At 31.8% G+C, this 70,983-nt stretch overlaps 2 protein-coding genes across 6 annotated transcripts; one reads left to right on the top strand and one right to left on the bottom strand.

Moving 5' to 3' along the window:
* Nucleotides 1–24,712: 24,712 nt before the first annotated feature.
* LOC125834139 (uncharacterized) lies at nucleotides 24,713–43,827 on the top strand. 4 transcript variants are annotated; one of them, XM_049513328.1, is made up of 5 exons: nucleotides 24,713–24,958; nucleotides 26,588–26,726; nucleotides 27,219–27,250; nucleotides 27,966–28,052; nucleotides 43,335–43,587. In XM_049513328.1, the coding sequence occupies exons 1-5, from the start codon at nucleotides 24,743–24,745 to the stop codon at nucleotides 43,467–43,469; spliced, it is 609 nt and encodes a 202-aa protein (XP_049369285.1). In that variant the 5' UTR covers nucleotides 24,713–24,742; the 3' UTR covers nucleotides 43,470–43,587. The 4 variants fall into 4 exon arrangements, with proteins under 4 accessions (XP_049369285.1, XP_049369286.1, XP_049369287.1 ...); XM_049513329.1 differs by having other exon boundaries at nucleotides 43,339–43,580; XM_049513330.1 differs by lacking the exon at nucleotides 43,335–43,587 and adding an exon at nucleotides 28,391–28,765.
* A 1,317-nt stretch (nucleotides 43,828–45,144) lies between these two features.
* On the bottom strand, nucleotides 45,145–60,703 carry LOC125834007 (PHD finger protein EHD3). Of its 2 annotated transcripts, none has more exons than XM_049513184.1 (7): nucleotides 60,598–60,703; nucleotides 58,900–59,166; nucleotides 57,625–57,861; nucleotides 57,202–57,522; nucleotides 47,592–47,681; nucleotides 47,446–47,490; nucleotides 45,145–46,553 (listed from the first exon to the last, which is right to left on the bottom strand). In XM_049513184.1, exons 2-7 carry the CDS (start codon nucleotides 59,134–59,136, stop codon nucleotides 45,672–45,674), a joined length of 1,812 nt encoding a protein of 603 aa, XP_049369141.1. In that variant the 5' UTR covers nucleotides 59,137–59,166; nucleotides 60,598–60,703; the 3' UTR covers nucleotides 45,145–45,671. The 2 variants fall into 2 exon arrangements, with proteins under 2 accessions (XP_049369141.1, XP_049369140.1); XM_049513183.1 differs by having other exon boundaries at nucleotides 58,900–59,179; nucleotides 60,598–60,702.
* Nucleotides 60,704–70,983: the final 10,280 nt, after the last annotated feature.

Here is a 70,983-nt window from a genome sequence, read left to right on the forward strand (position 1 = left end):
GTAGATTAATAATCTAGCAACAATGGTATTTGTGGGTTGTTTTCCGAATTACATTAAATTTACTTGCTTGTACTACTTTTTAGATCAGTTGTCTGTAATATGGTCATTACACATGACTGGTTTTTAGCAAACTCACCACAATGATGAAACATTTGCATTGAATAGTTGAGTCATATTTCAACTTATATGTGCTGAGTTGGGTGTTTATATCAGAATTGCTACTGATATGTTCTAAATTGAGTTTTTCCTTTGTTTCTAGAATAACCATATTATTCAGAATGTTTGGCAATGACCGTCAAGCTTGACTAATAGATATGGTTCCCTTATAAGGAGAATGCTAGGATGATGATAACCCTCCTTTGTCAAATGCTTTCGAGATGTCTTTAGACTCTTCAACATCTGAATATTATAGTTATTCTAGCATCTATAATTGCGAGAAATTGACTTGAGGCTCACTGCATTAACATGGGAGTGGCCAACATGTTTGAGCAAGCTGTTAGCAGAAAATGCTTTATCAAAGATATCATAAACAATGAGAAGTTCTCTTGCCATTTTGGAGTTGTTGACTTAGAGGTAAACAAATGGACAAGAAAGGTACCTGAAGGCTGAATTGAGACAGGTTATGTATTAAAAACAAAATATGGCATTATAATCTATAGGTTTAGAATTGTATCCATGTCTCATGATACATGATAAAGAGTGAACACTAACAGGAGCTTGAACACTTACCATCTGACCTAAGTAATCACAGGTAGGAGGTCTACTTGAAATATTTTAGAACTGGTAAGAAGAAGACATTCATCTTAATTCTCATATTTAATATAAAATTATATTTTATTCTAAATTTTTAAATAACATAAATTGCAAGAAAATATTATATAATATACAAATTAATGGACAAATTCAAATAAAAGTGAAATATAATTACATAAACATTACATAACCACTCAATTTTCAAGATTATTACGTTGCTCCCATAAATGCTCTATTTATGCATTGCGGAGTTCACAATGAGCATTTTGTCCTTAATTTTGTTTATGTCTAGCTAAAAATTGTTCAAACCGGAACCTTCATCTACCACCATTTCTATCGTTGGAGCCTCTACGACATCTTGAATTGGTGCATTAAGATCACGTTCATCCTCAATTATCATGTTGTGTGGTATAATACATGTAGTCGTTATATCATGTAACACTTCATTTCTCCAAAAACGTGACGGTCCTGCAATAATTGCAAAACGTGATTGCAAAACTCCGAATGCACGTTCAACATCTTTTCGGCATGATTCTTGTTACATCGCGAATTAATTATTATGATTGTATTTTATCTTGTATTTAAATTATTATGTTATGTATTGTATTGTTATCTTGTATTTTTCATTATCATATTATGTATTGTATTTTTAAATTAACATTTTTAATCATATCATTTTAATTTTGTGTATTCTTTATAGTAAAAATTAATAATAAAATCAAATTATATTATTGACGAAAATTAGAAAAAAATTAAAATACTACTAATTCGGGATGAAAGTAGTATATATTAAATAATATATTTTTAAAATATTATATTACATTTAAAAAGAATTATGAATATTAGATATTTAATTAATGACTATGTAAAATAATATGTTAATTAGAAAATAATAGAAGTAATAATAAAATATTGAAAAACAATGAATTAAGGGTTATAGAAAAGTTTCAAAATTAGGTGTAGGTGACTCAAGTCTTAATTATTGAGTAGAGGTGACAATTTTTAAATTAAGAATTAAGGGGTTGAATTTTTCATCCCCAAGTTTTTTTTATTTTACACTTTAGCCCATTTTATATAAAACCCTAAATAATAAGAAATGGAGGGAAAAAAGGGCACCAACAGCTCACCTTTTTTCTTTTTCTCCCTTGCTTATTCTTCCATTGTTGTTGCTCTTCTTCTTCATTCTTCTTCTTCATCTTCTTGTTCATCACCATCTTCTACTGGTTGTTCATAATTTTCTTCTTCTTCTTCAGTTGATATTCACATTGTACTGCTGCTATCAGACCAATTTTCATTCATATATCATTGGGCATTACATCATAGGTCATTTTGGTAAGAAAACTAATGATTTTTACTCTAATTTTTCATTTTGGTAGTTTGAGTGTTTCTTCAATAATTTACAGTTGCGTACCCAACAAGTAAGTCATTTGTTGCAATAGATAGCTTACGTGTTGGATACATATTACAATACCATGTCAAGCTGGGATTGAACCAGAAGCTTGTCCTAACAGATAAGTCATTTATCGCAACTGATGAGTCATCTGCTACACCAGATGACTCATCTGTTGCAACAGAGTGCTTACCTGTTGGATACATATTATAGTACCAGGTACGGCTGGCAACGGGACCGGAATCGGGACTACCGGACCGGGACGGACCGGAACCGGAACGGAATCGGGCACCACGGGCCGGAGCCGGGACGGATCGGAACCGGTAATTTCGAAAAAAAATCAGTGTACCCGTCCCGAACCGGTACCAGATCGGACCGGAAACCGGGTCCCAACTGTTATAAATTATAATTAAAATTTTTTTTATTAAAATTAAAAAATTAGGAACATTACACTTAAAAATTTATACTTTTAAAGTTTTAAATACAATCTTTCAAACTTTAAAAGTATAAAGTTTAAATTTCACAATTTAAAACTTTGAAAATTTAAATTCAAACTATAAAACTATAAAAGTTTGAAAATTTAAATTCAAACTTTAAAACTATAAAAGTTTAAATTTCACCCTTTAAAAGTTTAAAAATTTAAATTCAAAGTTCAAACTTTAAAACTATAAAAAGTTTAAATTTCACACTTTAAAAGTTTGAAAATTTAAATTTAAATTTCAAACTTTAAAAACTATAAAACTATAAAAGTTTAAATTTCACACTTTAAATTTTAAAAGTTTGAAAAATTTAAATTCAAACTTTAAATCTATAAAACTATAAAAGTTTAAATTTCACACTTTAAATTTTAAAAGTTTGAAAATTTAAATTCAAACTTTAAAACTATAAAAGTTTAAATTTCACACTTTAAAAGTTTGAAAATTTAAAACTTTAAAACTATAAAAGTTTAAATTTCACACTTTAAAAGTTAAATTTGAACTTTTGAAGACAATAATAAAAAAAGATTAAGGCGAATAGCCTATACTTTTATTAATATTAATTAAATAGTACAAGTTGAGTTACAAAATATTAGTAGAGTATTAAAAAAATCTAATCTACACAGCCACCTTCTAGGAAGGGTTCTGTTTGAATTAGACCTCGAATTATTATACTCATACTAATAGACATTTAAATTTAATAGTTCATGCTACCAATGAAATCTTTTTTTAAATCATTTAACATTTCTCTAGTAACATGCTCTGGAATTAGTTGATTAGTTAGTTCTTCCATTGCATCAATGCCGTCATCACTAAAATCTTGCATTATTTCATCAACGTCATTTTCAAATTTGGTCGGTAAAGGTGGACGACCATAACTCCTTCTCTCGCCATTAATCCAATCTCTAAATAGTACGGATATCTCCAAGCTATCTGCTGCTAATGAATATCAATGCTCTCCAATTTGAAATCTTGTTGCACTAAAAGCGCCTTCCGAAGCTACTGAAGATGCTTGAATAGCTAACACATCTCAAGCAACCGATTGAAGTTTTGGAAATCCTTGGCCGCGATTGCTCCACCATTCTAGAAGATCAATAGTAGTAGGTTTTGTATTTTGATTAATATATGCATCAAAATCATTTCTATCATTATGAGAAAGTTCAATAATACAATCTATCATATCATCAATATCATCTTCATTATTATATCTACTCCTAGAACTTTGAGGCTCTTCGTTATGTACTACATTCCTTATATTAGAATTATACAAGTCGCACAATTTTCTAGCTTCAATTTTTATACTATCTTTAACATCTTGACAACTAGGTGTTTCATCATCTTCACTATCAATACCCAAATTAAAATATATTTTATCAACCATTCGTGATGCACATTCATCTTTGTAATGTGGGTTTAACAAACAAGCAGTTAAATAAATTTGAGGAATAAGAATAAAATATTTTTTAAATTTTTCAATCATTTTCTTAACAGATTCTTCAAATCTTGGTTTATTTTTGAATTTATAAAATTTATTAGAAATAGGACAAATATTAGGTAAAACAGAGCAAATAGTTGGATAATAAAGTGCAGATATTTTTTTTTGTAGTTAAATAAAAAACTTTTAAGAATTCTATAAGTTTTTTTATGTCATTCCAATCATTATCATCAAGTCTATATGTCATATTTGAATTATGAACATTCCAAACCATTTGTAAAGGTTTCCTATATTCATAAGCAACTTCAAGCATTTCAAATAAAGAATTCCATCTAGTACACACTAATTTTGGAATTTTTCTAGGTGGAAGATTAAATTCACGACAACGATTTTCAAAATCTCTACGGTTTTAGTATTTCAACAGCAGTTTTATTATTAGAAGCATCTAATGTGACACTACTTATTTTATCACAAATTCCATAGTTTTGCAAAACATCTATAATTGTTTGAGCTATATAACTACCGATTTTATGCATTTCACAACATTTATAACCTAAAATTCTTTTTTGCAAAGTCCAATTTTCATCAATCCAATGCGCAGTAATAGTGAAATAATCATTATCATTTACACTACGGCCCATATCAGAAGTAATAGCTATTTTACAATGGTTATAATAAAATAAACAACGAAGATATTGAAAATGTTGAGCTTGATAATCAAAGATAGCCTTTTTAATTGTATTTCTAGTAAAACCTTTAAAATGTGGATTATACACAATTTGAATATAATGAATAAAACCGGGATTTTCAGCAAAACTAAATGGCAAACCCATAACAACAATCATTTTAGCTAATTCTTCAAGATCTTTTTCTCTACTATATGACCGTTGTATACTAGAACCAGAAACATTAGAAGGATTTAATTATGTTTGGACCATATTAGAGCCCTCTACTCCTACATTTTCAGGAAGGGTGGTACCATTTTTTTTAGCTTCGGCTACAGCTTTAGCATGCAAAAATTCATTTTTACAACATGACATTAAATGATTACTCAAATGTCCCGTCCCACCCTATTTTCCTACAGTTTTATGATTCATTCTATGTTTACATTTATTACAAATAGCTTGTGTTTTATCTTCATTCTGAGTCAAAATTGCCACACACCTGATTTTTTAGCGCGTTCTACCTTAGTTCTACGATGCACGGGGGGAACGGGAGCAGGACAACGAAAGGGAGCGGGAGCCGGGGAAGAGGGATTGGGAGTGGGACTAGTAGCCGACGGTGGCTCAGCTTCATCATCATCATATTCATCAGCATTATTATCAAAACTATCAACATAAGCATTAACATCATTATGTTCATCATCTTCAGGTAATTCCACTTCAAAATTACCAAATATTTTTTGTAAATGTTCATGATAAGGATCTAATCCACTATTACTATTAATATTAAAAACAGTTTCATCAACATGCGTATAATCATCCGTATTTATTCTTAAATGAGAAGTTTTTTTAGTTTTAGATTGAGAAGTACTATCGATTTTTTTATTTTTCTTGGATTTTGAGCTAGATAAATTAGTGAACGAATTAACTATGGTTGTTTTACTCTTTTCAATAATGTTTTTTCCGAAATCCATATTCAAATATAAAAAGTGAGTAAATAGTATATAATACGAAAATGATTAGCAAAGTTTTAAACAAATAAATAACTAAATAAGTAGAGACTAGAGATTAATTACTCACAAAATAAATAATTAAATGCAAACAAATAAATAACTAAATGAAAAGTGAGTTGGAACGAATGTACCAAACGTCTACTTAAAAAAGTAGACGTGTATGACCGGAAGCCGAAAATTGAAAGTTGAATTTTGAAGCTCCAATTTCCAAAGACCAAATTCGTAATTTTAACGAGAATAAGAGAATTTAGAGAGTAGAGAGTAGAGAGTAGAAAGATTAGAAGATATTTTTGTGAGTGAAAAGAATGAAAGATTAGGGGTATTTATAATTTAAAAAAAAGATGAAAATGTAGTTTTAAGAAGGTTGGGGTATTAAAAATAAATTGGGGGTAGGGAGGTGTAAAGGGGAGTTATGGGGGTGAATATAGCCGTTGGTGGGGCCCAAAACCTGTTGCCCAACGGCTATAATTTGAAATTTCAGATTAAAAAAAACTGAAAGAATCGGATCGGAACCGGGACTAACCAGACCGGGCCGGACCGGTAAATCCCGGTTTCCATCCCGTTACCCCTCCCGGACCGGTACAATATCGGATCGAATCGATACTATTTGGAACTGAGACGGAACCGGTAGCGGATCGAAACCGGTATCGATACCTCTCGGTTCCGTTGCCAGCCTTAGTACCAGGCTAAGCTGGGAAAGAACCAAAAGTTTGTCCCAACAGATGAGTCATTTATTGCAATATATAAGTCATCTGTTGCACCAGCCGACTCATCTATTGCAGCAGATGGCTTACCCGTTGGATATATGCTACAGTACCAAGCCAAACTAGGACAAAATCAGAAGTTTATCCAAACAGGTAAGTCATATATTGCAACAGATCAATGACCTATTGCAACAGATGACTCATATGTTACAACAATTGACTTGCATGTTGGATAAGCTTCTGATTCTGGACATGTATCCAATAAGTGAGTCATCTGTTGCAACAGATGATTGACTTGTTGGGACAATGATTGTGCATATGATTTTTAATTGTATAGAGCCACTCAACTTTACTATATAATCATTACTAAATATTTTTAATAAATTTCTTTAGGTATCATGAATGGAAGAATCAATAATAATAGTTGTTGATTGTTATGGTGAATGGATTGAGAAGAACAATCGATTTATTTGGCGTTGGAAGGATGGTGACATGTCAGAGTTAGTATTAATGATCGTCCAAATGAGTATCTTGTATAATGATTTTGTGAACTCAATCATTAGCAATTGTGGACTAAATTGTCAACCAAAAGATCTTGTCATCAGTTACACGCACAAGTCTTTTGAAAATCAGAGGGTCCGACCTTTTAAGATAAGCAATCAACTTCGTTTGTGTGTTTATCTTAGTGATGCAACTAGGCCTGTTTTAAGGGTGTACGTTGTTAAAAACCGATAGAGAATGAAAATGTAGAATAAGACCAGCACAATATGTTAAATGATGAATTGAATAGGATGAAAATAAATATTCCAGATGATGAGATTGGACATGATGTGGAGGAGGACCAAACACCTACACCCATTGTTGATATAATGGGCAGTTCTCAGTCAAAAAGTTGAACAATCTTCAAGATAATGAGGCAGGTTTTTACATAGGAATGACATTCAAGATAAAAGAATAACTAGTCACTTCATTGCATATTGCTCGCTTGAAAAAATATTTCAGACTTGCAAAAGTGATTAATTCGCGTAGTGTGTATTGTTCTAAATATGCACATCAAGAATGCAAGTGGTGGTTGAGGGTTGTGAAATTCATAAGTTCTGACAGATTTTGTATTAAAACTTATAAAATGTATCACATATGTGGTTCACAGCATATTACGAGTCATAATCCACATGCCATAACAAAAGTTCTTGGTAAATACTTCAAAAATAGCTTCCCCAATGGTAATGATCCATCTACAAGAGATATAGACAATCAACTCCGTACAGAATTGGATTGTAAGGTGAGTTATTGGAAGATATATAACGGTAGGGAGATTGCAAAGTCTTTGATTAGGAGAACACATGAGCACGGGTATGGAGTGCTTGATGTATACCGCTATATGCTTAAGTCCACAAATCCAGGAAGTAAGACGGCATTGCAGGTTGATGAAAATGGAAAGTTCAAGTACTTTTGTGTAGCCTATGCGGCTTGAATTCAAGGTTTTCAACAATTGAGAAAATTCATTGCCGTTAACGGGACATTCTTGAAGAGCAAGTATAAAGGAGATTTACTATCAGCGGTGGCGCAAGATGCATAGAATCATATTTTTCGGTGGCTTTTTGTGTAGTGGATAAAGAATGTGATGCTGCATATTAATATTTTTTTGAACAAATGAAAAGTTATGTAGATGATACTGATGAGTTGTGCATAATTTCTGATAGACATTCAAATATCTGAAAGATGGTTTCAATTGTGTATCCATCAGCTCATTATGGTTGTTACATGAGGCACCTTGGAGAAAATATTCGAATCAATTATCACAATGCAAAGGTTGTATCTCATTTTTATAATGCAGTGAAAGCGTACAATAAAGTTGAGTTCTATGACCATTTCAATCAGATAAGGGATATGGTACCCAAGACAGCCAAACATCTCGAATCAGTTGGATTTCATAGATGGAGCAGGGCATTTTGTCCGAGAAATAGGTACAATATTATATATTGAGTATCTTGTTTAAGTTTTATATAATTATATATCTTTTTAAGTTATTTTTTGTATAGGTATATTATTATGACGTCAAACCTTGATTGGCTTTTTACCAAATTTTTTTGTTGGTTTTGGTGTTGACTGTCTTGACTGGCTTTTTACCTTTCTTGCCAACCTTGACTGATTTAGATATCTTTTTTTCTATTGGCTTTCTTAAGCGTGTAACTTTAGGAAGAGGTTCAGAAGGAGGATGACATCTCAGTCTAGTCACTATGGCAAATTCTTTCATGTCAAAACAAACCGGCATGCCACAATAGTTTATTCAAATCTCATCCATTTTCTTGTTCTTATTCTCCAAAGCTTCATCATCATCTCCCTTACACTTGATCCTGCGCTTGAGAAGATCATACATTATGCTCATTTGAAAACGTGCATTGTTAACCTCCGACAAATCAAGAAAGTATCCAAAATAGCTGGACTTAAAGAAATCGTCCAACTTTTCATCCATCAATATCGTTCTAAAATCATCAAATTTGGCGTCCATGGCTAATTTTACAACAAAATCACCTGTCAAATTTGTAGGGTCATTTATAGGCATCTCTACCTGAAACTTGTCAATATTAAAAGTTTTGACAACATCTTCATCTTCTTCCTCACTTTCAATATGATCTCCTTCATCACTTTTGTTTTCATTTCCTTCCTCACTTTCTTTTTCACCTTCCTCCTCATATTTTGTATCATTTTCAGTTTCTTCATTATCTCCATCTTCATCATTTATTTCCTTTTCTTCTTTATTTTTATTTTTATCTTCCTCCTCTACAATTTCCATATTTTCATTCTATTTTGTACATCTACAGAAGGTAACACATAATCTTTATGTGAAATAACTTGTTCAACAAGTTCTTCTAATGGTGTTTGTACTTTAGCTATTTTACTTGATTTATCAGAGACTGATTCACTTGATTTTCTTTTGGAAGCCATTTTATCTACAAATACAAAAAATTACAATCAATTTGTGCATCATTCAAAAAAAAAAGATAGCAATTAACAGTGAAGATTCATATAGCTGACCCTAATTAGCTTGGAACTGAGGCATGACTGTTGTTGCTTAAGCCGGAGACAATTTACTGGCCGGAGATAAAAAGTAACACATAACAAACTATATACGAAAGTTCAACCAATCACCAGAACTAGGACATTTCATATACTTAAATTGTCCAGGCATTACAAGGTTCAACAAACAAGTGCATGTTGAATTCTTTATCTACTTCAGCCAAAAAGCAAACTAGCACCTCTTCAGTTAAAACCTTGTTTAGAGCAAGAAGACTAACTCCCAAAACTTGCCTTTTTTTTTCCTTTTTTCTAACTGTGATGTCTGGATCACTCAACAAAGTATCCCTTACTAAGTTCAATTACTTTTTCCACTTTTTTTCAAGTCATATTAAAAGCAAGAGGAAAAAGTTGGTTCCCTTTTTTAACTTATCTGATGAATCTAGTTCATTTCTCTAAACACCAGTAGTCATAAATTAAGGGGAAAAAATGTGCAGAGAATAAGATTTGTGATCAAGGATTCATTCTAAAAGATGAAATGGTCCCAAATCTATAGTTTTCTATATTACGATGTACAATCAACGGTATTCTGTTACACCTATACATCATACATGTACAAACTCAACCGAAAATCATCAGACACAGAAAAAGGAAGTCGATAAGTGAGGCTTGCTCAAGTGGTTGAACACGTCCATCATCAACCTGTAGATTGAGGGTTAATCGAGTCACGTTGGACGGTACGTGAGAACAGTATTAATCCTCCTGGGATGGGTGGTTAAAAATATAAAAAGGGGCAGTCACTCTCCGCAGTCAACAAAAAAAAACTATCAATGAAACTTTTGGATCATCCAGCTTTGCCAAATTTTGGTAATAACAGATACAGAAATACGCAGGAAGTAAGTAGAACAATCAGTTGGTCCACTTCCTAAAGCATAAATAAACAAAAGCTTCATTGTCTCAACTTGAATTCCACAAAACCTGGGCAGCGCATGAGGGAAGAGTATATGCAAATTGTAACCTCCCTCAGAATAGTCTCTTTGCAGTATTTCTTAAAAAAAAACTATTTTTTTTTCAAAAAAAAAAGCTTTACCGACAAATCGTTGTTTCCTTGGATGGTTAGAATAGAAGAATCGAAAGTTCAAAGTACGGCCGTCAGAAGTTGAAAGTTGCCGGAGAAATTGATTGTCCCGATCGAAGCAATTTTGAAATTTTGGGAAGAAACGTTTTCTGCAAAGAGAGAGAGAGGAGAACGTTTGAGAGAGGGAGTGGAAAGTTTGTTTATTTAGTGGGTGGATTGTTTTGTATTTTTAAAAATATTATAAATTGTTGAAAATGTTTATTGAGTCCACAATTAACTTAATTTAATATTTAAGTGTGTTTGACCTTTTTTTGGTCAAAATAGTTATCAATAGTTAATTCAAAACTTAAAGGATATCTTTCCTTCAATTTTCTCTAGAGAGTGTGAATAGTAGTTCTCCAACTCTCTCAATTTGAAGAATAGAGAATGATATGGAGGTGGGTTGGAGTGTCCATTCTCTATTTTACTCTTCAAATATAGAGAAAGGAGAGTAAAATAGAGGTGGGTTGGAGATGGTCTAAGGGAGTTACTATATTTAGGACATTTTTGCTATAGAGATAAAATTTGTTTGAGCATACTTTGAAATTAACCTTTTGATTTAGCTGGCAACAAAAACAGTGAAACCGCTCGAAGAAGAATATGAAGATGACATGGAAGAATCAGAGCAAGAAGAACCCTAACAAGAGACCTATTTCCCAATTCGAAAACCTCTCTTTCGATCCGACTAACGATTCCACTTTTCCCGAGGAATAACTTCCTAAAAATGAAGAGATTTCTAATGTTAATGGAGATGATGATGATAACGATACAATCAAGCTTGTTGAGTCCTTTCAACAACAAGGAAATGAGCTTGCTGAGGTATTTCCTCACATGGGTTTCTCTTCTTTTTTCTGTATTTTATCTATTTTTTCTCCTTTTCAATCTGTATGAGGTTATTCACTCCGTATTATTTATAATTGTTGTTTGTTCTTTCTATTATATGAGCATATATTTTTTTTTAAATAGATTGTTGATTAGTTTTAGCAAATTGTTGTTAGATGGTCACTTGATATTGTTTATATATATTTATTATTTGGAAATAAAGTAAAAGATTATCTTATGTTTTTTCTAGTATTTTTCTAAAGGAGTATTAGTAATTTCAATAGTTCTAAGTTGTTTATCACTCTTATTTAGCCTTCATTTACTTGAGTATTTAGGAATTAAGTTGGTATTCTGGTTAGCCTAAGGTAATAGTGGTGTTCATGCATTTCGAGTATTGGACTGATCATTACATCCATACATAATAATGTTGTTCATCGAGGTTTAAGCAAATGGAAAGGAATCACCAAACTTTTTGCCTCAGTTTCATTAAATTCACATATACCATGGTCTCCGTTGGCTCCTCAACTACTTAGCGACATCCTTGGGTGCATTGTTGTCCAACCTTTTTACTCCCTTCTTCCCATTATTGTCTCTCTTAATCTCTATTTCTTTGTCACTTACTCTTTCTCTTCCTTCTCTCTGTTTTCTTCTTCCTTTTTCCCCTTCTTTTTTCACATTAGTAGTAACTCTATATCTTCTAAGGAACTCCATAATAAGGCAAGTTGGGTGTGTTGTTAGTATTAGGGAGGTTTTTACAAGTTTTCAAATTTTCTTTAGCCTTTCGTTTCTAACTTCAAAGAGCAACATGAGCATATGGTTTAGTGCTTCCACCTCTAGTTTTAGCCATACTTTAAAATCTACAAGCAAAAATATATTTATCGACCACTAGTTTATTAACGTAACCAGAGTAACCCTCAAATAAAACATGCAAAATAAATAGCAGATCCAACAGAAATCAACAATGTGATTGACAGAAATGCCACTAAAGTCGATTAAAGTTTAGTAAAAAATTCAAAATCAATAGGCGAGAAAATAATTTTTTTTTGTAAAGATATGGCACCTGAGCCTAACTCAACCCCAAAAGCTAGGTCAAAAGGGGAGGTTTGTCCAAATCCATATAAGGAGACCAAATTTCCATCCCTCTACCGATGTGGGACTTCTTAACACTCCCCCGCACGCCCAGACCTCAACTAGAGCGTGAACACTTCTAAATGGGGGCCCAACATCGGTGAACAACAAATTTGGATGTGTCTGGCTCTGATACCATGTAAAGATATGACACTTGGCCTAACTCAACCCCAAAAGCTAGCTCATGAGCGGAGGTTTGTCCAAGTCCATATAAGGAGACCAAATTCCATCCCTCTACCGATGTGGGACTTCTTAACAATTTTTTTTAAAAAAATAAGCAACCAAATAGGGTCAAATATTTATATCCAAACAAAAACGTCATTAGAGACCACAAATATTCATGGAATACGGCGAAAAAAATTCATCCTAAACAAGAATATGAAGAAAAACAGTCCAGAAAAAGGAGTCATTAAATCATTACACTACTATAACAAAATAAACAACCAAATACGGCTAAAAATTACCCAAAAACACCATTACAGAAGATTCACTTACCAAAGATGAAAGCTTTGAACTTGAGGAGGAAGATTGAATAAAACAGATGAAGATTTGAGAGGGGTTTAGGACGATGAAATTGTTGAATAAGTTAATGAAAGAGTAGTGAGTGAAATGGTTGATTATACTGGCTTTTTCTTTCAAGAATAGAAGATGTTCTTGAAAGATGAAAAGTCTTGCACTTGGAGAAAAAGAAACGTCGGAACAAAAACAAACAGAGATTCAGAAAATATTTGCCTCAATTTTCATCAAATAATAATATTTTTAAAAATGTATAGGGATTATAATATATTCTTGTAAAGTTATATATTTTCCCCAAGTTTTAAAAATAAAAATAAAAAGTCCATGACCCAACATTCACAAATATACCCCAAGTTTTAAAAAGGCCAAAGAGACCCATGATCCCACACTTTTTTCTTTTTAAAAAGCCCAATCCTAAAAAATAAAGCAAAAATAAATTAAATGGGTATAGAGTAAATTAAGTTATAAAAGTGTCCCCAATGTCAATTCTTCTCAGGAAACTACGTAGTTATATTGTTCAAGCTAAATTACCAAAAACTAATTATTATTTTATTTTTAAAATTCTTGCATGGAATATATGTTTATGTGGGTGTGTGATTTCGGATTGTTAATTTTAATGTGAAGTCATGTGTGTTATTAAGAAACTAGTATATGTACCCGCGCGTTGCGAGGATAATATTAAAGAAAGTAATTATGTTATACATCATGTGTTCAAATTTTTTAATGTAAATTAGTATATCAATGAGTGAAACCTATTAACGTATGAGTTATTATGAAATGATTTGCAAAGCAAGTTTTTCTGTACTTCTTGACACATCTTGAATACTTATAATTTATTAAAAAGGATCAAATATGATACAAATTTATCATAAAATTCTCAAGTTGCAAAGAATATACATCAACTTTAAAATCTAAAATTAATATTATAAAAATATTACATAAAAAATTTAAGCATGATAGGAATTTAATTAAAAACATAGCATTTAAAAAATATTAAATTAAAAAATTTATATAATGAAAATAATAATAAAATATTCGTTGATCATTTTCTCAGCCTATTTATCACTCCACTTAAATAATCTTAGTCATGCATGTTTTTTAAACAAAATTAAAACTAATAAATACGCTCAATCAATTTAGTAATTTAAAGTAAAATTTGAAATAATAAGGAGGCACTTGACTACTCAAAATCCTCAACAACTAACATTATCTCTTTTATTTTAATTTAATTTTTTTAATTCAATGATAAATTATTTTTTGTGTGTAGTAAGTGATAGTTAAATTGTAGTGTTAAAACTTATTTTAAGACTAATTATTATAATTAATTATTAATAGGTTGAGGAAATACTCAAATTGAAAGTCAAGTAGTCTATTGATTTAGTTGCCTATAATTATTTCCTCTTAATATAATATTACGCTATAAAAAAGGAGGCATGAACGTGTTTGCTATAAAGGAGGAGCAAAATTGAGCAAATATTTAGGATCAGTCTGACAATAAAATAATTTATTTCAATTAAAATTTTGGTTATATTGTGCATGCTTGACGGTATTTTTAATTATTACAAATCAGTTTTTATGTTATTTTTTTGTTTTAGATTTTTTTCTGAAAAACATTTGATGGATAATTACTTTATATAGGAAAAATTGATTGAAATTTAGCTTTATCTAGTATAGAGTTAGTTTACAATTCAAATTTTAAAAAATCAATGGTAACTTCCCATTCAAATTCAAAATTTGAAAAATTAATTATATTTAGTAAAATTTATCGTTATCAGTAAGCTAATTTTAATAAACTTTATCTTTCAATTGTTTTTTATATTTTTATATTTAGAGAAATAAAAATATTTGATAGAAAATTAGTTTATATAGGAAAAATAAATTGAAATTTGCTTTATCTCTTAGTATAGAGTTAGTTTTCGATTCAAATTTTTAAAAATCAATTGTAACTTCCTTCAAATTCAAAATTAAAAAAAAGTAATTATATATAATAAAATTAATCTTTATCTGTAAACTAATTTTAATAAACTTTATCATTCAATTTTTTTTATATATTTTTATATGTAGAGAATAAAATAAAATTTTTGATGAAAAATTAGTTTATATAGGAAAAAATAGATTGAAATTTGGCTTTATCTAGTATGGACTTAGTTTTCGATTCAAATTTTAAAAGATCATTAGTAACTTCCCATTCAAATTCAAAATTTTAAAAATTAATCATATTTAGTAAAATTTATCTTTATTTGTACACTAATTTTAATAAACTTTATCTTTCAATTTTTTTTATATTTTTATAGTTGCAATATAAATATAAAACTATACTAAAAATAAGTATTAAAATTGGTTGACGTCCAAATTTGAATTTTTATCTTTGAATTTAAATAAATACTATATAAAGAACATAAAATTTGCCAAAATAATAATAATAATAATTTTTGGGAATTTTTTACATTTTTATTAATAAATAATAATAATATATTTTTTTTAATACTGAAAATAATAAATAATTTATTATTAATTATTAATATAAATATGAAAACTTCCCCCCAAAAAAAGAAATAACACACTCTATAACCTATCCTATTATACATATATATAATTATAGGAAATGTGATAGTGCCTATGTGTCAGCACCACAAAAATAATTTTCACCAAAAAAAAATTTGAAATCTTCTCTCTCTCTCTTATTATTATTATTATTATTATTATTATTTATTATTATTATTATTATTATTATTATTATTATTATTATTTAAAAATTTATAAAGAATGATAATTAGCTGTGAAAAGTTAGTTTAAATATTTTATATAAAAAATGAAAATTACCCACAAAATAGAGTCTGTACGTATTAAAAATGTATATAACTTAAATATCTAATTGAGGAAATTTGCAAGATGGACAAATAAAATTTAACACCTTTATAATAAAAAATTGTGAATATTAAATTATTACTAATTATTAATTAATCTAATTATGTATTACTATTTGGATGAATGGCAAATGTTTCCATTATTTACAGTTTTCCGTTCTTTCCCTTTTAATAATTAATAATTAATAATAATAATATTATGCTTTTCCTTTTTGCATTTTACTGTAAAAAATAAAAGTATACTCATTATAATAACCAATTATGATTTTAAAAATAATAACTTTTACGCATTATTAAAAATATTTGTATGAAAATGAAACAGTATTATTATTTTATTATATATAGAAGAGTGAGAAACAAAGACAATGAGTGCCTATACATTTACAAAATTTGAATTATTTTTTTTCTATATTAATAAAATATTAGAAATGTGTTAAGAAAATGAGTACCTTTACATATACGAAAGTATATTCAAATGTATGACTTTCATCTCAACTTCGCCAAAAGTATATAAAATTTGGCCTCTCCAACCTCAAATTTTCTTCCTCAATAATTTTCTTCTTTATTGTAATTTGAATATGATTGATATTTCTTTATTCTAAGAAGTCCAACTACATGTTATTAGATTTTATTGCAACTCATCAATTATAAACAATATCAAAACAACACATGAATTAGAATCAAACTCTCTAAATTGAAACAAAGTACAATTCTAGTAATGAAATATGAATCAGTTTGTTATTCTTCCTTACTTATGAATTTTTTATCTGCATTTATTTTCTCCCCTTTTTTCTGTTTATCTTCTTTTCTATCATTCTTTCTTTAATTCTCTTTTATTTGTTTGTTAACTTGAAAAGAACAATTTTTTAACAAATGTTAGTAAGGATTTATATAAATAAATAAATTGCATGACGATGTAGATCAACTTTCAATTTATAATTCAAACTTTCAATTAATATTAAAATCAAATGAATAAAATTAGAATGAAGAAAATGAATTCAAGTTTGGATACAATAAGAAAAAAATATTAATCTATAATACGATCATCACTCATCTGCATATAAATTTCTCCTTCTTCAACTACATATATTCAACACCAAATTTGCTTGATCCCATCTTCATTAAACGATCTTCTTTCTTTGATTTTTTTTTTTAAAAAAATCAACTGATCATCATGATGATCTAGAGTTTTCAAAATAAAGTACAGTTATTGTTAATGTAGCAACATAAAACAAAAGAAAAATAGAGGAACTATGCAAACACTTACCTTTCCATGAATGAATGATAAGGATTATTATTGCTTTGACTCTCCTTTATTGAGATGCATTTTTTTTTTCACTAGAAAACTAAAGAAAATAATGTTAAGTTTACTGAATGATATGGTTGAATTTGTTGGGAATAGGAAGTTAAGCAAGTGGGTGAGGAATTTTAGGGACAGTTATTTGTAGTTGAAATTTTATTTTTTATTTTTAAAATATATATATTTTTAAATGAATAGATAATTAGATAGATTTAGAGATTGTGTAGAAGTGGGAGTGTAACTGTGTATTGAACAGTTTTTAAACCGCAAATTTAAATTTAAATATTAATTAGTAAAAATAATTTTATAAGAAAATACATCAAAATTTCTAATTGGTTACTTAAGTTTTTTATATGTTGATTTTTTTTTAAAGAGTAGATGTTTATATAATAAAAATTAATTAAAGTTTTAAATTATTCCAGGAATGAAATGGTAACATAAAAATTCTTATAATTTTATGTTTGTATAATAATATATTTATTTACAATTTTGTGCATTGCATAAATATTGCTTTTAAAGTTATAAAGTTAATAAACGGTAACTTTAAACTATTTTATATAACTGCTTTTTTTTATTAAAAAAAAAAACTGTTCTATATTTTTATTTTCTTTTTTAAAATTGAATATATTGTTTAAATTAACAAAAGATAATTAAGTTATTTAAATTGAATTTACTATTTGTCATTTTTTCTTCTCCTATATATATATATTAACTAAACGTTTATTAAAGAAGATCATCAAACTTGGTGGGAATTTTTTTTACCGTATTTAATATATATTCATTAAACTAAATGTTCAGTTAAAATATCATCAAACTTTGTGGGAATTTTTTTTACCGTATTTAAGTTATAATTTTTTTATAAAATAAAATTAAATACAGTTTTCAGTTACATGGGACTAATTTTCAAAACTATTTTTAAATAATTTATATTTAATTATTTTAAAATACGATTTTTGTGGTCTTGACACATAGGCGTTTTTTCCTGTCCTATTATAGATTTTTAAATTTTAAATTTTAAATTAATTAATTTTGATAATTCATAAACTATAACTTCTACTGTTATTAAATTTATTTTAAAAAAAATTAGACAGTTAGCATTTTATTAGGAACAAACATATTTAATTTATTAAAATAAAAAAATCAATACAACAGTTTTAACGTAAACATTTTTAAAATGATTTCTAATTTATGTTTTTTTTTTTTTAAAATCTGGTTTTTAAATTGTTATTTATTATTTAATATTTCTACTAATTTTGTGGTACTGACATGTATGCGTTTTTTCTTCTCCTATTATATATAGATAGATTGTGTGTGTGGATGAGCTAGGAAATTAATTTCCATGCTAATTTAAATTACTGAAAACTAATTTTCTATATAGTTTATTTATTTATATTGCATGGTTGTGTGTGTGTTGTTGGGGTAATTAATAGGTTTGTGTGGGTTTGTAGATTAATTAGGATGACTTTTAATTAATTTGTTATACATTTCTAGGAAATGGTCAATTTATTTTAAAAGATACTTAACCAATTAAAGAGAAAATTGATTTTATTTTTCCATGTAATTTCACTATCTTCATTACTAGCGCATTGCTTTTTCTTTTTTTTATAGGAAGCATGTCCCTTTCATAATCTTACCTGGAAAAGTATCTTAAATCTCAAATAATCAGCTAACTAGCTAGATGTGTTTTAAAATATATATTAATGGCACAAAAAAATTAATACGTAAGTAATATAAGATTTAATGATTTCGCAAATTCAGGGATAAGCGCACTCAAATTATTAATTTCAACTTCAATTTTTCATGTCTATACCTTTTGCTTGAAAACTTTATAATGCTTAATAGATAGAATACCCTCTAAAATTAACAATTTATGTAATTTCTAGTTGAATTTCTAAGTTAGTTCAGGTAAGATTAAGATTACGGATGCATTTGGTATGAAGTTACATATTTTTCAATTTTCTCATTATTGGTTCAATCTGGGATCAAGATAGGGGATAGGTCTCAAGTCGATGTTAACATCAACGTCATTGGGTGTCGGGTCGTGGCTGAGGTCGGTGTTCAAATCTTGGGCTAGAGTTAGGCTAGGGTCAAGTTGAGAATCAAGTTCTACAGTGGGATGGAGTCAGTATAGAGGATTGGGACTAGGATCGTGTCTCGGGTTGGTATTGGGGTCAAGTCGGGGTGGAGACCCTTCAGCGTTATAGGATATAGTGATTTCAATATTTATCTTTAAAATGCTCACCTCATATTAAAATAATAATTCGAGTACTCTTTTTTAAAAAATAAAAAATAACGAGGATAGGGAATGAGGAAGGAGAAATGAGGGAACGATTATAATTAAGGTCGGAAAATCAAACCTCAAATGGATGTTCAGATAGTCAATCAACAATCAACTGAATACGTATGTAATAAGACTCTTCAAAATTTGAGTTGAGAAATTAACAACGGAATAGCACTATAGAGGAAAACTAAAGAAACGAACTCATGTTACAGTTTATAACATTCTTGAAGGTTAATTAATAAAGGAAAATCACTCTCACTGAAAAACAAAATACTACACCATATATAGTTACAGACTTAGGGGTCGTTTGGTTTGAAAATGAGTTATGATGGGATAAGTTATGTTGGGATAAGTTATGTTGGGATTAGTTATGATGGGATAAGTTGTGTTGGGATTATTTTTTATTGAGTGTTTGGTTTGTTGTATTCAAAATAATAAATTTTAAGAACAATTTATTTGTTTACAAAAATGCCCTTCATTAATGTAAAAAGTGATATAACAAAAGGGTTGAAAGAGACATTTTTGTCATTTACCTATTTTATCCCGGGATAAGTTATTCCGGGATTACTATACCACCCAAGGAGAGGGATAACTTATCCCGGTACTAATTATTAATCCCGGGATAAGTTATCCCGAACTTGCCAACCAAACAACAAAATAAACGGTACTATAATTTAATCCCGGGACTATTTGGTATTATCCCTCACACCAAACGACCCCTTATAGTATTATAAAGACCGAATCAGGTAAATAGTGTAAGCCTTTTTTATAATTTTGGCGATGTATATAAGTTAAACCTTCGAAAACTTCATAATCAAATAAATACTAATTTATTCAATAATATTAGCATAATCCAAAAGACAAGTTCATTACTACTAAGAGGAGGTGCCATCAGAGGGGTTAATTAATCTTTTTCTTATCATTCTTGAAAGTGGACACCACAGCTTTGCCTATCTTTTCAACAACCATTCTCTTCACTGACTTCTTATCTTTCTTTGAAAACACACTTCCAATATTCTTTGATGTGCCTACTTTGCTCTTTCCATTATTGTCCATATCTCTTCTCTTCTCTTAAAATAAAATTAATTATGAATATGAGCAAGTGTAGTGTATTATTGCTTTGTTGCTTTAACTTTTGATGCTTTGAGGAGTTCATATATATGTTGAGGTATTTATAAGAGTTTAGGCTTTGTTTATGGTATTCTTAACAATGTTTTCATGTAACTTCTTCATGAATTTCTAAGTTGGCTCATGTAAGATTTTAAGCACATTGTTGTCTATTTCGTGCAATATGGAATGTGTTTGTGTGTGTGGAATTCATATTTAATTTATTTATATCTCATATCTTATGTTATTAACAATGTGAGCTCATATTTGAAATTCTTTCTGCCTCAATTTATATGAAGAGGTTCAGAATATGACGGTCAACAACTTTAATTTTCTTATTAAGAAATTCAGATATTGACTCTTCAAATATTTTAAAATAAAATTTAAAAACTATACACCAAAAGTTCTACTAGTCAAGATAACTAATTTGTAGTTTTTTTAAAAAAAGGTTTGAGAAAATCATATTGTTGCATGGGTTGTGTGTGTGTGTGTATTGGAGGAGGAGTGGGTAATTTGTGGGTGTGTGGATTAATTAAGATGACTCCTATTTAATTTGACTCATAATAAGATATGTAGATAGTAATTTACATAACGGAAAAATGTCCCTACCATAATATTTACATGAAAAAACATCTCGACCTCAAATCAAAGAAATATATTATAACACATGCTCTAAATAATACGTAAAGGATTTTATTAATGTAATAAGCGTGTGGGCCAAATCTTCTCAAATCTTGTGGTGTTCATTTCCTTTACCGTGTTCTCATAGTTGTTTGTATTTTTGTGTTTGTAAGGTGTAAAGGGGATTTATGGTAATGGAAAAAAAAAATTGGCCAGAATTTCGCCAGGATAAAATAACATATTTTACATTATGTTATTTTACCTTTTTGAACATTTTTAGCATTTTAACTTTCATATTTTTTAATTAAAAAATAGAAAAAAGATTAGTTTATTTTAAAATAAAAAGGATATTATAGACTTTTTAAATTTTTGGCCAAATTCTCTGGTCATTTAACATTACCCGTAAAGTAAATTTTGTGGATTAATTATTTGTCTTTCTTGAAAACATATACTCCCTCCATTTCATATTAAATAAACATCTTATTAAAAATATTTGTCTCAGATTACTCGATCACTTACTAAATTAGGATAAAATTAATTATTTTTTTCTTATTTTACCCCTATAATTAGTATGGTCGTTGAAAGTTTAAACAAACTTGAAAGACTCAAGAATTTCTTTTGCTTTGGGATGATGTCATTGGTTTTTTACTTCTCTTACTCCCTCAGGAGCTTTATTTCGGAGTCGACGTTCAAGAGGGTAATTAATATGAACAAAGTAAAATTAATCAATCTAATAATGATTTATTAATTATCGCGTAAAATAGAAAGCGCTCATCTAATATGAGACAGATGGAGTATCTCTTATCGCTATTCTACTATCACTACAAAAAAACTGTGAATTAAATGGGGATTTTCTTAGGAATTAGTATGAAAATTTGCAGGAAAATAAGTTACCTGCGAATTTTCATACTAATCCCTAGGAAAATCCCCATGTAATTCACACTTTGTTTGTAGTGTATTTTATTCTTCAATTTTATTATAATTAATTATTTCATTGCTTCTGTTATCAAATTATTTTTTGTTGCTACTATTCTCTTCTCCTTTATTTTTTATATCCACTGTATTTTCTTTCCATTCTTATTTTTTTATATATATGTTTTACTTGAGGTGATGCTCTATTGAAAATTAAACAATCTCTTTACTTTCATAAAATAAAGGCAACTTAAAGTTGTATTAATATTGTGTATTTGTGTTATTGTATGAATAGAGGCGTAAATAAGATAGTTGGTTTGCTTAGCGTGATCGTTACAGCCCTTTGGCATTATACGATCGCGATTTCAATATTTATCTAAATTTTCACCTCTTATTAAAATGAAAATTTGACTATATTTTTTAGAAAAAAAATTGGGAAAGGAATTACAAGGCAGAAAATTGAACCAACTAATTGAACTATTAAGATTTCTCAAAATTCGATCACTATTAAGTTTATATTTAGAAATTAACAATGACATTACACTATTGAAGAGGGAAATTAACAAACGGAAACGAAAACTCGTGTTACAACTTACAACATGCTTAAAGGTTTTAATTAATAAAGGAAATATCACTCTTATATAAAACTCTTATATAAAAAGAAATTACTACACCATAGTTTATTAAATGAGTTTAATTTATATACATCAACAATATAATAAAGAAGATAAACAATGTAAACATTATTCTTTACAATACTGGAGATGTATATAAGTTAAACCCTCGAAATACATTAGAATCAAATAAATACATTATTCAATAATAGTAGCACAATCTTAAAAGCAAGTTGATTATACTAAGGGGACTAAGATGTGCCATGAGAGGGGTTAATCTTTTTCTTATCATTCTTGAAAGTGGACACCACAGTTTTGCCAATCTTTTCAATAGCCATTGCCTTCACTGACTTCTTATCTTTCTTTGGAAACACACTTCCATTGTTTGATGTGCCTACTTTGCCCTTTCCATTATTCTCCATATATATCTCTTCTCTTACAAATAAAATAATTAATTAAATATGAGGGAGTATAGTGTATTATTGTTTTGTTGCTTTAACTTGTGATGCTTTGAGGAGTTCATGTGCTTAGGTATTTATAGGAGTTTAGGCTTTGTTTATGGTATTCTTCTTAATGTTTTCATGTAACTTCTTCGTGAATTTCTAAGTTGGCTCATGTAAGATTTAGAGAACATTGTTGGCTATTTCGCGCATGGAATGTGTGATTGTGTGTGTGTTTTTGGCGTTCGTATATTTATATTTGTAAGTCTTGTGTTATTAAATTGTGTGAGTTCATATAGATGTGGTAATCGCCCCAATTTTAATTATAACCTAATTATTCAGTACTCTTCTGCTTCAATTTTATGTGAAGGGGTTCAGAGTTAGTATGAGGGTTAACATATTTGATTTGATTATGAATTCGAGTAAAGACTCTTTAAGTACTTTAAAACAAAATTTATAAATTTAATAATTACACAAAAAGTACTACAAATCAACATAGCTACTAGCTCCACTAAAAAATAAGTTATACAAATCAACATAGCTACTAGTTCCACTAAAAAATAAGTTAAAAAGAAATTTATATTATTGCATGGGGTGGGACGGGATGGGTTTTGTGGGTTTGTGTGGGTGGGTGGATTAATTAGGATGACTCCTATAACCTATTTAAGCGTGTGGGCCAAATCTTCTTAAATTTTGTTTTTTTCAATTCGTTTATCGTGTTCTGATATTTATTTATTTAATTTGTGTGTAGGTAAGGCATATAGGGAATTAATTCATTGTAAATTTTGTGGATTATTTGTGTTTCTTAAAAGCATATATATCTCTTTGTTATAACTTATTGTTATTATTATTGTTCTGTTATCTTGTTTTTTTATTTTATTAAGTTGAATAATTTGAGAAATTTTTATATTTGACATGGATTATTAAGTAGACATTCTTTTCATGATTTTACTAATTGAACACTATAGTCTATATACCTAATAAAATTTAACTTTTAAATACTTTTAATTATTGGCTGAATTTGCGTAACATTAATGTTGCTAAATTGAAAAAATGTGTGATGTACACACATATTAAGAGCGTGAATTTATAATTTTCATTAAAAAAATTACGACTTTATATTAGTTATATAATTGGTGAAATTGTTACTTTAATATGAAAAAAATACCTTTATAATTTTACCTAAAAATGATAAAAATAAATAAATATCATACCTTTAATATGATAAATATTTAAAATTCCATTCCTTTAATTTGACCCCAAATAAATCTTATTCTTCTTTTTTGTCTGTGGCAAATTTGAATTTTCAATGAATAATCCAATACATTTGAAAAAATTAGGATCAAAATATAGGTTATTTAAATTTCGAAATTGAAAAGATATGAGGTAAATTAAAATGAAATAATGTTAAGTATCTCATAAATTAGGACCTAATATTTTATTTTATTTTTTGTTATTTTATAGAGATAAAAGATTTAAAAGTTGTGTGAGTATACTTTGAAATTAACCTTTTGGTGTTCACTTTGATTCAACTGGCAACCAAAACAGAGAAACAGCTCGAAGAAGATGAAGATGACATGGAAGAATCAGAGCAAAAAGAACCCTAACAAGAGACCTATTTCTCAATTCCAAGACCTACCTTTCGATCCTACTGAAGATTCCACGTTTCCCAAGGAAAAACTTCCTAAAAACGAAGAGATTTCTAATGTTAATGGAGATGATGATAACGATACGATCAAGCTTGTTGAGTCCTTTCAACAACAAGGAAATAAGCTTGCTGAGGTAGTTCCTCACATGGGTTTCTTTTTTTTTCTGTATTTTATCTATTTTTTTCTCCTTTTTGTAATTTCTTTAGTTTAATCGTATAATTTACAAATTGTTGTTTGTTCTTTCTATTATCTGAGCAGATTTGTTCAATACGTTTATGTGTCCTGGTGTTAAAGATGTGAAATTTTTAAACAAATTCTGAAAAATAGATTGAGATTAGCTTTAGCAAATTGCTGTTAGATGGTATGGTTATCACTTGATATTGTTTATCTTTATTGATTAGTCGGAAATGAAGTAAAAGATTATCTTATTTTAGTGATGAGGTTTTTTCTAGTGTTATTCTAAAGGAGTATTAGTAATTTCAATAGTTCTAAGTTGTTTATCATTCTTATTTAGCCTTCATTTACTTTTTGGACATACTTGAGTATCTGAGAATTAAATTGGTATTCCGGTTAGCCTGAGATGATCGTTGTCTATTGTAAAATCAAGTACATGTTTTATATTATGCTCTGTATATTTCATTTTTAATTCAGTTAATCAAACATCTACAAAAAGAAGTATATATATATATACACTATAATCCCCACATTATAATCCTGGGTATAACTTATTTGCGAACCAAACAAACCCTTAGAGTTGGAGGTCAAAAGTTCAGTCTTTCAAACAGTTGCCTTGCTATGTGAAATAGGAAGGCTATTTGCCAAATGGTTGTACTGCAGTTTGCACCACCACTTATAACTGGACATCAACGTTCAGTAAGTTAACTATAAGAGGGTGAACTAAAGTGAAGAGATGAGTCTTGAAACTAGCCTCTTTGTATTGTAGAAAGTAAGAATATACACAGCTGCTTGTCACACATTTGTTGAGGAGGAAGGGGAAATAAGTGGTCTTTCACTAATAATCTTAAAGATGAACTTTAGCGCGATGGTAAGTTGAGTGTGAAATGACCTCAATATGAAGTATATTTTGCAAAAGCACAATGGTAAATCTACTGCAGAAAGTAAGTCTTAATACAGTTGCTTGTATAATGGTAAGGTTGTACTACATTTTGCATTAATACTAATAGCTGAGGCTAAACACAATGCTAACTTTATTTTATGGTGGCTCTGAAGTTGAAGAAAGTTTTAAAAATAGCCTCCGCATAGAATAAAAAGTTAAGGCTATGTACAGTTTTTTAGTACCAAAAGTTGCACTAACAATTAAAGGTGAGATTCAACACATTGGTAAGTAAGTATATGCTGAGGTGAGAACCTTTTTTGGAGGTCTCCAACATATCCTAAATGCTGAGGAATATAACATTACCAGTTTCAAGAAAAAACGTATATGTTGAGGTGAGTGGATGTCAGAAGTTCTCTTGTAGATAGCCTGGTTGCGGTTCAGAGAGTGAGGCTATGCACACATGACCTCTTTTGCAAACCTCAATATCTATCCTGCAAGGATCTTTTTTACCTCTGGATAAGGGTGTGAGACTCTTACCATGTTTGGTCATTCAAACCCTCATTGAGTCCTCGAGGATTACTTTTTTGGATGAGTGATTTCGAACACTTCATTGATTGTTGCTATCATTTCCAAATTCCAACAGCATGATCCAGCAGCTGGGGTTAAGTCTCTCTTCTTTTCATTTTTATTTTTATTTTTTTGAAGGAAGGGAAATATCGTGAAGCACTTGGGAAGTGGGAATCTGCTCTAATTTTGATGCCAGATCGTGCCATTCTGCATGAACAGAAGGCTCAAATTTTGCTTGAACTTGGAGAGACATGGAAGGCGCTACAAGCTGCTACTCGTATGTTTTGATACTCACATTAATTCGAATGAAATTCTCCTCATTTCCTGAGCAAATTATGCTGAGATAATGTCAATTCACAAACATATTTTACTTGGATTTATTTTCAATGCTATATCTCATTAAAGCTTATGCACCTACTTTTAGGCTCTGAAGCTTCTTAGTGCCTACTTTTGACTCATCTTTAAGGTTATGGACAAATCTGGCAAATATATCATTTCAAATATGATCTTGATAACAGCCAAATGTGGGAACCTAGAGCAAGACTAAGTTTATTTTTTACTTATCTTTTCCTTGGCATTGGAAGATTTTTCTTTTCCATATTCTTCCTGTTGTAAATCTATATCTGGCATATAGTTATTCAAAGATGGATTTTAGCCTACTTTCATGGTCACTAATGTCCTCTTAAGTCATTGATCTGTGTTTGTGTATAAAATAACTTCAGATGATATATTTCATGACTCATATGTAACCTGCTTCCTGTTTGAGCAGGTGCAACTGAGTTGGAACCAAGCTGGGGTGAGGTGTGTGTGAAACTGTTGATCATTCAGTTTTACTATTGTTTCACCTGTTGTTAATATACCTGCTTTAGGGATGTAAACGCAACTCTTAGTGCACTGCAATAATTGGGAACCCTCACCATCCTTGCTTAATATCATGGGGGATCCTGATGAACAATGTAACATATTCTTTATCTGTGATCTATTCAGTTTCAATACTTCTAAGACTAATTTGTCAAACTTCAACTGGCTATAAGTGTCATGGGCTAGTTTTCATGTGCAAAGTCCTCTGGATTTCAGCCTTAATTGTTCACCCGATGTGCATGTTACTTCCTTTCTGTTCTACCTCTTCCTGCATCTATTCCCTAGACTAGGCAAATTCAATGCTTCCATGTCTTCACTTGGTAATAAATTGCTGGCTTTAGAGGTTAAGATAGGTAATTAGCAGTGTACCAACAAGCTACCTCATGATAGAAGCAGCTTTGCACTTTGAACTTCCTGGTCATACTTGCGTGCATAGTTAAGCTTAGAGCTTGATGGAATGATCAAGCAAAAGGCACTCTCTTTTTCTATTCCGTTTCCATAATCCAAACTATTTACAGCTTCGGAAAATGAAGCTTAGACTAAAAGGCAGTTGACTGCAAGCTTCTGGTTCTTAGGGAACGGTCAATTTCTACTATCACTAGAATGTACACTACTTTATTCCAGTGCTTATTGCTAGTTCTTCTGTCTGTTGCAGGCGTGGGTCACCCTTGGTAGAGCACAGCTGAATTATGGTGAGCCTGACAGTGCTATAGAAAGCTTAGACAGAGCACTAGCCATCAAGGTATAGATTAAATTTATAACTAATGCTCACGCTTGCTTCTTCTGAGGATCTTTTTTAACTGAGATGTTTCCTTTATGAGTAAATGGATATTCTTTGCTTTTAATGTATTACACCAATACCAAAGGTCAATAATACTACCTTTGTATCTGGAGGACAAACTGTCTTTTGAGATTTAAGCAATTGTCTAACTCTATTCATCTTGCTTCTATCACATCCTAGTTCTGAAATGTTCAGTGGAATATTGTGCTAAGTGTGTCAGATTGATTGCCTTTGTAATTGATGCTTACGTGTTCAGTAAACTACTTACGCACCATAAATCGGACTTGTTTTGCTGCCAGACTCTGCTGAGGCTCGTAATGATCGACAAGCTGCCTTGCATCATATTCAGAGGAGAAAACAGTTACAGACATCAGGTTTGAGCATGAACCAACACCGTTTTTCTGTAGTGGACCAAACTGAGAGCACTTGAAGGTTTGAAAACGTAGGGTTAATCTCATTACCGATGATGCTTTGTTCCGATAAAATCCTGAGGCTAGGGAATATCATCTGTCACATTTGACTTCGAGTCAAGGTTTCAAAATGCTGGTTCAGCTATAGAAAGAGTTGTAGGTGTGCATATCAGTGAGGAGAGAAAATAGCCAGAAGGGTTGACAATGATAAAACATGATGCCTGGGCACTGAAATGTCTACTTGTAATATAGATGATCCTCTATTGCCTCTAACATATAGTTACTTCATACTTATGTTTGTTTGATTATTCTGATTAGTAATATGTATGTACAGGGGCGAATTTAAGCTTAAAAAATGGGTCACTTGAACCCGTGGTCATCCGACAAAACTCGATGTATTACTTGTAAAATTCTTAAAATATATCAAATAGCAATTGAATGAACCCATGAACACAAACAACTGGATGGTTCACTGGTTTGAGTGTCAGTTTTCCACTTTGAGGTTGAGGGATCGATTCCCAGATGCTGCATTTTCACAACCTTGCATTTTATTATATTCACAAAAGAGTTTCTGCATTCAGCCTTTTTTAAACTTCTTCTAATGACTTTTTCTTATAATAAAATTTATTTATTTTGCAAATGTATTTAATATTTTTCTTATGAAAAACCTATATTTATTATTGCTAAAATAAATAAGGCCTCTCAAATTTGAAAGCCTAAATTAGTTGCCCTTTTTCTTAAAGGGACAGAGCCACCCCTGACAATGGTGCACCCGTTTTCTTGAAATTCTAGATTCGCCTCTGTGTATGTATGTATATATATCTACACGTTCTGGTGTGCAAATCAAGTGAATGACGTTTTTTACCTTCAAAAAGTGCATCTGATTTGTTTTTTTACCTTAGAGGTGAACGATCAAAGGTGTAAAATATACTTTTTAAATGGAGCAGTCTGAATGCTTGTTGGCGTAGAGTTAAGTGAAGCATCAACATAAAATAAGACTGATAGCTCCGCCGTCCGCGCGTAACTTGATTTACAACAAGCCAAGTTAATGTTGATCCCTATTTAATAACTTGATATACAACAGCCCATACAGTCGATGCAACAGATGTGGGGATGGCAACGTTGGGTGGGAAGGGTTCAAAAAAAAAAAAAAAAAAAGTTCATTGGGACTAAGAAGAAGAGGTGGCATCAGAGGGGTTAATCTTTTTCTTATCATTCTTGAAAGTGGACACCACAGTTTTGTCAATCTTTTCAATAGTCATTGCCTTCACTGACTTCTTATCTTTCTTTGGAAACACACTTCCATTCTTTGATGTGCCTTCTTTGCCCTTTCCATTCTTCTTCATATCTTTATTGATAATATATGTAACTAAGTAAATTAAACTGTGTCATTCTGTGTAACAACTTAAATTTTTAGATGAAATGATCACACAGTAATTCAACAATCTCTTCTCTTAGCACTTGTGAATATGAGGGAGTGTATTAATGATTTGTTGTTTCTAGCCTGTGATGTTTTGAGGAGTACATATGTTGAGGTATTTATAAGAGTTTTGAGGGCTTTGTTTATAATGTCATGAAATTTTTCATGTAACTTTAGTTGAATTTCTTAGTAATTAGCTTATGTAAGTTATAGAATTAATCAAATGATAAATTAGTTTTACTTTTCCGCGTTATTTCACTATCTTCATTTTTATATATAGTTTTTTTATATTTTTTGAAGGGGAAATATGTCCCTATCATAATTTTACATAAAAAATATCTTAGAGCTCAAATCAGCTAGATATATTTTCAAAGATTTATTAATGGCACAAAAGAAATTCATGTTAATAATATTAGATTTAATTATTCAGAAATTTGAGGATAAGCACTAAAATTGTTGATTCAACTTCAACTTTTCATGTCTATTACACTAAAAAATTGAATTGAATACGTATATGACATCATTAATTGAAAATGTATCCATTCAACACACGTTGTTTCCATGGCTCACATCTCTTTTTGAGAGAGTGAAATAAAAAAATTATTTATTTTTCTAAATTTATATTTTGTATTCCACGTTCGATAAATTTTCCTCTCCACTTTACCTCGCATGACAATTTTTTTATTTTTCAATCCGACCCACCTTACCCCGCATAAACCTGTATGCATAATTTTTTCAATACTTTTTCTTTTTGATTAAGTTTGATACAAAAAATAAAATTCATAAAAATAAATTTATTACTCTCATTAAGTTGTATTAACTTAATAAATAGTGACTTGATTTTTTTTAGAGGTCAATTAAAAAGCATGTAATAAACTATATTAGTTTTGATTGAACTATTTTCATTTACTATCTTCAATATTTTACTTAGTTTAAAGAAACTTTCAATTGATATTATAGTTTGAATAAAAAATAGAGTAATGAATTTGTCATTTTGTGTATTCTTACTTGTGAAAGGTGTTCTATCACTCTTATAACAAGTAAAAAGTTTAAATTAAGTTTGAACTCGTATAAAATCGCATAGACCCACAACTTTCCCCTTATTAATTTAAAAAAATTATTTCAACACGTCCCGCACAACTTTAAAATCACCTCACCCCACATCTGCCCTGTTGTCATCCCCACAGAAAAGGTGAAAATTTAAATAGCAAATCAACTTAGCTACTAAAATTCTCCAAAATTTGAGTGCTTCACTTTAGTTGTTTTTTTTTTTTTAAAAAAGAAGTTAACAACGCAATAACACGATTTAAAGAGTAAAAATAATAAACAAAAACGGAGACTAATATTACAACATACAACGTCCTTGAAGGATAATTAATAAAGGAAATATCACCCTCACAAAAATAACATAATACTACACAATAGTTTATTAATGAGTTTAACTTATATACATCAATAATACCATAAAAAATCAGTTAAACTCTTCACTTTGATTTTTCTCTTAATATTAAATTTATTTCAAATGACTTATGAACCTACTTTATTTTTCTCAAATGAAGCTTACCCCATAGCGGAAGCTTTAATAGAAGGTGACCTCTATATGTGTTCTCCCTCAATACTGACTTTGTGACATAAGTATAGGTAAAGTTTTCAATTAGAGTCTTTTCTAAGGATATAACTCCCTATAATCTTGGAATTCCAATTTTTCTTTCATGAATATTGCTTTCCTACCACTTACTATGTTTTTCTTTAACATTTTGAATTTTTTATTTTATATAATTCACAATATGAAAGTCCATAGTAAAGGTATTGAACAAAGTTACTATGATCTATACCTATTCAAAGAATATTTGAATGAATGTATGACTTATATGTTACAGTATGCATTTGGCAAGTTTGCACTTTCATGTATTCTAATCCTTAAAATGCTTTAAGTGAGTTCACCATAGTACAAATTGATATATTTTGATTTGTATAAGTTGTTTAGTGTTATGTTGTTCGGACTCTTCAATAATATTTATGAATGTGTGTTGAATACTCAATAGTAGTGTATTTTTGGAAATATGATAGTAGTGCGGCAATTTTGGAGAATCGGAGAAACATAGATTTAGTAAATGAACTGTTTTTTCCCTTCCCCTATATATTTCTTCCTTATGTAAATGTAAATGGAGACTTTTTATATTTTTCCTACACTATACCTTGAAGACAGAATATGGGAAAGTTATTTATCCCTTTTCTGGTTGATATCTTAGTGAAAACTAGTTTCTTCTTTTTAAATTGAAAGAAATTAGTGATAACTATTTCTGAATTCTAATAGAAAAGTGATATGATCCAATTTACTTTTACAAGCTTATATGAGTAATCCCTGAACATAGTTAGCATTATCTGTGTCCAAATTGATAGATTTTCTCTTATGACTATGAGATGGCTAGATGGGTGGTGAAGCAATGAACTTTAATGACATCTTTTCTTAAGTCATGATTTGAATATATGTATGGTCTGCAAATAATTTTTTAATGTATTTCTCAGCATCTAGGATGCAATCTTAATGAAAACTACTTCACCTAAACTTAACAATAATAATGATAAAAATATTCATCTCGACTTGATTTTGATAAAGAATCTACATTCATTTTAGTTTCTTTTGGTAATTTCTTTATAACTTCTTATTTTGCTCAATTGTGATTTGTTGATGATTTTGCTCTTTTCAAATAAATTCTTCTCAAGGAACATAGTTGTTGGAGTTCTTAATTTAAGAATGATGTTAAATATAAACAAACTATTTTACTTACACAAATTTAAGACATACATGGTGAATAGTTTGAGGTTTTAGTAGATTGTGTATAATGCCCTTTGTCTTATGCTCTTATTTTTGTAATATTCTCGATATTATGCTCTCAAATTATTGATTATAAGGTTAATAATATCTTCACTCTATCTTTTAATTCAAGTTATTGAAGAGGCAAAGGAATAAGTGTTTTCTCCAAGTGTTTTAGTGAGTTTAATTACTATCACATGCCATGAATTTGCATTTTATGTTTATGTAATTTCTGCATTCACTAAATGCTAGCATATATTTTGATTTTAGCAGGAGCTGATTGGAAAATTCTAAATATATTTAATTTAATTACTTGAGGACTGTGAAAAAGTATATATTGTTACTGGACAATGTTTTATGCTACTCTGTATTTGAAAAAAATATAATTGGATGATATAAAAATGACATGCTTTGAAGAAGAAGAAAGTATGCATATCTAGGTTTTCCTCTACATTTATGTCATCTTTTAGATACTTAATCTGGTATTAATAATTTTCTAAAGTGATTTGTACTTTTTATATTTACAGATTTTGATGAGTTTTTGTTACAAGACGAAATGGTGATTTTGAAGACTTCATCCAAGTAGAGAAATTGGTTATCATTTAACAGGGAATTTAGGAAAAGAATAGATATTGCTAAGAGGTTGTGTAGACAATACCTTGATATATATGCATCTCATTTATACAATTACAAAATTTACTTTCATAATATTTTTTTGTAATTAATACCAATTTTTATATTTGTATATACGAGTGTGAATTTGTCGTTAATTTTGTGGATGTGCATGTAGTTATCTATAGTAATAATTATATAATTTTAAAGAATAAACAGGAGGAAACAAATTTCAAGGACTAGATTTTAGATCTTAAATGACTTTTTAGGACTGCTATAATCTGGTTGCAAAAATGTTTTAGGCACTAATTAATCTTTGATTAGGGACCAGATTTATGGTCCCTAAAAGTGATTTAGGGACAAGATATAATCCAATCGCTAAAGTTCTTTAAAGACTGGCAATAAAATCTCGTCTCTAGTAATCAATAGCGACGAAGCCTATAGGGACGGGTCGCAACCAGATTTTTCTGGTCTCTATTGACCTTTAGGGACCATTTTTCCCTTCCCTAGTGGTCCATTTTCTTGTAGTGATATTATATATATGGGTTAATCTTTTTCTTATCATTCTTGAAAGGGGAAACCATAGTTTGGCCCATCTTTTTAACAACCATTGTTGTCACTGACTTCTTATCTTTCTTTGGAAATACACTTCCATTATTCTTTGATGTGCCTATTTTGCCCTTTCCATTGTTATCCATATCTCTTCTCTTAGAAATAATTATGAATATGATGAAATGTAGTGTATTATTGCTTTGTTGCTTTAACTTGGATGATTTGAGGAGCTCATAAGTTGAGGTATTTATAAGAGTTTTGAGGCCTTTGTTTATTTGTCATGAAAGTTTTCATGCAACTCTGGTTAAATTTCTATGTAATTAGCTTATGTATAATGTGTGAGTGTGGGTTTTTGGATATTTTTATCTAAGGCTAACAAAGAGAGAATGAAAATTTTAAGTCAAAAAAAAAAAACTATATATAGTTGAATGATTTTGTTGTCCAAATAAAAAGACCATCCAAGAAATTAACTCTTGTTTGTGTAGTTGAGCCAAGGAAACTACCTATTAATTTTTCAAGTTAAATTGCCAAAAATTAATTTTTATTTTATTTTTTTCTTGAAATGTAATGTGTGTTTTGTGTGGTTTGGTTTGTTCATTTTAATATTTGTGAAGTCATATGTGTAGATGAGCCAGTAAAATAGGAATTTAGTTTTTTCATGGTAACTTAAATTGTTGAAAATGTCTGTGTGTTGGAGGGGTAATGGATTTGTGTGGGTTTGTAAATTAATTATGATGACTACTAATTTTTTTTAAAAAAAAAAACCATGTGATTGTCATACATTTCTAGGAAATGTTCAAGTACTCCATAATACTTATGATAATAGTTTATTTCAAAAAAATACTTAACCAATCAAAAAAAATTGATTTTACTTTTCCATGTAATTTTACTATCTTCATTACCAAAAATTCTATATATTTTTTTTCTTGTAAAGGAAGAATGTCTATCATAATCTTACATGAAAAAAAGTTGTTATTTCTACTATCAAAATATATAAACAGAAATGAAAATAATCTGCCAGCTGGATGTCCCCTGAATTTTGTTACTACTTACTATATTCATAATTTTCATTGCTATTATATATATTGATTTCTTAATATTGTGTTGTTGCGTATGAAATACAAGTATCGATAGGATAACCAAAAAAATTTAGCGTGTGTAAGTGTTTCCTTTGGCATTATAGAATGTGATTTCATTATTTACCTTAAATTTTCACCCTATTTGAAAATAAAAATGTGAGTAGTCCACTTTAGTTTAACATAATAAAAAAAAATTAACAACGGTGTAACATTATTGGGGAGGAAAATTAAATAAACGAAAATGGAGACTCTATAACAACATACAACGTCCTTAGCTTGTAGGCTAATTAACATCACAAAAATAACATAATACTAAACAATAATTTATTGATGAATTTAACTTACATGCATCAATAGTATTGTACTTAAGGAATCAGGTAAATCATGTAAACATTCTTTACAATATTGTCAATATATATAATTTAAACTATCGGAATACATATGAATTACATAAATACTTTATTCAATAATATTACCACAATCCAAAAAAAAAAAAAAAACAAGTTCATTGGGACTAAGAGGAGGTGCCATCAGGGTTAATCTTTTTCTTATCATTCTTGAAAGTGGACACCACAGTTTTGCCAATCTTTTCAAAAGCCATTGCCTTCACTGATTTCTTATCTTTCTTTGGAAACACACTTCCATTCTTTGATGTGCCTTCTTTGCCCTTTCCATTATTCTCCATATCTTTGTTGATAATATAGTATAACTAAGTAAATAAAACTGTGTTGTTCTATGTAACAACTTAAATATTTAGATGAAATGATCACACAGACACAGTACTTCAATAATCTCTTCTCTTAGAACTTATGAATATGAGGGAGTGTATTAATGCTTTGTTTGCTTTTAATTTGTGATGTTTTGAGGAGTGCATATGTTGAGGTATTTATAGGAGTTTTGAGGCTTTTGTTTATGGTCATGAAAGTTTTGATGTAACTCGTAGTTGAATTTCTGAGTAATTAGCTTATGCAAGATTAAAAGAAGATTGTTAATTATTTCTTGCATGGAATGTGTGAGTGTGGGTTTTTGGGGTTTGAGTAAAAAAAAATTGTTTTATGATTTTGTTGTGCAAATAATAAAAAAAAGTTATAGTATGTTATTTTCATAACTTGAGATGACTTTCCAAGAAATTAAGTCTTGTTTGTGTGGTTGAGCCAAGGAAACTACGTAGTTATATTGTTCAAGCTAAATTACCAAAAACTAATTATTATTTTATTTTTAAAATTCTTGCATGGAATATATGTTTATGTGGGTGTGTGCTTTCGGATTGTTATTTTTAATGTGAAGTAATCATGTGTGTTATTAAGAAATTGTGTGTGGATGAGCTAGGAAATTGATTTTCATGCTAATTTAAATTACTGAAAACTAATTTTCTATATAGTTTATTTATTTATATTGCATGGTTGTGTGTGTGTTGTTGGGGTAATAGGTTTGTGTGGGTTAATTTGTAGATTAATCAGGATGACTTCTAATTAATTTGTTATACATTTCTAGGAAATGTTCAATTTATTTTAAAAGAATAGTTAACTAATTGAAGAGAAAATTGATTTTATTTTTCCATGTAATTTCACTATCTTCATTACTAGCGCTTTGCCTTGTAAAATATATAAATAGTAATTTTTTGTATACGTAGCATGTCCCTTTCATAATCTTACCTAGAGAAGTATCTTAAATCTTAAATAGTCAGCTAGCTAGATGTGTTTTAAAATATATATTAATGGCACAAATAAATTAATATGAAAATAATATAAGATTTAATGATTTCGCAAATTCAGGGATAAGCACACTCAAATTATTAATTTCAACTTCAATTTTTCATGTCTATACCTTTTGCTTGAAAACTTTATGCTTAAAACATAGAATACCTTCTAAAATTAACAATTTATGTAATTTATGGTTGAATTTCTAAGTTAGTTCATGTAAAATTGAGAGAACGGGTGTGTTTGGTATGCAGTTACATATTTTTCAATTTTCTCATGATTGGTTCAATCTGGGATCAAGATCGGGGTAGGTCTCAACATCAACGTCATTGGGTGTCAGGTCGTGGATGGGGTCGGTGTTCAAATCCTGGGCTAGAGTTAGGCTAGGGTCAAGTTGAGAATCAAGTTCTACAGTGGGATGGAGTCAGTATAGAGGATTGGGGCTAGGATCGTGTCTCGGGTTGGTATTGGGGTCAAGTCGGGGTGGAGACGCGTGCTCGAGTCTATGTTAAGACTGGTCGGGGTCCTAGTTTCATGTCATATCATTTAGACATTTTGAGTTTGTTGCCTCAACATTTCCTCGCGGTGACAGGGAGACCCTTCAGCGTTATAGGATATAGTGATTTCAATATTTATCTTTAAAATGCTCACCTCATATTAAAATAATAATTCGAGTACTCTTTTTTTTAAAAAAAAAAAACGAGGATAGGGAATGATGAAGGAGAAATTGTTGGGTTTTGGGTCTTTTTTCCTTCTTATGTGGATAAATAAAAGTTCAAGGTTTTGGATTTTCTTTCTTTCCTTTGTAGATAAATTTAGACCAAATTGACTAGCTCACTTTTGCCCATAAGCCCAATATTATGGTGCATATGTAAGACTTTCTTTTTAGGTCTTATTTTGAAATATAACAAGAGATTGAGAGCAGCCATATAGAGAAAAGTGAGAGAGTGCAGATTTTCGCACAAGCCCTAACAGTCAATTTCAAATCGTGATTCCCATTTTGTTTCTTATCCGATTGAGCTGATTTTAGGACAGCTTGTTCCTTTCAACTTAATCTTTGATTGGGAACTGAGAAAGTGGTTTGGATTCCTGTAGCTCTAGATTTTTGCTCGTGAACAGTAGTTGCGTATTTGGGGTTTTTGCTCCTTTTATTTCTCTAGTTTTTGGTGTTATCTTGTAGTTGTGTTGCTCATTGTTTGGCACTTTGTTGGTGGCCATTTTGGAGAACACTTTTGTAACTCTTGTTGATTTTAGTGGAGCTTTGGCCTTGTGATTTTTACCCTTCACACCGAAGAGGTTTTCCATGTTAAATTTGGTGTCTCGTTTGTTGATTTATTTTGCTTGCTTGGTCTGCTGCCCCAAACGGTGTTTTTCTTGCATTATTTTGTATTCTCTTGGTTCAAATAGAAGGGAAAATTTAGACTTGGTTTTTTTTTAACGCTATTGCCCTATCGTGCACATTTATTTTGTGCTTGCCTTTCCCAACAGAAATGAGCTAGGAAGGATTATAATTAAGGACGGAAAATCGAACCTCAAGTAAAAGTTCAAATAATCAATCAACTGAATACATATGTAATAAGACTCCCAGAAATTCAATACTTCACTTTAGTTTAAATTGAGAAATTAACAACGGAATAGCACTATAGAGGAAGAAAACTAACATGATAAATATTTAAAATTCCATTCCTTTAATTTGACCCCAAATAAATCTTCTTCTTTTGAATCTTCAAAGTAAAATAATTTAACTTCGATCATAAATTTAGGTACAATAATTAATAATTTTAAAAAATTAACACTGGTTTAAATTTTGAAATTAAAAAGATATGAGGTAAATTAGAATGAAATAATGTTATCTCATAAACATAAATTATTATGTCAAAGTTTCAGTGAGGGAGTCTTTTTGCTATAGAGATAAAAGTTGTTTGAAATTAACCTTTTGATTCAGGTGGTAACCGAAACAGTGAAACAGCTCGAAGAAGAAGATGAAGATGACATGGAAGAATCAGAGCAAGAAGAACCCTAAAAAGAGACCTATTTCCCAATTCGAAAACCTCCCTTTCGATCCTACTGACGATTCCATTTTTCCTGAGGAAAAACTTCCTAAAAACGAAGAGATTTCTAATGTTAATGGAGATGATGATAACGATACGATCAAGCTTGTTGAGTCCTTTCAACAACAAGGAAATAAGCTTGCTGAGGTATTTCCTCACATGGGTTTCTCTTCTTTTTTCTGTATTTTATTTAATTTTTCTCCTTTTCAATCTGTATGAGGTTATTCAGTGCGTATAATTTACAGTTATTGTTTGTTCTTTCTATTATATGAGCATAAATTATTTTATTTTTAAAAATAGATTGTTGATTAGTTTTAGCAAATTGCTGTTAGATGGTATGGTTATCACTTGATATTGTTTAGTATCTATATTTATTAGTTGGAAATAAAGTAAAAGATTTTGTTATGTTTTTTCTAGTGTTGTTCTAAAGGAGTATTAGTAATTTCAATAGTTCTAAGTTGTTTATCATTCTTATTTAGCCTTCATTTACTTGAGTATTTAGGAATTAAGTTGGTATTCTGGTTAGCCTGAGGTAATAGTGGTGTCTGGACTAATGTTCATGCATTTCTAGTATTGGACTGATCCCTACATCCATACATAATAGTGTTGTTCGTCGAGGTTTAAGCAAATGAAAAGGAATCACCAAACTTTTTGCCTCGGCTTCATTAAAACTGCATATACCATGGTCTTTGTTGGCTCCTCAACCCTTGGGTGCATTGTCGTCCCACCTTTTTATTCCCTTCTTTCCATCATTGTCTCTCTTAATCTCTATTTCTCTGTCACTTCCTCTTTCTCTTTTCTTCTTCCTTTTTCCTCTTCTTACTTCACATCAGTAGTAACTCTATATCTTCTAAGGAACTCCAGAATAAGGCAGGCTGGGTGTGATGTTAGTATTAGGGAGGTTTTTATTTCATCTGATTACTGAACTTAGTTAAAGTAGTTGTTCTATTGATAGACGTGTATTGGATTTACATATTTAACTAGATAGCTTGTTTTCTTCCATATGTTTGTCCTTGTTTCCTCTTCTTTTGGGATGAATAAGATTTCAACATATTACTTTTTGCTTCAGTAAGCTCTTAGGAGGAAGAAGTCATTGTAAGTAAGTAGGTGAATATTTTAATGTAGCAATTTATGTCTCTTGAGGTAAATCGAGCATCTTGTGTTTGATCATTGAACTTCTTACATGTAACGATAATCAAGACAAATGATTTACTGGTAAGGATCGCATGTGTCTCCTGAAAGGCCTATATCGTTTCCTGCTGCCAACAATTCATTTTGTTGGGCATTATATAAACCCAGGGTAACTCTTTGTTGAGGGCTGGGGCATGCCCTGACTCCAGATTTGTAAACACCCAAAAAAAATATTAGGGCTCATGGGATAAAAAATAATAATCCAGGGATAGAATGCACTCAATGCAGGATTATTTAATCCCCTGTTTGGTTGTTTTTGGTATAAGCATTTCTCAGATTAGTTGTAGCACGTTTTAGTATTATGTTTAAATGACGTTCGATGCGAGATAACAATCCAGGGATTAGATGTTCGGGACAAAGCAATCAAATGACAAAAATGTTATTCACAAAAGCTCTTTCCCAAAGTTTTTTAAGAGGGCCAGGGTTAAAATTGTAAATAAAAGTTTGTCTATTGTAAAATCAAGCCCATGTTTTATATTATGCTCTCAATGAATCAAACATCTACAAAAAGAAGTGTATATATATTATAATCCTGGGTTAACGTATTTGCAAACCAAACAACCCCTTAGAAATTAATTGTGTCATTAAAGTTTGGAGTTGTGAGTTGGAGGTCAAAAGTTCAGTCTTTCAAATAGTTACCTTGCTATGTGAATAGGAAGGCTATTTGCTAAGTGGTTGTACACCACCACTTGTCGGGCGTCAAAGTTGCAGTAAGTTAACTGTAAGAGGATGAACTGAAGTGAAGAGTTAAATCTTGAAACTAGCTTCTTTGTATTGTAGAAAGTAAGAATATGCACAGCTGCTTGTCATGTTAACTAACACATTTTTTTGAGGAGGAAGGGGGATTTAGTGATGTTTCATACTCTTTATCTTAAAGATGAGCTTTAGCGCGATGGTAAGTTGAGTGTGAAATGACCTCACTATGAAGTATATTTTGCATGATACTTTAAGGCAACACTACAACGGTAAATCTACTGCAGAAAGTAAGACTTAATACAGTTGCTTATAAAGGTAAGGTTGTACTACATTTTGCATTAATACTAATAGCTGAGGCTAAACACAATGCTAACTTTATTTATGGTGGCTCTGAAGTTGGAAAGAAGCCTTAAAATAGCCTCCGCATAGAATAAAAAGTTAAGGCTATATACAGATTTTTAGTACCAAAAGTTACACTAACAAGAGAACACATTAGTAAGTAAGTATATGTTGAGGTGAGAACCTTTTTTGGAGGTCTCCAACATATCCTAAATGCTGAGGAATACTGCATTACCAGTTTATTTCTAAAAAAAGTATATGTTGAGGTGAGTTGGATGTCAGAAGTTCTCTTGCAGATGGCCTGGTTGCGGTTCAGAGAGTGAGGCTATGCACACATGACCTCTTTTGCAAACCTCAATATCTATGTTGCAAGGATCTTTTTTATCTCTGGATAAGGGTGTGAGACTCTTACCACATTTGGTCACTCAAACCCTCATTGAGTCCTCGAGGAATATTTTTTTTGGATGAGTGATTTCGAACACTTTATTGATTGTTGATATCATTTCCAAATTCCAACAGCATGATCCAGATGCCAGGGTTAAGTCTCTTCTCTTTTCTTTCCTTTTTTTTTGAAGGAAGGGAAATATCGTGAAGCACTTGGAAAGTGGGAATCTGCTCTACTTTTGATGCCAGATCGTGCCATTCTGCATGAACAGAAGGCTCAAATTTTGCTTGAACTTGGAGAAACATGGAAGGCGCTACAAGCTGCTACTCGTATGTTTTGACACTCACATTAATTCGAATGAAATTCTCCTCATTTCCTGAGCAAATTATGCTGAGATAATGTCAATTCACAAACATATTTTACTTGGATTTATTTTCAATGTTATATCTCATGAAAGGTTATGCACCTACTTTTATGCTCTGAAGCTTCTTAGTGCCTACTTTTGACTCATCTTTAAGGTTATGGACAAATCTGGCAAATATATCATTTCAAATATGATCTTGATAACAGCCGAATGTGGGAACCTAGAGCAAGACTAAGTTTATTTTTTACTTATCTTTTCCTTGGCATTGGAAGATTTTTCTTTTCCACATTCTTCCTGTTGTAAATCTATATCTGGCATATAGATATTCAAAGATGGATTTTAGCCTACTTTCATGGTCACTAATGTCCTCTTAAGTCATTGATCTGTGTTTGTGTATAAAATAACTTCAGATGATATATTTCATGACTCATATGTAACCTGCTTCCTGTTTGAGCAGGTGCAACTGAGTTGGAACCAAGCTGGGGTGAGGTGTGTGTGAAACTGTTGATCATTCAGTTTTACTATTGTTTCACCTGTTGTTAATATACCTGCTTTAGGGATGTAAACGCAACTCTTAGTGCACTGCAATAATTGGGGACCCTCACCATCCTTGCTTAATATCATGGGGGATCCTGATGAACAATGTAACATATTTTTTATGTGTGATCTATTCAGTTTCAATACTTATAAGACTAATTTGTCAAACTTCAACTGGCTATAAGTGTCATGGGCTAGTTTTCATGTGCAAAGTCCTCTGGATTTCAGCCTTAATTGTTCACCCAATGTGCATATTACTTCCTTTCTGTTCTACCTCTTTCTGCATCTATTCCCTAGACTAGGCAAATTCAATGCTTCCATGTCTTCACTTGGTAATAAATTACTGGCTTTAGAGGTTAAGATAGGTAATTAGCAGTGTACCGACAAGCTACCTCATGATAGAAGCAGCTTTGCACTTTGAACTTCCTGGTCATACTTGCGTGCATAGTTAAGCTTAGAGCTTGATGGAATGATCAAGCAAAAGGCACTCTCTTTTTCTATTCCGTTTCCATAATCCAAACTATTTACAGCTTTGGAAAATGAAGCTTAGACTAAAAGGCAGTTGACTGCAAGCTTCTGGTTCTTAGGGAACGGTCAATTTCTACTATCACTAGAATGTACACTACTTTATTCCAGTGCTTATTGCTAGTTCTTCTGTCTGTTGCAGGCGTGGGTCACCCTTGGTAGAGCACAGCTGAATTATGGTGAGCCTGACAGTGCTATAGAAAGCTTAGACAGAGCACTAGCCATCAAGGTATAGATTAAATTTATAACTAATGCTCACGCTTGCTTCTTCTGAGGATCTTTTTTAACTGAGATGTTTCCTTTATGAGTAAATGGATATTCTTTGCTTTTAATGTATTACACCAATACCAAAGGTCAATATTACTACCTTTGTATCTGGAGGACAAACTGTCTTTTGAGATTTAAGCAATTGTCTAACTTCTATTCATCTTGCTTCTATCACATCCTAGTTCTGAAATGTTCAGTGGAATATTGTGCTAAGTGTGTCAGATTGATTGCCTTTGTAATTGATGCGCACGTATTTAGTAAACCACTTATGCACCATAAATCGGACTTGTTTTGCAGCCAGACTCTGCTGAGGCTCGTAATGATCGACAAGCTGCCTTGCATCATATTCAGAGGAGAAAACAGTTACAGACATCAGGTTTGAGCATGAACCAAAACCGTTTTGCTGTAGTGGACAAAACTGAGAGCACTTGAACGTTTGAAAACGTAGGGTTAATCTCATTACATATGATGCTTTGATCCGATAAAATCCTGAGGCTAGGGAATACTTTCTGCCACATTTGACTTCGAGTCATGGTTTCAAAATGCTGGTTCAGCTATAGAAAGAGTTGTAGGTGCAATATCAGTGAGGAGAGAAAATAGCCAGAAGGGTTGACAATGATAAAACATGATGCCTGGGCACTGAAATGTCTACTTGTATTATAGATGATGCTCTATGGCTCTAACATAGAGTTACTTTATAGCTATGATTGTTTGATTATTCTGATTAGTAATATATATCTACACGTTCTGGTGTGCAAATCAAGTGAATGACGTTTTTTACCTTCAAAAAGTGCATCTGATTTGTATCAACCAGTGAAAGAATTTGTTTCACACCCAATGGTACCCAGCCACCAATTTTTTTTCTAGAATTTGTTAGGACAACATTTTTTTGCTGATGTATCAAACGCTAAAATATATTTTATAAAAAACACTTTTCTTCCATTTGCACCAAGCGCACTGTGCTTTCCCTTGCCAAGGTGTTTGTGTTTCTAAGTCAAGTAATGGTGACCCATTGAAGACTGGAGTCTTGTAACATATTGCCAGATGCCCCTAAATTGAGGGTTCGGTTAGTAGACGGGACGACTTTGTCTCCCCGAAAGAAGAATAGCCTAGCACTCTAGCTGACTGACCTCGTTGACCCTATAACTAGGAAGAAACATGTCACATTAGAGGTGAGTGATCAAAGGTGTAACATATACTTTTTAAATGGAGCATTCTGAACACTTGTTGGCGTAGAGTTCAGTGAAGCATCAACATAAAATAAGACTGATAGCTTCGCCGTCCGCATGTAACTTGATATACAACAAGCCAAGATAATGCTGATCCCTATTTAACTCCATACAGTTTATGCAACAAATGTAGTGATAGCAACGTTGGGCGGGTTTACAACTAGGCGGGACAGGGTGGGTTCAAATAATAGAAAAAATGTGGGACAGGGCGAGTTATGGGTCTACGTTCTTAAGATATTGAAGGAACAATATGAAAAAAAAAAATCAATAAATAAAGAAAAATAAGATTTGAACAAAAAGATATTAAGAATCCAAGGAATCTAAGTTGGATGGAATAAGTGGGGATACTCACAATTAAACTTGGAATAAAATTTATACTACATTTGGTAGAATGTATTAATTCATATCGTATAAATATAAATTGTATCCCATGTTTAACTTTAAGATATCCCATCTTATCTCATGTACCAAACAACCACTAAAAGAATTGATCAAGTGTATAGTACAGAGAGCAGAAATTTACAGAGAGAATTTGATCAAATAAAGTGTAAAAATATGTGCAAGTATACACAGGTTATAAAAAAAATGGAAAATACCTTGTTAACTTTGTACAAAGACGTTTAAAATATTTACGACATCAACAGCTCAATCTTACCATTCTTCACTTCATTCTTGATGGACCTAAAACTTATCTCTTTCTTTCTCAATCTCAAAAAATATATCCACACAACAAATTAGAACTATACACAGAACAACACATGCAATGAGTAAAGAAAATAACGCCAGGAATATTTACCTTGTCACTGTATGATAAAGAGGACGCCAGTTGGAAAAACAACTGTAGTTTGAAGTTTCTGTTATCATTTTATATAAAAAAGAAATAGCAAATGATGGGCGGGAGGGGAACGGGTTGAAGTCTTCACAGGTTTAAACGGGTTTGCCCTGAAACCACCCTGTTTGCTATCACTAAACAAAGGGCATAAACAACAAATCAGGATAGAGAAATTCCCAGGTTTACATGGGTTTACCCTGAGACTGCCCTGTTTGTTATCCCTAAACATATGTCATAAACAACAATGCAGGATAGAGAAATTCCCTTTGACATTCAGAAAGTCAGTTAATCCATATGCCCTTCTCTCATTTTACAACCACATGGAACAGCAGTTGCTGATAACCCCAAGAAGCAATATGTACTAGAAAATACAATCTGAAACACTACAGGCATGGCTTGTAAGGACTATCAGTTAGACAAGAAATTGTATGCTACCAAATCTGAAAGTTCGCCACTAGTATCTTCCTTACAGGCCAAACCACCGGTAAACAGGTCATGTACCACTGTCAACTGGAACCAAACCACATCCTTCATATACAGAGCTACCATAATTCATGCAATAATTGAGTCCTATCAGTCTTTTGATCCTAAAGCAGCTAAATCCTCCTGGTAGTTCAGAGTTTTGGCAGCATCTAGAAGCATTTCCATACCTCCAGATTCATTTAAAGCTTCCTCATCCTTACCTTTTGGTACACCTAATTCTCCACATTGTTCTTTTCTCTTCTTCGCTTCATTTTGCGAAGACTCAAATGCCTTTCTTGCTTTGCGTATGCGCTGTATCTGCACATCACATTTTTTGCAAAACCATTTCCCTACAGGAATTGAAGTGTGTGGTGGTTGCATGCAGAAAATATGATAAGCATGATCGCAGCCGTCACAAAGTACGATTTTGTCATCATCACAATCATTCAGGCAAGCTCTACACAGACACGAGGGGCAGTACCAGCAGGAGCCAGAAGCATCCAACTGCTTTCTGGTCAAGCACCTCTCATGGTAAAATTTGTGAGGGCAGAAGGAATGACCACATATTCTAACATTGTCATTACTCACCACAGTTCTACATACGTTGCAACAGGGCGAATCCTCAACTCCTTCACAGAGTTTAAGTTCACCATCCACTAAACCATTCGTGCTATCCTCCAATTCTAGAACCATATCTTCAGATGTAAGGTCTTCAACCTCATTTTCAATTATCACTGAGCTAGACGTGGTGAGTCTTTCGCATACTACACAGTTGTCATGGGGTGATTCCATTCCTTTGGCAGTGCATTTGGCACAATACCAACTTCTTATGGGAATTTCTTTAACAGTAGGCTCAACACAAGAGAGATGATAAATCTCCTCACATGAATCACAAGCTAAACTATCCCCACCATCCGCTTTCTCTCCACAACATTGGCAAGCACATCTTTTATCTACACCATAGGTCTCTGCTTGTTCCATTTTAGCAACTAACTGTCAACATCAAAAAGAAAAGAAAACATAGTAAACTTGAATTTTAATATTTAAATATATCTGCAGTTTCAAGTTGTAGAAAGAAATAAAATACGATGCCAAGGCAATCCCTCAGATTTTTTGTGATTTTTACTTTGTGGGTTTCATAAAGTAGATATCAAGTTGCAGCACTGAGTCCAACCAAAAGCAAGAATTTTTTACTTTATACTTTCATATTAAAACTAAGAGATAATTCCAATGATGTGGAACTCTCAAGGTTTGAAACCAAAAGCAAAATAAGCATACGACAAGCTTTTTCTTTAAAATGGTGGTGATCAAGCCAGTTGCACACACCTCGACTATTCCATTAGGTACTACCTTAAACTAGCACAGGTACACTCAGCACCAACGCTTAAACGCATGGAAAGAAATCACCTAATGTAATTTTGGTGCTGCTGGGATTTGAATCTTGGTATCTAAGGTATGCACTCACTTCACTGACAGTAGGTAATACACCCTCGGTTCCAGTAAATACTATATATGGAAGGTACCTATATATCCCCATAAAGAGCTTTTTTAGATGGATCTCCCCATAAAGGGCTTCCAATACCACTTCTAGGAGCTTGGTTACATTATTTGCCTGAGTGGTTCCCCAAGAAATCTGGAATAACTGCAAGTACTTGGTTGGTGACATGCACTTGCCAGTTGCCACAACCAAATTTCCAGAATTGAGAGGTATTACCATTGAATGAGAAATTTTATGCTACAAGAACAGTGAAGGATTTGAAATTTCCGGGCCGACAATTTTCAAAAGCTGTTTCTCCTCCAAGAAGCTAACTAGAGAACAACCAAAATTACCAATAATCTACCACTAAAACGGAAACACAAAAGCATGACGGAAAAGAAGGCTTGCCTCCTCTTTTGTATCTTCAGCGTTTTCATGCACTGAACCGCTCACCTAAAGAGGTAACAGGTTAAAATCATAGTCAATTTTACCAGCATTGTGTGCAAAAGACGGAAGCAGCTCAATGAACCAAGTGTTAACAAGAAACCACGTACCTGAGCTCGGAAACAACCCCTTGATATTTCTGAAAGACTCCTTGAAAGAGAAATCATTTCACTGCCAACTTCATTCAGCTTTGTCCACATCTGCAAATAATTCAGGATGACGATACATGAGTTAGAACTATCTCCAGCACATAAAAATAGGACAATCCATGCAAATTCAAGTCCCAAGTTAGTCATTCAAACCATTCATTGTGTAATTATATTACAACAATTAAAAAATGTTTCATCAGCAATGTGTTGCTTCAGATAAAGGTAGAACCATAGACAATGGAACAATCTTCCTACACGTATCATTCAAAGAATGAGAGTTATTTACATGTGTACAAGCAAGTCTAAGGGAACAGAATCAGAAGCAAATTTATCTAAAGGAAACAAAATCAGAAGCAAATCTATCTACGGAAACAAAATCAGAAAATCCCTAAATATATTATATTTATGATTATGCCCAGTTTTGTAAACAACAGGACATGGTCCCCATGAACTAACTCAAAAGCTGACTCAACTCGTTTATTAACCCTTGGACCTAATGAGATGCGATGGTGTTTTGCAAATTGACATGACTCACAATCCAACGATGAAATATTTTGAAACTGAGGACAAAGTTTCTTCAACATAGGTAAAGACAGATGACTCAATCGACAATGTGCTTCAAATGGAGACACAACACTAGAGCAGGCAACGGATCGAGATTCACGTTCATCAAGGATGTAGAGATCATCGGATACATGTCCTTTACCAATAACCTGGTTCATCGTAAGATCACGAACCAGACAATGACCGGGAAAGAAAGAGATATAACACTTACGGTTTCTTGTAAGTTTACTAACAAAAATCAAATTAAAGGCCAATTTTGGTGGACCTAATACAGATAACATGGTAATAGATGAGGTTGGTTTAACCGTACCTGATCCAAGACAATTACAAGTTGATCTTTCAGCTACAGTAACCGGAGAGGGTGCTTTGTGTAATTGAAAGCTAGAAAAATGTAAGGATTACCCGTCATGTGATATGTGGTACTTGAATCAATTATCCATTTATTTGAAGAGGTGATGAGACATGATTTATGACTTAGCAAAGAAGTTAATTGAAGCAGATTCCTTCTCTGATTTATGATATTGAAAGAATTTAGCAAACTCATTGCCGGAAACCCGAATTATTTTCTCAGATGATGGGCAAGAACCAAACATTTTTGAACTAATGTTTAGTCCAAAAGGATTTTAAAATAGATTATAGATGACTACAGGTAACAAGGGATGGAACCAAATTAACAAGACCTATGAATAAGTTATCTGCCAACAAAGATGTCCAGTGTCCCTCACATGCCAAGAAGATATTTGGACAGTGGTGAGACGTAAACCCAGTCTGAATATAGACTTGAACAGACCTAAAAAAAAAGCTTAAAACTGCACCCAAGTCTTAGAAAGGTTCAAATAAAATTTGAATCTGAGATCCACAGACACCAAAACCCAATGCTCAAATTTAATGGTGCTTGGAAAAGAGATTAGAAAAGATTTTTTTAAGAGCTAGAGTCAAAAACAGGAAGTGAAGAACACACCTTTCAAGCAGAGTTTTAGTGTCAGAAAGAGTCTATCGTGATTGTCCCATTTCCATCAATCACAAGAACACCAAGGTTGATTTAGTTGAGTTAGACATGGTAGAGTTTGATGTCATTCTAGGTATGGACTGGCTTTATGCTTGTGATGCATCAGTAGATTGTAGAATTCGAGTTGTCAAGTTTTAGATTCCGAGTGAAAGACAAACCAAATAGCCGAGACCTCCTCTCAGGCTATAGAAAGGTGTGGAATTTCTAATCAATGATTTTGAGCCCTAGAGGCTCTGATACCATGTAAAATATATATACAAATGGAAAAACTAAATACACATATCATTCCAATATGATAATGTGTCTATGATTGTGCTTTGTATACAATATGATAATGTGTCTATGCACATTCAGTAACAAAGATAAAAAAGGAAGTAGCAAGACGTTTTTTGTAGTGTCTTACCAAATTCGTAAAGACTTGCAAACGTCATAGCTCAAGATATATCAGTAACTAAAAATTCATTAACCAACATTACCTAAAATTAAGCAGTCCTATATAAGTTGCACCAAAAATTTCATTCACTGGCATCTAAAATCTAACTTGACAAATGTAGCTCCATTCATTGTACAATTTGTTGATTTATATTTATATTTAATAATCTATCTATCTACAATAGGAGAGGCAAAAGTGTCACGTGTGAGCACCACCAAAAAAGAAAAAAACCAATTCTCAATTTTAAAAAAAAAAATCAAATCTGTATTTTTAAAAAGTGCCAGCTATCACGTGTAAGCACATAAATTTTCAATAGACAAATTATTATAAAACAGAAAATTCAAAAGAAAAAACTGCCATTTCAAGTTTTAAAAACTGGAAACATATATAACTATTGCCATATTTAAACCGTTTAATTATCTTATCCTTCTTCTACTATATCAGTTTTTTTCTTTTTCAAAACAATCATTCATTTTCTATTGAGGAACTTCTTTGCAAACTACATCTGATAACATATATTAGTTCATTTAGACTTGCAACTGAAACTCTTCTTATGGATTTAGAGCCTGATACTTTGAACAGTGTTAGATATGAGCATTACGGTCAGACTTTCAGGCCTAATAAGTAATAACATTATTTTTCGTCAGTCGGGTGTTGGCAAGAGTTGGGCTAGAGGTCAAGGGTCATTATACCAAGGGTGTTGAGTTGATTGATTCTATTCTTGATGGTGTTCGTAAAGAAGCTTAGAATGCAGGGTGGATGAATTGGAGGCTCACATCTAGAGTGTTGTGTGATAACTCACGCTAAGTTGCTCGGACTCTTCACTTTTGGTGCCGCACCTGTGTCGACACGACATGGGTGTGGGTGTGGGATCCGTGTTCGATTTGGTCAACCGATTTTGGGTACTTTGACCAAAATCTATGGGGAAAGTCCGGACAATTTTAATGATTTCTGTAATCAATGCAAAAGAAAAGGTGAAATTGAAGAAAATGGAATACCTTTTATATAGAAATTCCTATGTCACTCTTTTTCCTTTAATCTCCTTCCCAGATTCTCCTCAAGTTCTCCACATAATATCTCATAATTTAGGTTTTACAACTCTATTTTTTAGATATTTAAATCATTTTTAGGCGAATCCACGCACCCGTATTCATACATGGATCCATATCCCCGAATCTTAAAAATTAGATCATGAAGGATCCGACCTCTAGATCCACACCCGTATCAGACACCCGCACCCGAGTCTGAGCAACTTAAGTGATTAGTGCCACCAAAACTTAAAGATAAATTCTACAAAGTGGTGGTTAGATCAACCATGTTGTATGGACAAAGTGTTGGCCTATCATAAACTCTCATGTTCAGAAGATGGAAGTTGTGGAAATGAGGATGCTGAGATGGATGTGCGGACATACTAGGAAAGATAGGATTAGGAACGAAGATGTCCGAGACAAGGTGGAGTGGGCCCCGTGGTGGACAAGATGAGGGAAGCAAAGCTGAAATGATGCGGGCACATTAAGGGGAGTGGCGCATATGCCCTAGTGAAGAGGTGTGAGAGGTAGGTGTCATTTCCTATTTGTTATTGTAAGTTCTATTATTATATGTGTTTGAGAAGCTTAAAATTGTGTTTGCATACAAGGCATTTGTTTAAATGTTTATGCATGTTTTTGATTTGTTAACTCGTACTAGTTATTTTTGTTATTGTAAGCCTTGTGATTTTATGTGTTTGAGAAGCTTAGATTGTGATGACGACAAGGTATTTGCTTAAATGTTTATTCATGTCGTGATGTATTACCTCGGTGTCTTAATGTATTTTGTTCATTTGAGACACTTAGAATTGTGATTCCTTGCATTTATGTTCAACTGTTTGTGATTGCTTACATGTCAATCCGTATTAAATGTGTAACCATTGTCGACGTCTTCTCTAGACCATTCATAAGAGCATGTTTATTTCAGGGGCAGAGGAGTAACAGAACGTCCTTCAATTAGTTAATTAAAGACTCTATTTTTCATTTTGTGTTAGCTCTCCAATTAGTTGGTGCTGTAAAGAAGAAGATACAAAAGTCCTCCGGACTTGGTAATTTTTAATTATTTTTAAGCAATTTTCTTTTTAATTGGTTGAAGCGTTGATTAAAAGATGTGTACAGAATCAGGTTCAAGTCGGTGAAGAAACTAATAGAGTTAACCTTTGAAGATGGAATTCTTAACAAATTTAAAGAAGGAAGCAGAACAAGAAAGAAACCTTCAATGCATAAATCGTGGAAGTTGTCTTCATTTTTGTATTTCCATTTAAGGTGCTTAGTCATGCTGTTTTACTCTAGCTAGAGACAACAAGAGTAGACATCTCTTTTGTCAATGCAATATATAAACTCAAGATTGATTAACCTCTTTCCCATTGTTGATCGGCAATTGGTTAGGAAATCAGAAACCAAAACTAAGATTGGACAATTTATGTATAGATGCACATCAATCGATCAATGGTCAAGGGACAATTTGGTTTCGGGAAATGACACGTGATTTCATTCTTAAATTCATTTCTATGTTTTTTTAGGAATGCATCATTCAGATTTCATTGTTGTCTATACATTTCTATATGAAGTAATAACACTACTCATTTACTAGGTTCTGCAAGTAACTCTTGTTAGAAATATTGGAAAAGAATATTATTGAATTGTTGTATCTACATTATTCCAGAGAGGCCCTATTTATAGACACATTTTCCAACTAGGACACTACAATACAATCCTTTTCTAAGTAGGACATGACTAACATTCATTCTAAATTGTTATTGGGTATATACATTGTAATTAGAAATAAGATGGCAATTAAATTTAAGTTAACGTAATATGATTGAATAATCTAACAAATAAGACCACAATTTGGATTAATGTTTAAAACATTATCCGCACATATCACAGGTACATATATAGTATACTAGTCTTAAATATAATATATATGGGATCTATATATTACTATAAAACTTCGGTGTGGTATATGGTATTTATTAAATAAATATCAAATGCCGTACCAAATTCCAAAAAAAAATAAGTCATACCAAATACCATGATATCCATACCACGGTATAGAAAATATCATTTTCCGTATGGTATTCGGTATTATACCATATGATACTCACCCCTACATACCAACATCTAACTCCACCCAGAAAATCTCCTTTCAACTCTCCCCCACCGGTCAATAGACACCCCCATACCCCCACTCTATTCTGTTATCCATGATTTTGAACCGCATTCCTAGCATGAAATCTCCCTTACAAACTTCCCCCCACTCCACATTTCTCTCCTCCCAAAGAATGAGAATTCCTCCCGCTGGGTCGGGATGTAGTCATATTTCACTCACCTACTCCCTTCCCCCTACCCCCACACTTCTAATAACACTATCTGTCAAAATTTCCATTTTTGTTTCTTGAATACATATCACATCAGCTCCCCAATCCCTAAAGCCAGCTTTAATGATGGTCCCTTTGTTGGGGTCATTCATCCCCCTCACATTCCAACTTAAGTTTCGCAATCCATCAATACACAACTTTTTTCTCTCCCCCTTGACCCCTTTCCTACCCTCAATTTCCCCACGCACTTCCTTGTTCCTCCTTTTGTACACCACAATCTTCCCTCCCCCATTTTCCTTCCCCAAACTCCTTTCCCGTACCTCCCTACTCTCCTCTATTGTCTCATGTTCAATGTCCCTCAGTAGTTCTAACACCCTTGCCTCAATCCCCACAAACGGCACTCCCAAAAATTCCCCGAATCTAAGAAATTTCTCTCCCACCCACCTCGTAAAGAAACCTACCATCTTCAAAGATAACTAACAGCATCACATCAGCTCCGTGAACCTCTGTACTACTGCTGCCAGTTGTGAAAAACCTCCTGGATAGGTCTGAACTGGCTCAATCTACTCCTCCAACCCGGTTCACTAATCTAGGGGGTAGTGTTATCTTTTTCCTTTGCTAGGGTTTTTCCTTCCCCTCCAGAATTCAAATTCTGTCACTTTCTAGTCTTCTATCCCTTCCAGCAACTCTTCCAGCAGCTCTTTACATAACTTCCGATGACCTATTTCCCCTTTATCCCCGGCGCTCCAGAATTCAAATTCTTTGTCACTTTCTAATCTTATATCCCTTCCAGCAACTCTTCAGCAGCTCTTTACATAACTTCCGATGACCTATTTCCCCTTTATCCCGCCACCCTATTCCCCTTCCCACCTCCTTTTCCTCCCCTCCTGCTGGATAGATTCATGTTTTCCTCCATTTCTGCAGTAAAAAACTCAGGTTGAAATACAATGCACATCCATGTTCTATAGCTACTTTCTCCAACATCCACCTTCACAGAAACAGAGACCCTCCACCCTTTCCTCACCCTAAATTTCACTCTAGAAATGTCGTGCATACTGCAAATAACATCAATAAAGGTCCCACACAGCTGCCCTACCTTTTTGAAAAGGTCAACATTCCAGAGGTGAACAGCAAACCCACCAAATTAACAATCACAGTATCACCGGTAAGATGAGTATCAACACACCCATCTTGCTTCTTCCATATATCCAGTTTCAAGAAATTACCACCAAACCACCTCTTTCCTCTATGAAAAGTTTCAACAGCCTGCTTCTCATTCGCAAATCGGAATAAAACTTGAATGTCGCTCAGCTGTGTAATCTTCAGGCCGTCTGTCACACCCCATTCATCAACAGCCTTGCATACAAGAATCTTACTTAAAAGCTAACTACATAAACAATCAAAACAGGCAACTATGACAGGGGAGAACACACTGAATCCCCTCCCCTGATAGTTTGGCAGCAGTAAGACAGCTTAGTTTCCTAGATTAAAGAACTGTGTAATCTTCTCTAGTGACGAATGTCTGTGTCATATTTCCTCGTAAATCATCTCAGATTATGAAGACCCAATTCCCAAACAAGACATGATTTAACTGCTAAAAGCATAAAATCATACATAGCTTTCACCACTCACATATATTATTCGGCAAGCCAAATTTATGCATAAGCTAAAGCTCTTCCCCTCATTACGTTGATCTTTAGACCATTTTACTAATCAAAGGATTCCACTTTAATCAAGTTACAACTCATTTAACTGGAGACACTGACAGTATTTTCATGGTCAAATACGTAAGTTTGCAATCATAGAGCACCTACATTTAAATACCACAATAGGATGCATGCAATACTCTAACGAAGTAAAGATGATGCATAGCAATAACTAAGCAAAAAACATATCAGATGAAACTGAAAAATTTAGATGAACCTTCTATACAATTAGCAGGGAATCCAAAATACTACCAAGTCTCCCAACCCAAAAAAACACCAATCAGTATTATGACTAGAAGACTTCCCCATCCATCATCAACCTTCCCAGAGATCCAGACAAAGAATTCACACCTTGTAAATTTATCCTCAGAGATGTTTACGATTTCACACGAAAAACAGATCATTCCCAGAGATGCACAAAGCAGTTTTTGCTCAAGAGTGCCACATTGATTTGAATGGATTGCAGATGCAAGCTTTAGACAACACTAAACAGGTTCCTAGGATTTGTAATGGAAATGATCTTCTTTGGTTTAATACGGATATCTAATAAGGTTCCCCAGTAATTAAGATTTATCATCAGGTACAGCTACTCAATTTCAATTCAGACGCTCCATGCAGCTTTTACAACTTATCTGTATGTTTCGATAGGAGGAGAAATTTTATTTGGTGTGAGACACAAAATAATTAGTTGTATGAGATTCACATTTCATGACAAGTGTAAATTGTGGAACCCCTAATTTATCAATTTCTCTTTCACTCCCCTCCTCACCCTTGCGAATCTATCCCCTCTCCACATTTCTTACTCCTAGACACCCCCCCCCCCCATCTTTCTCCTACTTATCTTTTCTCACTCTTCATCAGAACAAGCCCCCCCAAATCCCAATACAACCCCAGCCCCAAGTTCAAAGTCAGAAATGGGATGCCAATGTTCAATCCACAACTCTATCATCCATATTTTCTCCCTTCCTCTCTCTATTTTGATTTGGGTAATGAATTATCAAAAAATTAGAAAAATACAAGCATTTCAAGAAATTGACAATATGGATAGTGAAAATGGAAAAAGAATTGGGAGAGTAAAAAAAAGGACAGTATTATTAAAAACTTCAGAAACTGAAAATGGGTATTCAGTGAAAGTGAAAAGAAGGTTGTGAATGAGGAAGACATCTTGAAGAGGTTTTGATTCAAAATTGGTAGAAAAGTTTTTTTCTTCTTTTCTGAAATTACAGTGTTTATTCAGTAACAATAAAGGAAGACTAGTAGGAACCGAATCTTACAATTGCAAATATTTTCCTTTCATTATCTCTGAGCAAGATATGTTCTACCACCAAAAATACATACACAAGGTAGGCAATACCATAAAAGGAAAAGTTTCTGCAATCCCCATTCAGGATGCTTCTTGTTGTAACAAGCTGCATTACCAGCAACTTCGGACGCTTCTTTTATTGTAATGAGCTGCATTTCAAGTAGCAGGTAATTCACTGGCCAGAAATGAATTTGTGGAGTTGGGTGAAGAAAGAGGAAAGAAAAGATAATGGGTCCCATAAATGTAATCTGATTCAAAAAAAAAAAAGATAATGGGTCCTATATTGTTTCCCGTCAATAATTGGTCCCACATTAGATTCATATTTTTATTGAAAATCCCTCACACAACTAGTCATACTTGTGTCTCACCCATTATAAAATTTCTCCAACACGAGTTCCCATATGTACATTAACAGTTCATTTTATTTATCACAGTTTTATCAATACAACAAATTACATTGAATTTTGTAATGTTTGTCTCTCATGAAGTCAGTACAAACAGAAGCAGATCTAGGGACTATTGATTTTGATTTGAATTGCGTGTGTGTGTTGTTGTTTGATCAGTTGAATTACTTTAATATATTTGTAATTGTAAGACTTTATAAAAAAAAAGTTTATTTACTCTAAAGAAAGTCTTTATATAAAGTTTCATCTAGTGTATTTCCTATGTGCAACAAAGTTCCTGGGTATGTTAGCTGTATGCTTCAATGCATGAAGTTAATGCAGCACAACATATGGAGTCCATAACAGATTGTATCAATACTTTAAGAGTGCCTAGGAATTGAGACATGTGGATTCCTAACCATGGAAAAAACATGAAGAATTGCAGTGAGGTTTGGAATAGAAGGTACCAGATTTTAGTATTCTTACCCAACCACTACCATTCCGAGAAGTCAAAACAGTTATATTCACTCAGTTTTCAAACTGCAACGTGAAGGTTCATAAAACTTAACACATGCACAAGCTAAAGCAGACAATGAATAATTCCAATAACAAGTATCTTAAAGCTACTCCCCGGCTGAGAGTTCATTATCAGACTCAAGAAATGAGAAACTAATCAGAGAGGATGAAAGATGGATTAAGTACATTACTCCATAATCATAATGAATGCACTTAAGAGATTCTAGCTAGATTGTTAGCTAAGTCCAAGTAATACACAACATGGCTGTTTTCCTGAAACCAAAGCACAAACAGAAAATATAAAACAGTACCTGTTGAATATCTGAGTGAAAAAGGAGGGATGAGCCCTCATAAGATCCATCTTTCATCCTTGAGTGAATGCGACTAATATCAAAAAATTTGTCAGCCTTCATTCCTTCAAAATTTTCAAAGAGCACGTGACATAACTGAGCAAACTTTTCTGATTTGACAATATCAAGAAACATGTGCTGACAGAACTCTGTAACTGTGCGACTTTTTGGCTCATCCACTGATCCATTAGGCACTGCTTTTGTTCCATTCTGGATTCCATGAGACATAGACTGTGATGGCAGAGAACCTCGGTTCCCATCTTCACAACATTTTCCAGATTCCTGAAAAAACAAGCAACAAGCTATCAAAGAACAATTAACAGCAAAGGATATAGTAGCTTACTATTGTATATTAAGTTATCCAGATACTTGCAATAGAAATACCTTAGCTTCAACAGCACAACTGGCTTCTGAATGTGATGTCAGTGCCTCTTGAATACATCCTTTCAGACCACCATCACTCTCTAATGATTGAAGCATCTGCTTCAGAGCAGCACCCTTCCAATTTCTAACAAGCAAATCACTGGAATCATTCAGAAGACCATGTGGTTCCATATGAGCTACACTAGCTTGCGTGCAAGAACTTTTGTTAAGAGCTGTATCTAGTGGTCCATTCATCGACTGCATAAAATAAAAATAAAACAGTTGTTTTTTTATCAGGTAAACAATTATATTGATGAAAAGGACAAAATTGGCCAAACAAGTATACCAAAAAGTAAAAACCTACAACATGACAGATGGACAAAGAGAATACCAAAAAGCAAACCAGTTGTATATCAAAGAACAAGAAAAGTATAGTGCAGATGGACAAAGAAAAACAGGAGGAAGGAAGAAACAAGAAGAAGACCACCAACAAGTACTTAAAGGACGGAATTTCTTAATTGGAAGTGCATCACTTAAAGAGTAACTATGACATTGTCAAGATCGTGGTTTAAGCCTTGAAGCAAGGCATATTGCAGGCAGTGATGATGCAAAGCACTCTAAGAGATAGAGATAGAGAAAAAAAATTGGGGTGGGGGTTGGGGTGTTTACCAACAGGTAAGGAAGAGAGGGGTACTTTATGTCAAGACGCCAAGTCGCCAACCATAACCATGAAACTGAATTATTAGCATAGAGCAACAAGGAGAAATATACATCAATGTAGTTTCAAATTATTATTATAATTATCTTTATTTTATTATGTTTGCAAAATAAGTCATCCGCCACTGGATAACAATAATTTATCTCTACCTTTAATATATTTTTACGACTTTTTTTTGGTTAAGGGGGGTTACCCAAGAGCCACCAACTCCATTTCCCTTCTCAAGAAGCTTCACATGGGCACCCCTCATATAAAGTAGAAAGAATTATTTATTGAGAAGAGAAAAAAGATAGGTTTTCTAAATTAGTATTTGCCTTCCACGGAACTCTGTAGACAACCTAAGTTTAGAGAAGAGCCAAGAAAAAAGAACTACTACCTCATATAGAGATGATTGTAAAGAAAGAGAACAAGAGTAGGAATTTTTTATTGATAAAGAAACAAGATAAACATATCATCAGATTCAAAACTGGTTATTCCATGAAGGATAGAGAAGAGACTAAGACATTATGCATAAGAAAAGGTAACAAACAGAAGGTAAAAAAGTCATTTCAAGAGTTTGCATGTAAGGATTATCAGACCTTGTTAGTACTCTGACCAGCAGAGTGCCCCATCACAAAGCCATCTTCTACCACTTTTGTACGCTTCCGCCTCTTGTAGGTCCGACAAACAACATCTGATGAACCATCAAGGTTCATATCACCATCCTTGTCTTCAACTAGGTGGCCCTTCAATTTCTTTACGGTTTGACCATTTTCAGCCAACAAACCTGGTGCAACATTAGCACCAGCGCTCTTTCCTTTATCTTCACCAACCATTTCTGCCTCCTTGGCCAATCAACCAAAACCCTAATTTCAAAATCTTTATAGCAAAAAAAGTAAGTTTCCACTACAAAAAACCCATTTTGCACCATAAGATGCTTCAAATTTCTCTATCAATCAACAAAACATAATCCATTTCACTACTCCAACACTAAATTAACCTCTATCCAAAAAGGTAAAATTTCAAAACAGATTATCAACGAAACACTGTCAAAAGCAAAGAAACTAAAAACCATGTCAAGAAAAGACGTGCATTTTTACATCATCAACCATTTCTACCTCCTCAATAAACAAATCAAAAAACCCTAATTCATAAATCCCTACATCAAAAAGAAAACTAAAATCCCGCAAAAAAAAATCCCAACATGGTCCATCAGAACACATTCCAATTCCTCAATCATGCAACAAAATAACAAGCAGTATACCATATCCATACTAAACAAACCCCTTAATCCAAACAACTCAAAAATCAAAAAAGAACTGCAACATTTCACCAAAACACTCTCAATAGCAAAGAAAGTAAAAAAACATGTCAAGAAAAGACGTACATTTTTACATCATCAACCATTTCTACCTCCTCAATAAACCAATCAAAAAACCCTAATTCCTAAATCCCTACATCAAAGAGAACTAAAATCCCAACATGGTCCATCAAAAAACATTCCAATTCCTCAAGCAGGCAACAACATAACAAGCATTCCACTATATCCATACTAAATAAACCCCTTAATCCAAACAGCTCAAAAACCATAAAAGAACTGCAACATTTAACACTCTCAATAGCCAAGAAAGTAAAAAAAAAAACATGTCAAGAAAAGACATACATTTCTACATCATCAACCATTTCTACCTCCTCAATAAACCAACCAAAAAACCCTAATTCGTAAATCCCTACATCAAAGAGAACTAAAATACCACAAAAAAAAATCCCAACATGGTCCATCAAAAAACACTCCAATTCCTCAATCAGGAAACAACATAACAAGCATTCCACCATATCCATACTAAATAAACCTCTTAATCCAAACAACTCAAAAACCATAAAAGAACTGCAACATTTAACACTCTCAATAGCCAAGAAAGTAAAAAAAAAAACATGTCAAGAAAAGACATACATTTCTACATCATCAACCATTTCTACCTCCTCAATAAACCAATCAAAAAACCCTAATTCCTAAACCTCTACATCAAAAAAAAATAAAAAAAATCCCACAAAGAAAAAATCCCAACATGGTCCATCAAAACACATTCCAATTCCTCAATCATGCAACAAAATATCAAGCATTACACCATATTCATACTAAACAAACCCATTAATCCAAACAACTCAAAAATCATAAAAGAACTGCAACATTTCAACATAAAAAACATAACTTGACCAAATTAATCAACTTAAAAAGACTGCATTCAAATAAATTACACGAAAAATAACTATAAAAATGCAAAATTTAACTTCACCTGAGTATATGTATAGAGATTTTTGAGTGATTCAATCTGAAAAAATGGCAGAGAGAGAACTAGGTCTTATCCTAGAGAGTACTTTAAAAATTTTGAAAACAAAGAGGGCTTTTTCCGCTTTTTGTGTAGTTTAAGTAGGAAAAATTAAAAACTTTTTTTCTCTGCAGTTTCAGTGTTGACCGGGAATTGACCGGCTAATGTCGGTACCCGATTGGAAATTGTGTCAATTTTAGAATATCATTTGGTATTTTCAGTCTCAGTTTACATATTAATTATTTTTAAAATATTTTTTAAAATTTCTTTAAATGTGAAGATGTTTTTCTTTAACTAAGTGTTTAACATTTTCTACTAGAATATGGATAAGCAAAACAAAATAGATGGTGGAGATGCAATAATGGCAATTCCCATATCGTGTATTGCACTTAAAGCTGATGTTTTAAAGGTAAGCTTTTGAAAATTGCCTCTTCATTTGTCTTAATATGATTATAGGACGTCTAAATCTGAATACATATCTAAATGATAACATGTGTATTTACATATGTATTCAGATTTAGACGTCTTATAATCATAAAAAAGATAAATAAAGAGGAAACTTTCAAAAGCTCACCTCTAAAACATCAGCTTCAAGTATAATACACGATATGGGAACGACTATTATTGCATCTCCACTATCTACTTTATTTTGCTTATTCATATTCTAGTATAAAATGTTAAACACTCAGTTAAAGACAGGCACCTTCACATTTAAAGAAAATTTTAAGAATAATTAATATCTTAACATGATATTTTAAGAATAATTAATATATAAACTGATATTTTAAGAATAATCTATATCTTGACATGATATTTTAAGAATAAATACCATGTTAATTTTTAGTCTCAATATAGATCTAAGCTTTTTAATATATTTATTTTGAGAAACTGACATAAATTAGGATATATTAATAGTGCACTCATAAAAAATATATGAGTGTCATTGTGTTGATGGTAGAAGCTAGACTGTTAGAGGATCCACATGCGAAACTAGAGTTTGAATCTAGCTAGATTGTTTATTTCACTATTTTTATTTTTAATTTATCTTAGAACTCATATTTGAGTTAAGGTAATTCACTATTTTTATTTTAAGTTTATCTTAGATCTCATATTTGAGCTAAGGTAATATTGATACACCCAAAGTCTATAAATTCTAAATTCGCCTTGCTAGTAAGTTATTATTCTATTACTATGAAATGAGAAATGATTAAAACTATGTAAAAAAATTAAATTAATTTGTTAAATCATATTATAAGATTGAAAGAAACTAATACATAAACATTAGTTTAACAATCCAAGTATGATTTTAAGCACAAAAACAATATTAGGATCACCAAATTCTCAGTTAAAACACTATATTTATAATTAATTCACTATCAAATACTTAAAGGAAAAAATTAAAACAAAAATTATGAAGATAATGTGATTCAAAAAAGAAAACACTTAATCTGGATTCAAATACTTATATACAGACAAATATAATAACCTTAATATTTTTTTTATTTTCAGTAATTCCTCTCAAGTTAATTATGATATACATATGTGAAAACACACTTAATCAGAACTCAAATACTTATATTGTAGTCTGATAAGTCTTTTGATAAAAACACCATTAGGTAGATCTTCAATAGTGATGCATTTGATTGTGACAAGTTTTGTTAGATTCTTTCTCTCATGATAATTAATTTTATTATATTTAATTTCTTTCATGATATATCAAATTTACAATATAGTGCCAATATAGTTATATTTTTATGTAAATTCAATATTCAGGAACTATCTACATTATCAAATCTTTCGAGTAGATTTTTCAAACATGTACATTTGAGGTACATGGTATCCCCATAAAAGATCTTAAGCTATATAATTCATTGTCAAAAAAAAAAATCGCACTAAACCCTTTTTCTAAGTGATTTCACATAATTTTTTAAATAAAATTTACTTTTGTATGAATTATAACCCAAAATTATTTTAATTGAACAAGACAACTATTATAGATCTAAAGTTTATAAAGTAATTTTTGATACCTGTCAATTGATACGAAATAATCTGAAGATCAATGATATTTGCAGGATGTAGAAAGAACACATAAATGCAATCCATTTTGGGGACTTGATTTGAATCAAGGACGTGCGAGATATGTGCTCTAGCCGATTTCATCTTGATGAACATCGAATAACTTCACAAATTTATAAAATTTAATACTAGTGACGAAAATGAAAGATTTGAATGTAAGCTAGAAATTTTTGATTAATAGCTCTAAGACAACGATATAATTAAGAAGACCAAAGGGTATAAACCCTAAATTAAGAGACGGGAGATGAAGCGGGGAAGGGAAAATGAGGACAAAATTATACGAAATAATAACAATTAGAAACAAGACAATTATAGATATATCACTAAAGATGAAAAAATAATTTGCGGCGAAGAAATGTTTTTTTGGTTAATTTCATGAAGGCCATTAAAATTTAATATAATTGTAGTAAAATCGTTAATCTAGCTATAAAATTATTTGACTTTCACTTAATTTTATACAATATCGTTTTTGTTATTTCAACTTCACCGAAAATTATAGTTAATTTAATTAATATATATTATTTTAAAGTAATAGAGTATCATAACCCAAAATATTAATATACTCAAAATTCGACCTATAAAATTTAAAAGGAAAAATTTCAATAATAACAAGTTAATTTTCAAAACATAACAAAATTTTCCTTTAAATTACAACATATACTATATTGTATGTATGTGCATAGAGTATCAATATATATAAATTGATATATTGTATATGGGTCCGCATATAATGTTTATATATGTATATTGATGTCATATATACAATATACGCCCGTATAAGAACCTGTATAAGAATTGTGCCTTCAATTTAGAAACGTGAATACAATATATATATATATATATATATATATATATATATATATATATATATATATATATATATATACACATTAAGATGTAAGATATAGCTATATTTTATAATTATTTAAAAATATCACTACAAAATATAATTATGGAGCATAGTAGATTATTATTATTTTTTAAATGAATATTATGAAAACATAAAATTTGATGTGATTCAAAAAGAAAACACTTAATTTAGATTTAAATACTTATATATAGACAAACAAAATAATCTTAATATTTTTTTATTATTTTTTTGATCGAAAGCTTAGCTTTTATTCAACCAGTAAGAATTTGTACACCAATTAGCTATTTAGACTTTTAGTTAATTTCTCACTTCTTTACAAATCTCATCAAGCTAGCTATTTTATTAGTTTTCTACCATATATCTCTACACTTCTAGCTAGGAAAATTGTCTAATCTTTGAAACAGTTTCCCCCATTTAATTTGGTGTTGTCCTTTTGTGTGAAGTTGGAGGATGATTTCTCTGGCTCAATGTTTGTATTTATGTTGGTGTTGTTGAAATCTTTTAGTAGTCCGCTCAATTCAGACATGGTAAATTCAAACATTGAACAGCCAGCCTAGCACGTGTGATTCTAATTTCCTTTGTTTCACCATGTACGTCAACCATTGTATCTCAACTTCCTAAATTAGAATTTGTCATTGCATTTCCAGTCAGTCTAGCAACCTCCTCCACAACTTTGTTGCATACTTACATTCTACTTCTAATGTGTTGCACAACACAACCTCTTGTGGTATTTGAATTTCACATCTCTCTAATTTGTCCATCATAGCTAATCTTCCTTGAAGTATTAGCCAGTATTTTGAAATTGTTCTTTGGATCATTATCAGGCTTTTTCAATTCACTTTTTGAAAATTATGGCAAAAGAACTTATAAGTTTCTTTAGTGTTGTACTTTCTTTTTCTAGAGAGTTTTTGCTGGTTTGTGAGCACTATGTGCTAGTTAAACCATGTTCTAGCATTGAAGATCTTCCTCACCAGTTAGTAGGCATGCTTTGGAGTCTCCATTATGGTTAAATTTTGTCTCTTTATGTAGAAATCATGTGGTCATTGAATTCAAAAAGCGTTTTTTTGAAGGATGCAACCCCATAAAAGCTTGTTAATAGTTTCCTTGTTCCACACTTTGAAAATCAATCATATTCAAGCCTCCTGCACTTTTGGGTTTACTTAGTGTATCCCAAGCAACCAGAATTCTTCTTGATGTTTCGATGTTGTCTGTCCAAATGAAGGTCCAACAGATAATAGTGGCCAACTCTATTACCTTCTTAGGCATTAGAAATATTTGTCTCCGGTATGTCTGCATTTCAAATAGGATACTCTTGATAAGTTGAACTTTGTCACCGTATGATAAGAACTTAGTAGTTCAATATCTAATTCTCGCAATCATTTTATTTACTAGTGGCATGTATTGATGTATTGTGATCTTTTTTGAGGATAATGAGACTCCAGTATATTTAAAAGGCAGCTCTCCTACGGCGAAGGAGATATCTCTTAATATCTATTCTTTGAATTCATGTGTAGTACCAGGAATGTATAGTGAGCTTTTCTCCAAATTTGTCTTTAGCCCTAAAAGCTAAATTATTAAATGCTTGCAATATTAATGAATTGATAATCTGTGAGCCCTAAAACACATAATCAGGTCGTTTGTGAAGCATATATGTATCACTCTCGGCTTCTCACATCTAGGATGGTACTTGAATGAGGGATTATGTCTCAACTACTTGAATGTTCTGTTTAGGTAATCCACTATCAATACAGAGAGGTATAGGGACATGAGATCCCCTTGCCTCAATCCTTTCTTAGATTCAAAGCTTGGGGTTGGGCCTATATTTTTTAATAAATAAAGAATAACTTATTGTAGGCACACATGTCATGATTAGATTCACAAACCTAGATGAGAGTCCAAATTCCAGCAGTACCATTTTTAGGAAAGCTCACTCCATCGAATCATAGGCCTTTCTAACATTTACTTTGATCAGACACCTTGGTGATACTCTTTTTTGTGTAGCCTTTGACTGGATCATGTGCCACAATCACATTCTCTAGTATATTCTTACCAGCTCTAAAGGCAGAGTGAGATGGACCTAGATAATCAACTTCAATCTTGAGGTGATTATTATGGCTATTAGTTTATACATCGTGTTGCAACAAACAATTGACCTGTACTCTTTAACAAAGCTGGGGTTGGACACTTTAGGGATCAGAGTCACAATAATACAATTAACCTCTTTTAGCAGTTTTCCTATTTCAAAGAATTAGAGAGCCATTTGAATGATCTCGTCTCCTATCAGTTCCCAGTATTATCTTAAAAACTCTACATTGAACCTATCAGTACTTGGAGCTTTTTCAATTGGAATCTCATTCACTGCTGGTAGGATCTCTTTTGTGTTTACCTTATTTACCAAAAGTTGTTGGTGTCTATTCGAGCAAGGGACATCCTTCGTTATATTAAAGTCCAAACATGACAACTCCTCGGCATTAGTTCCATTATAAGGCATGAAAGAAACTCACAAATTCCTATTGTATTCGGTTTACATCAGTCAGTCTTTCACCATGTTCCATACAAATGGAGGAGATCTCGTTTCTAGCCTATCTAGCTTTTAGGTAGGCAAAGAAAAACTTTGTACTAGTAATTCCGTTTGTAATCCAAGTGACTTCGGACCTTTGTCTTAGAACCTATTCGTGTAGTGTCAACCACTTCTCTAGTTGCAACAAAGTATTTCTTTCCTCCTGGATCCAGTATGAATTAAACAAATTTTATTGCAAGACTTCTTGAATTCTTTGATTTTCAATACTTCCTCTCAAGTTAATTGTGATATACAAATGTGAAGGACATTTAATCTGGATTCAAATACTTATATTGCATTCTTTTTGGTACAAACATGACATATTGATCCTCAATAGTGATGCATTTGATTGTGACAAGTCTTCGTTAAATTTTTTCTATAATGCTTATTAATTTTATTGTATTTAACTTCTTTAATGATATATCAAATTTATAGTATAGTGCCAATATATGTATGTTTTTTCTTTATGTAAATTGAATATTCAAGAACTATCTACATTATCAAATCTTTCAAGTAGATCTTTTTAAATAACATGTACATTTAAGGTATATGTTATCCCCATAAAGACGTTATGATATATAATTCATTGTCCAAAAAGAAATAATTGCACTAACCCTTTTTTCTAAGTGATTTCATATGATTTTTGAAATAAAATTTACTTTTATATGAATTATAACCCAAAATTATTTTAATTGAACAAGACTACTATTATAGATCTAAAGTTTATAAAGTAATTTTTGATACCTGTCAATCGATACGAGATAATCTGAAGATCAATGACATTTGCAGGATGTAGAAAAAAAAGCATAAATGCAATCCATTTTGGGAACTTGATTTAAAGCAAAGACGTGCGAGATTTGTGCTCTTCTTTTTCACCAGGTTTCATTCGATTTGTTGTGGATTGGATGATGAAAAATCCAGCAATCTATGACATCAAAGCTTACCAGCAACTGCGACTCACTTGCTGCACTTCCTCCCCATGGTCTAGCGCAGGGGACATGTCCGAAAGTCCTCTGAAAAAGAGGATGACGGGGGAGAGGTCGTGCTTGACAGATGAGGACGGTGTGCTCTAGTCGATTTCATTCTTATTGAACATAAAAAAAAGTTCACAAATTTATAAAATTTAATACTGGCGATGAAAAAGTAAGATGTGAATGTAAGCTAGAATTTTTGTTTAATAGCTCCAAGATATAGATATAATTAAGAAGACCAAACAGTATAAACCCTAAATTAAGAGGCGGGAGATGAAATGAGGAAAAAATTATAGGAAATAATTACAATTAGAAACAACACAATTATAGATATATCACTAAAGAAGAAAAAGTAATTTGTGCGAAGAAATATTTTTGGGTTAATTTCATAAAAGCCATTAAATTTTAGTATAACTGTAGTAAAATCGTTAATCTAACTATAAAATTATTTAACTTTCACTTAATTTTATACAATATCATTTTTGTTATTTCAACTTCACCGAAAATTATAGTTAGTTTATTTAATATATATTATTTTAAAGTAATAGAGTTCATAACCCCAAAAAATTAATACACCTAAAATTCGACCTATGAAATTTATTAGGAAAAATTTCAGTAATAACAAGTTTATTTTCAAAACATAACAAAATTTTCTTTTAAAATATAACATATACTATATTGTATGTACGTGCATAGAGTATCAATATATATATAAATTGATGTATTGTATATAGGTGCACATATAATGTTTATATATGTATATTGATGTCATATACACAATATACGCACCCGTATAAGAATCCGTATATGAATTGTGCCTTCATTTTAGAAACGTGAATATCAATGTATATATGCTAAGATATAAGATATAGCTATATTTTATAATTATTTAAAAATATCACTACAAAATATAATTATGAAGTATAGTAAATTATTAATTTTTAAAACTAATATTATGAACATACAATTTGATGTGATTCAAAAAAGAAAAAACCAAATCTAGATTTAAATACTCGTATATAAACAAATGAAATAATTTTAATATTTTTTAATTATTTTTTTGATCAAAAGCTTAGCTTTTATTCAACCAGTAAGAATTTGTACACCAATTAGCTATTTAGATTTTTAGTTAATTTTTCACTTCTTTACAAATCTCATCAAGCTAGCTATCTTATTAGTTTTCTACTATATAACTCTTCACTTCTAGCTACGAAAATTGTCTCATCTTTGAAACAGTTTTCCTTATTTAATTTGATGTTGTCCTTTCGTGTGAAATTGGAGGATGATTTCTCTGGCTCTAGGCTTGTATTCATGTTGGTGTTGTTGAAATCTTTTAGTAGTCCGCTCCAGACATGGTAAATTCAAACATTGAATAGTCAACCTAGCACCTGTGATCCTAATCTCCTTTGTTTCACCATGTATGTAAACCATTGTATCTCAACATTCTTATTTAGAATTTGTCGTTGTATTTCCACTCAGTCTAGCAACATCCTCCATAGCTTCATTGCATACTTATTTCCGAAAGAATAGATGTGTGAGAGATTCTACTTCTCATGTGTTAGACAACACACACTTTTGTGATACTTGTATTTCACATCTCTTTAATCTGTCCACCGTAGCTAATCTTCCTTGAAGTATTAGCCAAAGAATGAACTGGTATTTTGAAATTGTTCTTTGGATTATTATCAGGCTTTTTCAATTCACTTCTTCAAAATTAGGGCGAAAGAAATTGTAAGCTTCTGTCACGACCCGGGGTTACCTCCTAGAAGTAACATGGCGTAGTTGACCCCGAAGGGGTCGCATACAAGCCCTTAGCATACTCATACACATAATGTCATAAGAAACAATGCGAAAAAATTAAAACTTTTCTAAACATAAGTCAAACTCCAAATTTCATAAACAAAGAGTTGTGGAAATACTAGACTTGTCTCATTCAAAACCATCTAACATAAGAGTAAGGAATTAGGGACTTACCCCTTTACATCAATGAAAGTCTTAATATAAGAAAGTACTAATAAAACAAAGACTGAAATAGAACAACTGGTCCTCAAACTGGAGGACTCACCAAAACTTAGGGAATAGTCGACCCAAGCTTTACTTTGAAGAAGGAAGTAATAGACCAATGTACGGGACCTACACTCATAATATGAAGAAAATTAAGAAGGGGTTAGCACAAATATGTACTAAGTATGGAAACATGCATAAAAACATTTAAATATGCTAAATAGGACACTTTTCTTGGAAATATGCATTTATTAAGTTTGGACAGCCAATATACATTGCAAACATAGAAGACAAGCTATAGTCACAATACACTCATAACATAGTAATATCAATACCTTAGCAACCTCTAAGAACACTTGTGCAATGTATGGTTGACATCCCATAATATCAACCTTACTAAGCATTCCTTGAAGCCACATATTCATTACCCTGATCTTCAAGCTTACCATAATTCATAGTCATAAATGAGGAATTATACAAGTACATGAACTAAACATAAGGAAAGCCATCTATTCATATCTTATCATACCATAAGGAAACCATTCCACAACATCCTATTAAGTCTCCTTGTTCAATATAAAAGTGAAGTCTCATACCCCCACTCTTACCAAGTAAACCCATTAAGAAGTCATAGTATAGTTCCTATCATATTCATTATCTTATTGTTATTAGGAAATATTAGCCATAATCGACATAGACCATGTGAGCTACATGGAATCTGGTGTCATATAACCCCACACCGAAAGAAGGCGTTCTTACTTGCTGAAGGTAGAACTAATTATATTCTGATTGGATCCACTAGCTAAGTCCTATGTTTGGCACATAGCTATGGGATAGGGAGATTGCTACTAGAAACCCAACTTATTGCATTAGCGGAGGAGCTTCCATCTCATAAGTTTACTATAGATGACCCAACCTATTGCATTAACGGAGGGGCCTTTTCCTCATTGTCCATATCCACTTGGTACTAAGCATTATTTCCCAATTATACATAATTAGTATGGAATTGTATCTACATGTGTGAAGGCATACTTTACTCTTCATTCAATACAACTCACTAAATAGCTCATAGATTCATTTAAGTGAGAACTACCTTTCACTTTAGAATCATCATTTTAGGGTGAGTAACTTTCACCTCATTATTCATAGTGTTTTCATGAAAACTAGCCCTTCAATCAACACAACAACATCAACATCATCCTAGACAATTTATATATAAACATGTGTAAGGATAGGGGAAATTAGTCTTCCAACAACACCTCAGTTCATACAATAGTCATAGGATTCTCACCTTTCAAATGAGGTCATAAGTTCATTAATAACTATCAACAATCATGAACTATCCTTCACAATTTACCCCTTCCAAGGTCCTAAACCAAGTCTCACAGTTACATTAGGATATACTAACATCAACATGAACAAGGCAAGGTTTCATAACAAAATTAACATAACCACAATACATAGTAGAAATCACCTTACATCAATACCTTCATTGAACTTCATGAAATTGAGGTCATGGGGTAGTTCACAGGTTCATGGGGAGTTTTACTATAAAATCACCATTAAAATGTCAAATCATCCATAATATACATCAAATAACGTTTTTAGGAAAAACCCGTGACTAGAATGAAAACTCTAGTTTTTGAAAAATCAAAACCCATTTTCGAAATTGAGTTGAAAGGGCTTCATGGAGGAAAGTATTCCATGAATCAAGGTTCCCATACCTTGTTTGATGTTAACCCACGAAATTTGAGTGAAGATCTTGACGCTTGATGTAACACCCCGTATCCGAAACGGACCAAAAATGCAGATTTTGAGAAGTTGCAGGTGCAACTTATGGTCACCATCCACGGACCGTAGGTCAACCACGG

Source organism: Solanum verrucosum, unplaced genomic scaffold (genome assembly GCF_900185275.1).
Source record: "Solanum verrucosum unplaced genomic scaffold, falcon-dt-bn FXZP01000108.1, whole genome shotgun sequence".
Classification (NCBI taxonomy): Eukaryota; Viridiplantae; Streptophyta; class Magnoliopsida; order Solanales; family Solanaceae; genus Solanum; species Solanum verrucosum.

Coding starts and splice junctions, on each gene's coding strand:
- LOC125834007 (XM_049513184.1), bottom strand. CDS start 59,136: ATGGTTGGTGAAGATAAAGGAAAGAGCGCTGGTGCTAATGTTGCACCA. Junction 47,491..47,591: donor GGGGTTGTTTCCGAGCTCAG/GTACGTGGTTTC, acceptor TTACCTCTTTAG/GTGAGCGGTTCAGTGCATGA. Junction 46,554..47,445: donor CTGAAGATACAAAAGAGGAG/GCAAGCCTTCTT, acceptor TGATGTTGACAG/TTAGTTGCTAAAATGGAACA.
- LOC125834139 (XM_049513328.1), top strand. CDS start 24,743: ATGAAGATGACATGGAAGAATCAGAGCAAAAAGAACCCTAACAAGAGA. Junction 24,959..26,587: donor AAGGAAATAAGCTTGCTGAG/GTAGTTCCTCAC, acceptor ATTTTTTTGAAG/GAAGGGAAATATCGTGAAGC. Junction 28,053..43,334: donor ACAGAGCACTAGCCATCAAG/GTATAGATTAAA, acceptor CTTGTTTTGCAG/CCAGACTCTGCTGAGGCTCG.